The sequence below is a fragment of the Tigriopus californicus genome, chromosome 1 (assembly GCF_007210705.1).
Source record: "Tigriopus californicus strain San Diego chromosome 1, Tcal_SD_v2.1, whole genome shotgun sequence".
Lineage (NCBI taxonomy): Eukaryota > Metazoa > Arthropoda > Copepoda > Harpacticoida > Harpacticidae > Tigriopus > Tigriopus californicus.
This window is the reverse complement of record NC_081440.1, coordinates 2749302-2820077: the sequence shown is the minus strand read 5'-3', so window position 1 is coordinate 2820077 and position 70776 is coordinate 2749302. Positions and strand designations below refer to the sequence as shown.

The window sequence follows — 70776 nt, the reverse complement described above, 5'->3', positions numbered from 1 at the left end:
AATCAATGAAATAGCGTATTCTTTGGAGAGGATTTAGAGCAGTCTTTTTCTTATTATGAAATTGATTTCGAACCCGTGATAAGTGCCACCCACGGATGTCATACGCCCAATTGCCGAGAATTACATTTTTCTACGCTACAAAATATTTGACTCTACAACTTATGGTTGGACAAAAGGGTCATTTTGACTACTTGTTCGATGATCATCACTCTTTCAGCTTGATTTTCCCAAATTTCATTACCCGGAAAGGGGTTCCAGTCCGGAATAGGCAATCCCTACCTTCATAAACGACCATGACGTAGTCCGCCATTAATTAAAATCGATCAGAATCAAAGCGCTACTTTAAATTTCTTCGGGCGTAGACGTTGGTCTCCATCAATTAGATGGCTGCTCAAATCCTAATCTGATCTTTTTTCCCTCATTTATTACAGTCTATTTGCATTTTTAATTTGCATCAGCTTTTCTTATGCGTTTATCCCCTTTTTTTATGTTCGATAATTTGTGATTAACTTTCTGGCAATTTATATTTTTGCTTCTAACTCAGCTATTTTACCTTTGTGGAAGGTTCGATCGCTTGTCAATATACCTTGAGCACCATTTTGAGAATTCTAAACTTTTCAAATCAGCCCACTGTCAGTGCTTGCCTTCTCTATTTCTAGTAAGAGTGGAATTTTTAAGATCTGCCAGTTCCTAGTAGATAATATACAGGGCGTTAGTCGTTCCTCAATAAAAAAGAATGGATGATAGTTCCACTACCTTTGGTAGTAGCTTAAAGTAGCTTAAAGTAGAATCTTACAAGATCCACTTTGCCTTTGAGTTCTTCTTATTCATTGCTGAAGGGATGGATGTTTGTCCAAAGAGCTTCAAGTTTGGCCGTTTTGGGGTGGACAGACGAGAACGAGCAACGAAACGAATCGAAACGAATAACGAGTAATTGTGGGGTCTTGGGGGTTGTTACAGTTACACCATTTTCAAATGTACTCGAACTAAAACTCCTTTTCCGAACAATCGAACGAATTACTGTAATTTTGCTGCTGCTGTCTAGTTGATATAGTGGTACTTTCGCACCGACCTTGTGCCAGCACAAGTTTCATCTCCCAAGCTTGAAGCATGCACACAAGGCTTTTTAATAACCTTTCTCTTGAGATCTGGCCGATTTAATTAGCATGTTTCAAGCAACCTTCAACCTTCCAAATCAATATCAACCCATGGCCACGATTGTGTCCATGTTACTAAGGCATTATTACCACACAGCTTTACCTACTTTTGTTTTTGGGCCGGGAAATGGGTGCGTGGTGTGATGAACACGTCTTGGTGTCGTTGGGGCCAGGCGGGTGGGAGGCGTGCCAGGCGAGGACCTGTTGGCAAATCCAAATCACGACTCGGACTGACCGACGAATCGCCCATGAGGAGGAGGAGGAAAAGGAGGAGGAGGAGCACAATGGTCCACGTCCCAGAGATCAGTTGTCCGCTGGCCAACTTGATCCGTTGTTTACCGCACATTGAGTGGTACAAAACACGACGCTAGGGGGCAGTGGAGGGCGGTAAAGGGCGATCGATCAGCCTTGTCAGGAATTGGAGCTCGAAGTAGGCCAGAAAGTGTTCAAAACTGTATCAAAGTGTGCCAGACTGGGCCTAGAGCATGCCAGGAAAGAATTCAGCAAAAATTGTCCATTTGTCTCATTGTGACATTGGGGTCCATTTTTGGATTTCTCCATGTCGTGTACTGGTGTTTTGTCTTGCGACTTGGCAACATCAAGATGGACCATATAGGTTAAAACACAATGAGGTCGATCAACTCATTCGCACCTCTGGTAGGGCTCCCATTCCAACAAAAAAGGTCAAGATCAGGAACGAGTTTTAAAGCAGCCCTGGTTCCGAGACACCTAGAGCGGCAGGGTCGCGTTTCGCCCACAGATCATATAACGACTATATATGGTCTGTGGTTTCGCCACTCATCTAAGGAGTTTTTTATTTTTGATATTGTACTCGCTTTAGCTGCTTGTAGTGGGAGCCCTAACCGAGGTTCTGTAAGCTAAAAAGCTAACCTTCCGGATCGAAACACATCGCATTCACTACTGACCAGGGATGAGAAATTATTAAAAGCCATTTTCTACCGCCAGGCAGAAATTGGTGGCAAAAAATGGCATAAATTGGTCCAAAATGAGTGGCAAAAATGGCAGTAAATAGACTTCTTTGAATCATTCTAAATCATCTTTGTCTATTATTTACGATCACTTCCGTTAATTTTTAAGCCTAACTTTATGCAATTTTGACACGTTGGGATGGGGATTTTGCCACTTGTGGCAGAAAGTGGCAATCTCGATTTTACCCATCGCTGCTACTGACTAGCCCTCTAGTTTAAAACTATCAGTGATTATTTGAAAATCGAAACAACCTTGACATGAGCTGACTAGCCCTCTAACATGAGCTAACTTTAGACCAACGGTTGCGCACTTGGAATGCTCCAGCTGCCAGGTGGGTGACGTCACTCGGCATAATACGACAGGGGTCATTAGGTGAGGATAGGCAGTGAAATATGAGGTTCCGACAAGATTTTTGAGGCATTTAAGGGAGAAGAGGCATGACAAATGCACCGGGGAGAGTGACTTTTGCACCAGGACAATGCTCGACCTCATTGCAGCAAACAAACAATGGCTTTCATGAAGTCAAAAGTCATCAAGCTGATACCTCACGCCCCCTATTCTCCGGATTTAGCCCCATGTGACTTCTTTCTGTTCCCGGAGCTCAAAAAAAAAACACCTGGCAAGCCATCGTTTTGTCACTGATAATGAGCTAATTTACAGTTACAGTAATGTACAGGCGGTTCTGGGAGAGCTCTCACAAGACGGCTTGTTTTTCGTCTTTGAGAAGGGGATGGACAGATTGAATAAATGCATCGATATAAATGGTGATTATGTGGAAAAATAACAATAATATGTTTTTCCCTCAAGTGATTAGTTTTTTTACTGTTTGACTTATCTCAATTTTCTTGGTATTTCTTACGTACAATCAAACCACACTTTCATGAAGATTTCATGTTATTCAAGGAACCAATTTAATGTTATTATTTATATTTGCTACCGCCAAAACTTCAAATTGATTGGCTAAATTATACTTATTCAAATGTTTAGCCATTCAATAACAATTCGAACAATGATCTAAGTATGTGGCGTTTTGAGAAAAGTAACAACTTTCATCCATACTGCTACGGAATGCTTGAGTTTAGTCCAGCTTGATCATCGCGTCCAAGAAACTCTGATCAACATTAGCCTCCCGAACATTCTTTATTCCTTTTACCTCAGAATCGTCTTCCTCAACCACACCGTGACCATCTAGCAAGCGGCGCCAATCACAACTTTTGTCTCTCAAAAACTTGCGTCCTTTAAACCATCGATGATTCTGATCAATCCCATCAGGTTAAGTGAGTTAAGTTCTGTACTGGCTGAAAATGGACACCTTGATTCGAAGGGCTGGGGAGGATGCTGTCGTCCATGAAATATTTGCTCTTTGGCAAACAATCTTTAAACATGTCCAAATCGAGAAATGTTTGTGAAATGGCTAATTATTAGCCGAATTATTTGTCCAGTAGACGCACCATTTCAAGTAGAATTTCCTTTAGATTTGCAGTTTTAAAGTTTCGTACTGATAGAAATTTTTGGAAACTCTTATCCACCCTTATATTCGGACACCTTTGGACGAGGGTGTTTGAGAAAACCATGAAGTTCAAACTTGTTGAATTTCTTGATATCCATGTAGTCCTTCCTCCTAGCCAGCATGGGCTCTAAGCACATTTTAGCACGGTTACCCAGGGACTCTAAAGAGAGGAAACGACACGGATTTCCCCTCACCGCCAACTTAGGCCATTGCGTTGAATCAAGACATTAACTCCAGTATGAATAAAACAAGATTATCCGTACTGCATAGTACATTAAGGTGTTTTTAATTAAGTAATGATCTCCTTGATATACAACTCCGTCCATGTACTAAATATTTCTGAATTAATCTTGAAAGTCAGAAGAATAAATGAAATCAAATTAATCAAAAACAATCAAATTGTTTTTCGATTGAAATTGGTGAAATATTGCGTAAAATTGGCTCAAAAACACACATAGATAGAAAATCATCAAGCGTCATTTCATTAATTGATGGATAATGTACACTGACAAAATATAAAATATGTATGGAATAAGCAATAAAAGTGCATGTACATAAATGCTAACATATTAGAATATCTTGGATGGACAATTGATAATTTTGTCTAAACCCACACATTTGACAAAAAACATCAGGCGGCATTGGTGAGAAATTAATGAGTTATCTTTTTGTAGAGTTTAAATTTCTACTTGTTAGGAAGTTTGCATAAAAGGCAGGCATTATTTAAGAGGCACAGAGAAATATCAAAGTGCAGTAGACTAGATCTCAATTTGCACTTTGGACTCCAATAAATTGTTTTTCTTGCAAAAGCTTCCAAAATACCAAAATAGTCAAATAAAACGGGTGCCATATCTCTTAAAATTATTATTTTATGATTATGAAGCATCCAAATGAGTTTAAAGAACAATATGTAGCTCTGAGCTACAGTATGTCTACTTTTGAATTGAGGGCCATTCCTAGAGTGAGAACCATAGTTTCATAACAAATGCGTCAAATTACTTGAAATTTGGTCAAGATGTGTCTGAAAGAATTTTCTACAAATAATATTTTTGGCAAAAGAGAATTTATTGATTGTGTTTTGAGCAAATTCTTGTTTTATCAAGAAAACCTAATTAGCACTTTTCAGTTGTTGTACTTTAAGACATGTTTAAAGTCATTTTAAGTTTATCTGAATGCCTGGTTCTAAGCGCATACCATCAATGGTTACAAAAATGATATTAGTCACATATTTTGTTCAATAATTATACCAATAACTGACATTCAAAAATTTCAGCGGCAAAAGTTTAGGCCTTACTTGGCGGGAAAGGTTTGGTGATCACAAAAAGGTGGCGTTTCCTTGCTTTAGTGTCCTTGGGTTACCCAACTGATTGAGCATATAGAGCAGGTTATTGAGGGACTGGAGAGCCATGAATCAATCTATGTAGTTTATCTCGACTTTGCCAAGGCCTTTGACAAGGTACAACATGGCCTTTTAACTATTTTGACTTCCAGAAAGCTTTCGACCTCGAACCGCATGTCCAACTAATTACAAAATTACATCGGTCAGGATTTCAAGGACAACTTTAAAGATGGATTGATAGATGTCTGTTGTATCGACAACAACGCGTTGTCCTAAATAAAAGATTTTCTGGTTTGAAAGAAGTGGGGAGTGGAGTTGCCCAATGAAGAGTGCTTGGACTCCTGATTTTTGATTTATGTGTCCGATCTGTCATCAGTCATAAGTGCTCCGTCCTTTCTGAATATGTTTGCGGACGACACCAAATTGGGAAGACCAATCCAACCAAATGGTGACGACCAAGCAAACCTTCAAAAAGACAAAAGTCGCATCCCCGAGTTGGTAGAAACAAATGGAATGCACTCCAACAACTCGGAGTGCCGATTTATCCCCTTTGTTCAAAGAAATGTTCAACAACCATACATGATAAACGGATGCCCTATCATAACGACTAAATGCCACAGGGATCTTGGAATAACCATCCAATCAAATTTGAAACCTCCCGCCCACGTAGTGAATCTAATAAAAAGGCATATTCTTTTTCGGGTCAGATCAAAAGATCATTTTTACTATGAAATGGATCCCATTATATAGAACTCCACAAGGCCTTCGTTCGCCCACTCCTAAAATTTGCAGCTCCGGCATGGAATCCGTGGTTGAAGAAGGACGTCTCTCTCCTCGAAAGCGTCCAACGTAGAGCCGTTCGGATGGTCAAGGGCGTAAGGGGAACATACACCGAAAAGCTTGATCAATTGGGCCTGACAACTCTAGAGACAAGAAGGAGTCGTGGAGACGCGATCCAAATATTCAAATTGATGAACGGTTTCCAGGATTTGGACCGCCGATCCTACTTCACACACATTGATCACGGGATTGACACCAGAAACAACATGGTAGGACTTTCTTTACCAAAAATTCACACTGGTTTGAGAAAAATTTCTTCGTGGTAAGGGCCGCATCATTATGGAACAACCTACCTCCAGAGGGACGAAATTGTCCTGATGTCAACAATTTCAAGTCCTGGATCGACGATCATCTCCAATATCTGGGATTCACACCCAACAAATACATCACTAGTTAAACCAAAAGCACAAGCTTCATTTGTGGTCGGAAGCAATTGGTTAATATTGAGGGATCCCGTGGTGACATGCATGATGTCAAGTTAGGTGTTCCTCAGGGATCAATTTTGGGTCGTCTCCTTTTCATCATCTTCATTGCTCCGCTTCAGAAGCTTGGTAGTAGTAATGTCAGTATCTCTTCTTATATTGATGACATAAAATTGGTATTTGGTAGGAATGGTCAGAACTCTGGTTATCTGTTAGAGGTCCTAGACCAAATCTACTCCTGGGTTGCTGCGAGTAACATGGCACTGAATGGAATGAAATTCCGCTCAATGACCTTTGGGTCGACGCCATTAGACACTGCATTATTAAATGATGAAGGTAAGGGCATTCAACAGGTCTCAGCCATGAAGTATTTATGTGAAGTCCTCAAAGATAATGGAAAGTTCGATGAGCATGTCCAGTTGAAAGTTGGTAAAGCTTTTCAAACATGTTGTTGGATACATCGCACGTTTAAGTCCAGAGATAGTATCACGATGCTAACTCTGTACAAGTCGATTATCTAGCCACATCTTGAATATGCTTCACCCATTTGGGCTTCAATTAGTTCAGCAGGTTTGCAAAAGCTCAAGCAGGTCCAAAGATGTTTTACTAGGAACATTGAAGATATGACAGAGCTCTCGTACTGGGAGAGGTTAGAAAGGTTGGGATTGTACAGTACTCAGAGAAGGTACGAAAGGTATCTGATATTGTACGTTTTCAAAAGCATCCATGAGCTTTGTCCCAACCCAGGATTTAGTGTCAATTGTAGTGACCGTGGAGGCTTAATGTGCGTTTTGAGAGCACTTTCAAGCCCTCGAGAATCCAGGCAAGTTAAAACAATGAAGTCCAACTCTCTTCTTTCTCGGGCTCCTTCATTGTTCAATTTGTTGCCCTCAAATATTCGTAGGGCTTATGTAAGCGTTGATCCAGTAGCAGGATTTAAGTCAAACTTGGACAAGTTATTGACTAAAATTCCTGGTCAACCTTATATTCAAGGGTAAGGCAGATCCGCCAACTCTAATTTGTTGGTCGAACAAATAATATATGAAAATAAAAATAAGTGAAATAAAGAAAACCGTCTTAAACTGCTGGGATTCCAATCCCAGTAGCGGCAAGGAAGTCCACAAAAAATACATCTCTTTTTACCCAGTTGTTGAGCCCCCATATTGTTGTGGATTATTCAAGCCATGAAGTAAAAGATGTGGAGATAGCAGTAACATCGAATTTGGTAATCCACCGTCGTGAGGTTTTATTTGGATTATTCTTAACCCAATTGACAATAAATTTTTTGGCACGTTGAGTATTCTTAAAATACTACATAATGAGGTTTCGAGAAGCTCCTATAAGGACGTGGTCCATGGTCTGGTCAAGGATGACGGAATACATGCATGTAGAGGCTCCTTGCGAAAGTGTCATTTCCGGTTCTAGTCAAGGCAGCAAGCTTATTTTGCAGCCAATTTCGGATATGGCAATCTGAAGCCTAGGTAAAAAAATTCAGAACGACTGAATGATTTTTGTAAAACTAAGGGCATCATAAGACCTCGTACAGTCATTGTTACGATGTTCTAACCTGCGTCACCACAATCGTCCTTTTTCGACGATTGAGGTGTCAATTTTCCTTCAAACGACTCGCTCTAGTACACAGACAGTGCTAAATTTCAATTGACTGTGACTCGTCAACCAAAGCCCCAATCGTGCTGAAACTTGCAACGGAAGTTCCTTCAACTCGTACCAAATTGTTCTTGTCAAAAAAAACAGCACCTTATTTGCAATCAGGTTGAATAAAAATGTGCAACTGACTGCCCGAGCAGAGGTCTCTATGTCCTTCGTCCTTCTTGATCAAGTCTAGAGCCTAGTTTGGTCGATAGAAAAATCTGCTACTGATCGGCAATCTATTTACAAGAACATTTCACTTTACATGACTTACTTAGCACTTCTCAAAATCAAAATTGCTCTTAATGACGGAATGCGCTTCCTATCAGGAAAAACAAAAAAAACGCCTATATTAGAATCGAGCAACTTTTCTCCGACAATAGCTTCCTTTCATTGAACGAAATTGCAATTCAGAACTGTCCGATCGCTATTTGGAAAATTCTAATTAATCAAACAAAAGGAATAGAAAAGCCTTTTTTCCTGTGGTTGGTCCTCCCAAAGCAACTCGAAGCAAAATAAGACAGGACTCTCATTTTATTGTCAATGCTGTCAAATTGTTTAATGCTCTCCCCGTTCTCGAACTGTCCAAAAAATTATCTCTTTCAAGTCCACCAACAATGAGCCGCTCCTCATTTATCCACTGTGATATGTTATCTCAATTTTCATACACTAGTCACCAGTTCAAGCCTGATGTGTGTACCTTTTACCAACGATCTAACTCACCTTAAAAAAAAGTACTTGTACTTTTAAATACATTCAAACCAAATCATATCAAAACAATTCAATAGAATAATAAATCTCTTCAAGGAAAGATTTACAAGATATATTTGCATCATTAAGTACTTGCACTTTTGTCTTACCCTGCGAAGCACTAAGTATTGCTTTATTTTCACCGGAAAAGTTTTCAGGATCATTATTTTGTAAGTAAGGCCCAAAATATGTTTGATAATGTTCGTCTGGTTTACTTATCATCCCAAATTGTGGCCAATACATGCCCGTTTTTGTCTCTTGCTTTTCAATTACAGTATGATAACAATAAATGAACATGATACCAAGGAATGCTCAGTGTGCACATTGAAAATCTAAATGTAAGTCCACGGACATCTAGAGATATGGACTGCAAACGGAAGCAAAAATATCCTATCTCCTAAACCGCTCATCTTATTCCAAATAAGCACTTCATACGACCACAAGGTCTTGTTGAATAGATGAACTCAGCCAAGTTTGAACCCAAATCTACGCTTATGGAACTCAGGAGACATGTTCAAAGTTATGTAGTAAACACTACACAAAATTTGGATTTTCGGCCTGCTCTTGGTCAGCTACATAAGCTTTTGACAACATAACTTTGAAACGATCGACCTTGCATGTAAATGATATAAAATTGACCTACCGTTAATTGAAGAGATCTACGGTTCTTATTTTATTACTTTAATTCGAAAAGTGGCTCTGAGTGGCTATGACCAAGAGCAGGCCGATTTGCATGGAAGCTCATTCGCAGTCCATATTTCTAGAAGTCCGTGGTAAGCCGTATGAACTCATCATTTTATCCAAAATTGTAAACAATCAAATGTCTATTCAAGGACGGCTCTACCCTGGACACGTAGTCGCCCTAAAAATCAACAGCTGCGAGACATTGAAAGGTCTAAATTTGAAGCGACCGTACTCTGGTCCTTTGAAATCTGAAATGAAATCCGCTTATAAATCATTGTGAGTGACTACTATTCAATGATGACCCGCCCTTGGATTGACAACCTGACCCGTCCCCTCACACTGGATTAGAGCCATTGAAGATATCAAATCCAATATCCTCTGATTGTCTCTTCTACGTTTGAAAACATTGTATCACAAGATCCAGATGGGACTCAAAACTGAAGAGAAAGGCATGAATGATCCTTCATGGGTGACAAAGTGTCCCCAACTGTGACCCAAACAGCCTTACTTTTTGCAGCCCAGAGACCGCCCATCCTTATTTCCCAGGACTTCCCCTTCCAAAGACCAAAGCCCTGTCATCAGGACTTGTAAATGCAAGCAACCTAGAGAGCTTGATATGGATTCATTAAAGCTAAGAAAGAGGTTGACCAGCATGAACAAGTTGAGATTGTTGATGTATGATTGGGCATGCAGCAAGTTTTTGTGAGTCTCTCAGCTCCTGCTTATGAATTGGTGGGATAGAATGTCATTTGTGTATTTCCTTCAAAAGTTTTGTCCCTTGCTCTTCTATGTGATCACTGATATGACTGACAAGTCAAGTTTGTCTGCTCTCAGATCAATGACCAAGATGAATCATATCATTGGCCATTAGTCCCCACATTGTCAACGACATTCATGACACCTGGAGAAAGCATTAAGAGTTTCTACAAATGTTGCAAAAAGCCAGTGGGAATTTCAACTCTATCCCCAGGCGGCCATCAGCAACCTGTTTCCAACTTGAAACCCCAACTAGTGGACCAATACTCCTATTTTCTATGAACTAAAGTGAGGTGTTTGTTATTAGGCCTTGCGACCCCATTTCATATTTTGAGCCTAAACTTCAAAGTTGTTGGCCTGCGTGGTGACCTGGCCTATAACCGCATAAATCATGATGTTCTTCAAAAAAGTGGAAGAAATGAAGAAAACCAAAGCCTGCTCAGTTTACCTTTGATACATATTGAATTCATATGAATGATTGTTGTGAACTTCGTGTTGTTTGGTCTTTTGATTATGAAATGCATTTGAAAATGCCTATCAAGTTACCTCTTTTTAAATGTATTACATATATTTCTGTCAACACAATTTTATGTCAATTCTTCAAGTTTGCCATCCTTCAGAATTAATCAGGTGCAAGAGCTTTGCAACAAAAAAAACTTCTCACCAGACACTTTCATCTCGTTGTTCAATAGGACTCTTAGTTGTTATGCCCATACAAACTATATATCATGATACTTCTTTGATTATATTTTTAATGGCTGAAAGCGTGTGCATCTGCCAAAAGCAACTATATTTTGGTTCAAGTACTCGCCATAAATAGAATGGTGTTAAAAAGGGAGGAATTAAACAATAAAATAGTGTAGTCCAGTCACTATTGTACATTTCTGGGTATTTGATACATTATACAACCAGTTTGATAACAACATATCACCAGACAAGGTGAATACCAAGGTTTTAACAAAACTCGCACGTTTTTTTTACCTGCTGAAGAGCTAGTGCATATTGCCTTTTGATTGTTTGCCCTCTGGGCATTGTCCACCTCCATGTCTAGAGAACTCCTTGATCTATTGTATGCTGTTACAGATAATGTATAAGGCGATATAGCCCTAACGGGTAACTTTGGATCCTGAATTTGAAGGATGATTATAGCTGGATTCTTCGATGAATCGTTGATACAGAGAAAAGCACGTTGAAAGTGACAGAAATATATTTACAAATGTTGGGAAAGTTTAAGAAGATGAGCTATTAATCTCGGCCTTAATTCAAAATGTCAATAAAATCCGAAGTGCTTCTTACGATTTTATGAGGGGGAGAACTGCCATGGGATCCCATTATTTTTCTAAAAACTGGACACGGTTTTTTGACCAACGTGATGAGAGGAGGGGAGGCGATTGCATCCAAGAATCTAGCATAACACATTTGAAAATACTTAAGATCAACACCTTTAATGCTGCACCCATCCAATCTCCAACTTCTTCAAACTTTGCCCAATTTCAAAAGCAAGGTTAATCTTCTTACTCTAATGGTGTTTGTCTGGATCGTTTCGACCTTTTGTAAATCAAATATTGAATTGGTTGGACTGTATTGGTCAACCTAGATCACTGTCGCCATGTATTACCTAGAAATAAAACAACGGTTGGTCTCGGTGGTATGTAGTAGACTACCTCTTTTCGGGAGAAACATGGCTTAAAATATAAAGAAGAGCATGCGCTCACGGCGCTTGTTCCAAGTCTATCGCAACATGTTGGAGCATCGGGTCCATCTTTCGGATCAGGGTATGGTTCTATCAAGACGATGCTTTAGTTCGTATACAGGACACCCAATTGGGCGAAAAGATGTGTCTGAACAATACACTTGGAAAAAAGGGTAGTGCGTGATTATCTCTAGACCCCAATTTGCATGTTTGTTTGAAACGTGTTTCCCCATTGCTGTTAGCAGAACTGTGATGTAATCATTATTGAAGCAACAATTGCGTAATTACAAGTGTATATTTGCTCAAATGTAATGACAATTAGCTATAATCCCTTCGAAGTATTGGTGGTCACGCACCTTTGCCCGGCTCCCGGCCAAATGTCATCAATAACTAAATTCTGATTGAAATTAAATAGTTATGATTAACTACATTTGAGCTTTAGCGTCCTTACAACTTGACAGTATGAAACAATTTCTTAGCATATGTTCAAAACAAGCCTTGTCAGGCATATTGAGATCTGACTTTTTCATTTAATGTGGTCTCCAGTATTCTCAATCAAGGCCTTAATTGGAGGGCCAGGGATACATTGAGGATGTCGGCTATGAGCTTATCGTCATTTCCGCGTGGAAGTGATCACGGATGCCATTTGGCGTCCTATATTGCTTCCTTTCGTCCGATTGTAGCTTGAGATGACTCATTACAAAGGAGAGTATCATGGGTTTGTTGTTTTGCTTATAGAGGTTTTTTTAATAATTAAAAGATTAGCCCGTAAATACGAATTGCATGAGATTCTAAATTTTGGTTCCCCACCCAAAAGGTAATTGACACATTTCAATATCAAGTGCATCTGCAAGCGCTTGACAGTTTTGGGCTTATTTTTGTACATTTCTCCTTGATCTATTTTCATTGGCTGCAAACAAAAAGTATTTTTTCGAGTAACTAATTAAGCTTGTATTTTCTAGTAAGTATTGAAGTCTAATTCTAGTGATTAATAGGATCAAAAGGAAAATAATTGGCATTGATTGCTGCAGAAAGCAGTTGACACAGTTCTGACAATAGGAAAAGCACGTAAACAGGGCTTGAGTAATGCGTTACTTTTTGAATACCACTACCACTGACTTTTCTGAAAAAGTAATGGTAATGGTAACAAAACAGGTTTTAGCCCTCATGTCACTTTTTTCACTTATTCCTTTAAGTAACAGTTGTCTGATGATGTCAGCACAAATTTGGGGAGGTCATTGGCGTACTTATCAAACCAGTAGAGGTACTAATGTTAGATCAATTGTTTTCTTAGGTTTCAAAAAGTCTTTTATCAAAACAGTCCCAAAAAAGATTTTTTGCCTGAAAAGTATTTCTTAAGAATGTTAATGGTTAAGCTGTGATGGCTTATGAAATTGCAATGCGATGTAAGCCATTCCCTTCATGAACAAATGAATTGGAACTCTGATTTACTGTTTGAAAAAGAAGTAATATGCCTCCAAAGTATGAGTTACCTCTTAAAATGTGATGGTCCTACTTCAATGTCCCATACTTGGAAAGAAAATTGCGTGAAGGTCTCTTTTGCGATTAAAGAAAAATCCCTAAACAATGCAAAGACTTCCTTGTTAATAGCACTAAGGGGATAAAATGAATCATCACAGGAGTCATTTGTTTCACACAATATCTTACTAAACAGGAGGACGGCGGGAGAGTGGCGCCCTGACGTGAGTGGCCACCTTGGCCTTCCGGCAGGGAAGACAAAGGCTGCACCACTCCCTCCCGTTGCGCTTGACCAGCGGCCACACAAGACAAAGGGGGACGTCTTGGGCACAAGGCTTTGGCCCAGGTTGAGAGAGGCCTTGTATGGTGTCAAAGATTTCCCTCCTGAATGAAATGGGAATGAGAAGGCGTGGCCTCCCTTGGCTGACATAACAAATGAGATCAACTCCTGGCACAGGTACAAGTTTAAAATCAAGGCTGGGGAAGGCTGCACAAGACTTGTGGAGGGGAGGTTGAGCAGGGACCTTGGCCGTGAAATCCACTCCGGGGACAAGAGCCCTGTGGGGATGATGCCAAGTCCCAGAAGCCTGAGGGTGTGGTGAAATATTGCACCTCTGCTGCCTAGTTGGGGGATGCCGTGGCAAACCGCGGTTCTGGTGCAAGAGCAGAAGGATGGGAGAGAGCATTCGCCATGACGTTGTCAGCGCTGAAGATGTGACGGATGTCAGCCGTTAACTCTCAATGCCTAGTCTGATGGGGGAACACTCACAAGGGCAAATGTAAGCGGCTTGTGATCAGTGCAGACCAAGAATGTGCGCCCCTCAACGTAGGTCTGGACGCCTGGATGAACGTGCAAACAGCCATCAGTTCTCTGCCAAAGCTCACAATGAACCGTTTTGAGAAAAAGGCAATGGGGCGTCATATGCCGTCCTTCCCCTGCTGAGCAAACTGGGAGCCTACCACCATCAGGTCAGATGTGTCTGGTCAGGGAATCTGAGCAGGGTGGCGTCTGCAATGACAAACTTGACTGCGGCCACCAACTCAAGAAACTTAGTAGATTGCTCCATCAGGTAATCCTTCCTGGGTCCCAATGTTGCGGCGTGTAGCAGCCCAAGATGACAAGCCAGGCCGGGGAGGAGCCTTTCATAAAAATGTACCATCCTAAGAAACCTCTGGACCTCTTTCTTGGAGGTGGGGGTGGGGAAGTCTTTGCCAAATTTCCCCATGTCAAGGTAGGGGCCCCACGCTGCTGCCAGAGATGCAGAAGCCAAGTTAGTCAACTTCTGTGCACTTTTTGCGCTTGAACTTGCACTTTTTGCGGTTCATGGCTATGCCCGCTGAACCTCACATAGACCCTTGTGTGCTCCTCCTCATTACCAGATCCAATTAAAATGTCATCAAGATATTTAAAAACAAAAGGCAGATCTCCAAGAACTTTATCCATAAGCCATTGGCAGGCTTGAACAATATTCTTTAAGCCAAAGGGTATCCTAAAAAACTCATAGAGTCCAAAGGGTGTTCTGATGGCGGTTTTTGGTATGTCTTCCTCTGCCATTGGGATCTTGTAGAAACCCTTCACCATGTCCACAATCAAGAAGATCTTCTTGTAGGCGGACCGCTAGGTCGGCAAGGTGGGGGAGGGGGTAAGGGTCATCCCCTGTTTTGAGGTTGAGCACAGATCGGAAGAGCAAAGCAGCACCAACCTCCGTCAGCTTCCATTGGGATCTTGTAGAAACCCTTCACCATGTCCACAATCAAGAAGATCTTCTTGTAGGCGGACTGCTAGGTCGGCAAGGTGGGGGAGGGGGTAAGGGTCATCCCCTGTTTTGAGGTTGAGCACTCTTTAATCCCCCAAAGCAGCACCAACCTCCGTCAGCTTCCTTCACACAAATTCTGACAGATTTCTGCCTTCCCCAACAAGTTAAACTCCTCCTTGGCCAATCCCCACTTTTTGCCCTTGAGGCGCCAGGTCCAGGCATACATAGGAGGCCCCTCTGTGGGGACATTATTCTAGACGCCATGGACAATGGTGGGGGCGTCAAAGGTGGGGAGGGAGACGGCTGGGTACTCACTGTGGATCTTCACAAACTTGTGGTTGTCCACTGAGATTTAGTCAATCCCAGCGCGGGCTGTGTCCAATTAAGCAGTGGTGAGGTTGTCTGACAAAGAGTACCGTTGGCGCTTGACAAGCATGCAGCGGCAGAGGTCAATGACAAGGTCTTGGGCAATGAAAAAGTCAATGTCCAAGGTTGGCTGCGCCACTTTGGCAATCCAGAACTTTTGGGCATAACAGCGCCCTAACCCAAAGAACTGAAGTTGTAAGACATGTCTGCCTTAGGTGGAAATGATGGGACCACACACCGGATTTTCGGTCCCTCTGCATGGCAGGGAACACTGAGGCATCAGTTCATGAATCCAGATAGGTGTCCCCACTAAACCGGTGTGAGACAGACATAGTGGACTTCATACCCAGTGAGGCCTCATTGAGGCTGCGGTCCTTGGATCTTGCGGTCCCAAATATTGGTCTTGAGACCCTGATCTTGACTGACTTCTCTATGAGAAACCTGAATTTTCGGCCAGTCTGGCTGGTAGGCAAAGATCTTGGGGTTGGCCTTACATTTGGAGAAGAAGGAGGGCTGGGGTGAAGTCTGAGGGGGTGAGTTTACTGATGGCTGGCACCTCTCCCTTGTGAGGTGCTGCCGTTGCCATTTCCATTCTGGTTCTTGCTGCTGCTACCACTGTTACATTTGCCACCACTAGACCTCCAAGTGCAAGGCTGGTTGTACTTGATGGACCTGTCACCATGGTAGTTGTGGTAGAAACACCAGACCAGGTTCTGTGGGTGATATTGTCCCTTTTCTCTCCTATGGGAGATGGCATTGATGTTGGCGAGGTGCTGTTTGTAAAAGAAGTCCTTGATGTCATAAACACACTCTCCATCCTTGTTGAACTGGAGCCCAGGGGGTGCCCTGGGGGCGTCCCTCTCGGCGCCAGAAGCGCTCAGGGCGTTGACAGTGAACCTGCCAAGGTCCAGGTGGTCTATTACTGCATCAGCTTCAATGAACAGCACCTCCACTCTCTTGGTGTCTGACATGGCAAATATCTTCATGACGGCCTCCTTGAAAGTCTCATAGGCGTTGCTGGCTGATAGATTGTCCACAATGTGCTCAACCTTGAAGGTGACTTTGGCGTCAAGGGCATACACAGCATGCTGGAACTTCGTTTTGTCTGCAGTGGTTTGTGGGTTGTGAAAATCAAAAGAGAGTTCAAGTTTCTTGAACAACAGCCTGGGAGTATGAAACCAAAAGGTGGGCAGCTTGGTATCTACTGCTGCCACCAAGGTGGAAGTCACCCCCCTGGGCGGGGCCATTATGACAGGGTTGGTTGCGGCCGCACTTCTAATCTCACTCTTGACTTGTTCCATCTTGAGCTCAATGTAGTCAACCAGACTCACAATGACAGATGGGTTGTTGATGGTGCTGGGGTTGGGGTTGGTCTTTGCCGGCATTGTGGCGTGTTCGTAGTTGGGAGGAAGCTCATATCCTTCTGCTGGGTCACCAGTTTGCGGATGAAAGGTTGAGGATGAGTTAGGGCAAACCAGTGGCCTTATATTCAGGCTCAAAAGAATTCCGTGCCCAACATCATAACAGTAACAACTGAGAGAGAACAGCTAGCTTTACAGCTAGCTTGACTTGAGTCAAGGGTGATGGTCTAATCCATCCCCCCACCCAAGATGGAGATGAAGGTGATCACTACAACACGTTACCTTTTCTAAAAAGTATTGCTAATGGTAACGCATTACTTTTTTTTGGTAACGGTAAAGCATTACTTTTTGTTTAATAATGGTTCAAGCCCTGCATATAATGCATCTTTTTATTTTGGAGAGCTACACCCTTTGATGGCAAAGACTAATATTTTGTTCATCCATTGACAACTTGGACGACATATTAGTGGGCAGTTGAAGAAAAATAATGACTAATGAGGGTAATAGAAAGGGGGATGAGTGAAGCAAATTGATTAACGATTAATGGTTGCAAGCTGCAAACTGGCTAATAGGTTGGAACCCACACCTACAATCCTAAACTGAGCATCTTTATTACCAACCAAGGGCACAAGCATACAAATAGATCAAAGCCAATATTTTCAGTGTCAAGTTCCCTAATAAATACTTATTTGAAAAATGAAGATAAATGAATAGTATTCGCACAAGTTGGCTAGTAAGTCATTGATTGGAAAGCAGATTTGAAAAAAAATAATTTGTATGACACATTCCCATTCGGTAAAAAATACTGAAAAACGATTGCTTGAATAAATTATCTCTTCATTTACCCTTTTTTCTCAATGTGTCCAGACCAAAACACCTCCCTCCCGGTGATGGCCTTCGATCTGCCACTTCCAAGTGTGCTCACAAATTTTCATCCATTACTGCTCCTAGCTTATAAAGTTGTAGGTCTTTAAAACACTGACGGAAAACGTTTCCTCGTCAGGTTTGGTTTAAAAAGGTACGACGCACTCTGTATTGTAATCTGTTATGGCATGGCTTCGATCAATTCGAATCCGGTTTCTATGACTATTTAAAAAGTGGTCGCTCCCGTGGAGTGAAATAAATCAAGTCACCGGAAAGCCATGTTTTGGCTCAGTATTCAACTAGAATGGGGAGAATCAGGTTGATATTCTTGTGGTTCGTGGTGGTTGACAAAAGCTTTTGTGCAACCATTCCACTTGGTGATGAAGATGTGCACAAGGAACTTTGTCTTACGAAGACTTGCATTCAATTGACCAGCCAACTTTTCGACAACATGAACCTAAACGCTGATCCATGCCATGATTTCTACGAGTTCACTTGTGGTAATTTTGTACGCACCAAAGAGATCCCTGAGCACAAAGGTCTGGTCGACGGGTTTGAAAGGGTCAATAATTTGTTTGAACAACAAGGAAAAGCTCTCTTGGAAAAAGAACAATCCGAAGGAGATTGGGAGATCTTCAAGCATTTCCGAACTCACTATAAGGCTTGCATGAATGAATCGGCCATTGAGGAGAAGAGTTTGACCTTGATCAAGACCAAGCTGGAATCATTGGGAGGTTGGCCGATTCTGAAAGGAGAAGATTGGTCGGACGAAGATTTCTATTTGGAAGATTATCTTGTGACAGCAATTCAAGAGGGTTTCCGCTCTTTTTCCTTGTTTGAGATATCCGTAGAAATTGATGAAAAGACCAATGACAGCCATGTGATCAAGCTCGATCAAGCTATGTTCGGAATTAGTAGGGAGTTTCTAGCACAGGGTCGTCAGGAAAGAACTGTCCAGGCTTATCGCAAATACATGAATGAAACGGCCCAACATTTCGGAGTTAAATCTGAAAATCTGGACGAATTAGACAAAGTCCTTGATTTGGAAATAGAATTGGCTGGCATTGCTCTCAGTCGAGAGAATCGAAGCAATCCTATTCTTCGTTATAATGAGTTTATTGCTGAAGAAATCCCATCCACGATTGTCCCTTCTTGGCCTCAGCTGATGCAAAAGATATTCCAAAATGAAACCATTACTGGAGAGGAGAAAGTGGTCATTAAAGATCTGGATTACTTTCGCAACTTGGAAAGTGTCCTTGAAGGGTACAGTCGGCGGAACTTGGCTAACTTTCTTGGATGGACAATGATCAAAAATTTGGATTCCTATTTGGACTCCTTCATTTTGGACAAGAAACAAGAATTAGAAGCAATTTTGAAAGGGAAGAAGTCACAACCTCTTCGATGGAAAAGATGTGTCAAGGCTGTCGGGTTTAACAATTACGATCCCAAATCCTTCCAAATCGGTGTGGGAAGCATGCACGTCCTAGAGTACTTCCCTCCCAAGGCCAAAGAGATCGTGGAGGACATGTTGAGGAGGATTCGGGCCACATTCTCCGATCTCATTGTCAATTCCAATTGGATGGATGACGCAACCATTGGCGAAGCTCAAGCCAAATTGGACCGGATGGACCAAATGATAGGATATCCGGATGAGTTGTTAGACGAGGAGAAGGTCACGAGTCTTTACGAAGGCTTAGAGGTGTCTGACGATCAGTACCTGCAAAATCATTTGACCGCAACTAAGATATACGACAAGATAAAACGGCAAAGGCTTCGCAAACCTGCTTCGGAATTCAAATGGACTTCCATGAGTACTTCTGCTTTGGTAAATGCACTTTACGAATGGGAAATCAACGCCATGCTCTTCAATGCGGCCTTTCTTCAAGATGTTTTCTTTCAAACTGAGGCTCCTATGTACAAGAACTATGGGGCAGTGGGTGTGGCTATTGGTCACGAGATCACACATGGATTTGACAATAGCGGTCGGAAGTTTGACCTTGACGGTAAGTGAAATTTAAAGAGATGGTTTAGTCTATCGACCGAAAGAGACATGTCTAGAGCTCGGAATGATACTTTTTGAGATAAGAAATATTGACTGCATTCGTTGATAGATGCATCAGTCATTAAATCTCACCTATTTTATTCCGTAACTTCGAAAAAGTCATTGAAACCATTGTTTCACATCAAAATCTACTGCGACCACTTTTTGAATAAAGGTGATAGTAACATAATAACAACAGTAACTTTAAGTAGCATTCCAGATCAACCCTGCATTCAAGGCTTAGCTCGATTGGTTACTCAAATTCGTTGGTAGACCAAATATTATATAAATATTGAAAAGCAATAAATAGACGGATTTAAAACCTTTCATTTTAATAGTGTTGGAATTAGGTTCATTGTAGCCGTTATAAAAAGCCCACAAACCAAACACAAAAGCACAGTTCCTAACTTTGTATGTTGCGCTGAGAGGAAAAGCCAATTTCTTTTTATTTGGTTTTCATTTTGAGATATTTTTTTTCGCGTGAGTACTTTTAAACTCCATTCAGACACTTTGAAAAGCCAAATGGTTAACTGTCTTGCATTTACTCTTGACAGTAAATTGCAATGGTTTTTCGTATCTCATTCAAGTATTACAAGCCATTCTTTTGGTTGCAGGTAAACTCAGGAATTGGTGGACCAACGACACAGACAAAGCCTTTGATGTCAAAAAAGAGTGCCTGGTTGATCTGTACGAAGGCTTTGAAGTGAAACAAGTTGGCAAGAATGTCAATGGACGTTTGACTTTGGGAGAGAATATTGCCGATTTTGGTGGCGTGCGCTCTTCTCACATGGCATTTGGTAAGTTTATTACGGAACAAACCTGAGAAATATCGGGTTTTGGGAAAATAGAGATTAATTTTCCAACCAAAGAAAAACCCAGTTTTCGTGGCCAAATTTGGCCTTCCCTGGAAACTGTGGCTAATTTCTTTTCTGAGATGCACCTCTCAAGCAAAAGGATGTTTTTCAGAGAAATACTTGACCGAAAATAATGAAACACAGGTCTTGCCCGGTCTACCGTTCACCCCTTTGCAACTGTATTGGATCTTCTTTGGACAGTCTTGGTGCACTGTCGCTCGAGATGAGAAGATCAGGGACAATCTGTTAAATGACGATCATTCGCCTCCCCAATTCCGGATCAACGGGCCCTTATCGAACTATGAAGGCTTTGCCAAGGACTTTGGATGTAAGCCAAGTGATCAGATGGTCCAAGAAACCCAATGCCGAATCTGGTAACTTGAAATGATAATCTTTGGGCAGGAATCAATTGAATAAATAAACACCCGACAATTTGGGCAATGGCAGTCGTGATGGGCAAAAATTTCTCATTTTTCCGCGCCAACATTGAGCGATTAAGATGCAACTTGGTTTAATGTGAATATCTCATAATTTTTGTAAATTTTACTGATTCGTTCATCACGTATTCTCACAATTTCGGTCGACTAGATTTATCCAGTCCATCAGTTGAATTAATTCAAAACATGGTAGAAGGATGAGCACCTCTAAAGCAGAGATTGGTAGTCTAGCTCAATAATAATTTTTGGTAGACAATGGGGAGCGAGGACATGGCAAATTTTAAAACGAACGGATTGGGTAAAAAATATTAATCTTCCATTCTAGGTCGACCATTACTCAAAAGCCGGCGTGCTCTAGAGTGAGACCGGCCAAAAAGGTCGGTCTGGCTAAATTCAGGTTCAAAGATGAACATTGGCCGTTGATTATAGAAAGGTTAGGGGAGCTTGACCTACTTTCAATTTTGAAATAGAAATCTTCCATTAATGCACCCATAGACAAAATGATCACAGTTTTTGAGAAAGTCTGCTCCACTCTAGCAATCGCTGAATGTGTTCTGAAAGGTGGAACACAATCTGAAATTCCCAAGTAAAGAAAGCAAGTGTTCAAAACGAGTTGCTTATAAGGGCCCTTATTTGCAACGTCACAAAGCACAAAGAAAACGGGAAGAAGCACGGTAGATTGCTAAATAAATTACTAGTGCCTTGCCTTGAACGCAATTTATTTTCCAGACATTATGTGACCCAGGTCACTATTTATACATAAGATTTTGATAGAATTAGCCAAAAACAACACAAACACATTATAATTCAGTAAAAAGGAATCGGCCCAATCGGCCCTTTATTTGGTAGAGGCTGACTGACAAAGCGCCCTCTGAAGTGCAGAACGTAAAACATTTTTCGGGCAGCGTAAGGCGTCTATTAGGAAAAAGGAAAAAGGAAAGAGGCTCTAGAGCAATTTGAATCCAGGTCTTGTGGCCAGCCGCCAAAGAAAGTTGGAATTGATTTAAGGTAGGATTAAGGCCTCCATTGAGAATTACCAGTTGGAAAATGAGAGTAGAGTGGTTCAGGAGGTCAGGTCAAATCCAAAAATATTTCTCTCTTATGCAAACCCTAAGAGAAAGATGAAACACCCTTTAGGGCTCATGAAGCCATAGACAATAGTATAGAGGTAATGACCAACATGCATGGAGATCAGATCTCTTGTGTGTTTTCGACCCCACTGAGATTAGAAGCGATAGCTCATAGCTCTAATGATGAGTCTATTAAGATTGGCGATGTTTGTCAAACTGACAAAATTGATGATCTTGTAGCTGCATATCAATGTGCTTTAGAGGCCATCGGACACTTGAAGTTTTCATGTTTTCTTGGTCCTGATGGTGTGACATATCAGTTTCTGATGAGATGCTCACAAGTGCTTGCTCTTTTGAGGTTGGTGGGGAAGCCTTTGGCAATGTAGAGGCTTTGACTAACATGCTAGGCTTGTGTTTTCAACCCCACTGAATTTAGAAGCAAAAGCTCATTGCTTTAATGACGAGTCTGTTGAGATTGATGACGTTAATCAAATTGACAAATTTGATGATCTTGTAGCTGCATATCAATGTGCTTTAGAGGCCATCGGACACTTGAAGTTTTCATGTTTTCTTGGTCCTGATGGTGTGACATATCAGTTTCTGATGAGATGCTCACAAGTGCTTGCTCTTTTGAGGTTGGTGGGGAAGCCTTTGGCAATGTAGAGGCTTTGACTAACATGCTAGGCGTGTGTTTTCAACCCCACTGAATTTAGAAGCAAAAGCTCATTGCTTTAATGACGAGTCTGTTGAGATTGATGACGTTAATCAAATTGAGCAATTTGATGATCTTGTAGCTGCATATCAATGTGCTTTAGAGGCCATTGGACACTTGAAGTTTTCATGTTTTCTTGGTCCTGATGGTGTGACATATCAGTTTCTGATGAGATGCTCACAAGTGCTTGCTCTTTTGAGGTTGGTGGGGAAGCCTTTGGCAATGTAGAGGCTTTGACTAACATGCTANATATCAGTTTCTGATGAGATGCTCACAAGTGCTTGCTCTTTTGAGGTTGGTGGGGAAGCCTTTGGCAATGTAGAGGCTTTGACTAACATGCTAGGCTTGTGTTTTCAACCCCACTGAATTTAGAAGCAAAAGCTCATTGCTTTAATGACAAGTCTGTTGAGATTGATGACGTTAATCAAATTGAGCAATTTGATGATCTTGTAGTTGCATATCAATGTGCTTTAGCGGCCATCAGGGAGTTTATGCAATGAGAGGGCTCTCGTATTGGGAGAGACTAAAAAAGTTGGGACTGTACATTGTTCAGAGAAGGCACAAATAATATCTGATTCTGCACATTTTCAAAGCATCCAATAGCTTTGTCCCATCCGAGAGTTTAGGGTCAATTCTAGTGACCATAGAGGCTTAATATGTGTTTTGAGTGCATCTTCAAGTCCTTGAGAATCCAGGCTAGTTCCAACAATGAAGTCCACTTCTCTTCTTTCTCTGGCTCCTCTATTGTTAAATTTGCTTCCCTCTAATATTCGTAGGAAATACGTAGGCCTTGTTGATCTGGTTGCAGACTTGGGCAAATTTTTAGATAGCATTCCTAATCAACCCTACATTCAAGGACCAACTCGGTCTGCCAACTCAAATTTGTTAGTGGACCAACTATCATGTAAAGATTGAAATCAATAAATAGACTGTCTAAAATAAATCTTTCATTTCAATAGTACTGGGAATTGCATTCCCTGTAGAAGTTAGAAAAGCCCGTGAAAAACCAAACCCAAAAAAAAGATAAGTCGCTCCAGGGCAACTATAGGCCAATTTTTCTCACTTCGAATATTGCAAGGGTGTTTGCGAAATTCATTCAATTTAAATTTGTAGAATTTCATGATATCCATAGTGGCTCTAGTTTTGACAATCAGCTGAAAAATATAGGACTTAATCATACGAATAAAAATAAATTGCCTCTCAATAGCCCCCTTACGCTGCACGAAATATGTTTTACGTTCTGCACTTCAGAGGGCGCTTTGTCACTCAGCCTCTACCAAAAAAAGGCCGATTGGGGCAATTCCTTTTTATAGAATTATAATGCGTTTGTGTTGTTTTTGGCTAATTCTGTCAAAATCTTATTTAAATAATACCCCGGGTCACATAATGTCCGGAAAATAAATTACGTTCAAGGCAAGGCAAGAGCAGTTTATTTGGTATTCTACCGTGCTTCTCCCCGTTTTCTTTGGCCCATGTGACGTTGCAAATAAAGGCACCTATGGATTCAATACTTGACAGCCGCGCACGCTCAAACGCATTGTCAAAGGGCGGACTTGTGTGAGCGAGTGATCGAATTTTTATCAAAATGGCAAAACATTAGCATAAATATTTAAAAGATCCTTGCAACCGATCTGCCGCAGGCTTGCGCCGCGGCCTGGCCCTTGCAACCGAAAGGTTAGGTAAGGCATGGACTACGTTACACTGGACATTTTTGACGCCGCCAAATGTACCCTAATAGTTTAACGGAAATTTTAGAAACCACTGAACTCAACCTCCCGACCAGAAATTTAAAAAATATCCAAGACAGGCAAACTCCCTCACCACTGATATTCAAAATATATGGGGAGGAATATGGCCAGTTTTAACCTGTAGCTGGAGGAATTCCTGTCTACCAGGATTTTTTCCCTATTGTTCCAGTTTTTCAGCTGTCCAAGTTAAATTGAGGTGAACGGGTGATACAAGATGGACGAACTATGAAATTTGACTTGTTCGAATAAAAATTACAAGTGACAAGAATTCGTGTAAAGTTCCAAAATATTTTTGATGTGAGTGGCTGCCAGAAACATCCAAGCTCTCCTTGAAAGTAAATCAGACGTGTTTTATCACAACAGAGCGAAAAAGGGGCCAACTACAACACAATCCAGGAATTCCAATGTCAATCATCCTGAATTAAAAACAACAGTATACGTGAAAATTATACTATATTGACTGGAAATGATCAGCAGTAACCTCTTAAACAGGATGGAGGGTGAAAACCGATTCAAGGTAAGGCGTAACCCATCGTTTTAGCCCTGTTAACTAATGAGATCAAAGCCTACCGGGGTATACGGCGACAATTTGATAGACCTCCAGTTAAATTGAGACCTCCATGTGTAAGGTTAGGATAGGTTAAGTCAGGCTAGGTTAGGCATTGGATCGAACAGAGGGCAAAGACAGGTTCAAGTTCACGAGAGGTATATTCTGGATTCGCCCATATCACATGTTCATGACAGAAGTAAATGTTATCATCTTGAGAGCAAGAGCAGCATGAGCAAATTCGAAATGTTCATTGATGTAAATCGGATGTCTCCAGCCATGGACGACGTTACACTGGACATATTTGACGCCGGCAAATGTACCCTAATAGTATAACGGAAATTTTAGAAGCCATTAAACTCAACCTCCCAACCAGAAATTCCAAAAAATCATGGTCACGCTCTCCAAGCCAGACAAATTCCCTCGCCATAAACATTTGCAATTATAGGGAGGAATATGGCCATTTTTAAGCTGTAGCTGGAGGAATTCCTGTCTACCAAGTTTTTTTCGCATTGTTCAAGTTTTTCAGCTGTCCAAGTTAAGTTGAGGTAAACGGGTGAAACAAGAAATCTAGTTGCCAAAAACAATAGGTTATTTGGTTCAAGTAATCACCATAAATAGAATGGTGGTAAAAAGGGAGGAATGAAACAATAGAATAGTGTAGTACATTGGCAATTTTACATTTCTGGGTATTTTATACATCATGCACCGAGTTTGATAACAACATATCACCAGCCAAGGTGATGAAAATAACAGTGATAGACGTTATTGATCTGAATACTAAGGTTTCAACAAAACTCACATTTTTTGACCTACTGAGTGGCTAGTGCACATTGCCCTTTCGTTGTCAACCCTCTGGGCACTGTCCACCTCCATGTCTAGAGAACTCTATGGCCAGATCCACCACTTCTAATGCGTTGGTCGATCCAAGGACGGCTGTCTAGAGAACTCCTTGGTCGATCAAATAATATACAGGGTGACAACTCTGTTTTAGGACATCCAAAAGTAGCTTCAAATGTCACTCCATCATTCAAATTTCCCACCATATGCAAAAAGGATATTATCCAGTTACCTCTAATTGTTGTTAATGTTGACTTTGTGATTTGTATAGTGTCTAGATTTGTCGCAAAATGAAAAAACGTGAGGCCATCATAAAACTTAATAATGAAGGCCACAGTTGCAGGAAGATTGCAAAGACTTTAGAAGTCATGAAAGTGTCAAAATCAACTGTGTCACATACTATTAAAAGGTTCAAACAGTTCAACAGTGTTGAGAACAGGCCAAAATCTGGTCGTCCCTGGTCGGTGAGGACACCAAAACTAGTAAAGCCACCAGAATGAAAATTTGTCGAAACAGCAAGAGGTCCATTTGACAAATGGCTCGCCAAGCAGGTGTGAACCGGGAAGTTATGCGAAAGGTGGTCAAAGAGGACTTGTACATGACTGCCTACCATATGCAAAAGAGACAGATCTTGAGTTCAACTGTTCTCCAGAAGAGGCTCTCCAGAGCAAGAAAACTCAAGAAGTGGTTTCAAGAGGGCATGGACATTTCTGTGATTTGGACTGATGAAAAGGTTTTGACTGTTGAAGCTGCTTTCAACAGTCAAAGTGATGGGATTTTGGCCAGGAACATTCAGAGTGTTCCTGTGAAAGAGAGAACAATATTCAGGCGGCAAAAACCAGCATCCGTAATGGTGTGGGCTGGTGTAACTGATTGCGGCAAGAAAATCTCTTTGGTCTTCATTCCAGTGGGTATTAAAGTTAACCAGCACATTTACTTGGACATGTTTGCCTCTAAGGTGCTTCCCTGGATCCAGGCTCAACAATTTCCTACTGTTTCCAGCAGGATGGTGCACCCTCCCACACAGCAAAACTCGTTCAGAGCTGGTGCAAGGACAAATTTGAGCACTTTTGGGACAAGACAATGTGGCCCTCCTTCCTCTCCAGATCTCAATGTAATCAACTTTTGTGTTTAGTCCATTCTGGAGAGGAAGGTTGGGGTACGGTTGTACAAAAAGATTGAAGATCTCAAGGCAGCCTTATTGACGGAATGGGAAAATGTTGACAAGGACCATACATGCTTCTTGTACTGCAGCGCGAAAACGTGTGAAAGCTTTAATTTCTGCCAAAGGTGGATACGTCGAATAAACTAAAAATGTGAATTGTAGCAGGGTATATATTTAATGATTTAACATAACGGATTCACCTCTGAAATCTCAATAGATGAAGAGTTAAAGCCGTTTCAAAGTGTCCTAAGTCATTGTTGTCACCCTGTATGTATAAATAAAAGTTAAACAAAATGAATTCTTGTCTTGAAGTGTTGGGATTTCAATCCCAGTAGCGGTAAGGAAGTCCATTGGCATGTTACTCTGAGCTACTGTCATTGATTCATTCTCGACTCCAATGAGTTTGATGATGATTTGTAACTGACTTTATTAATATTAGCAATGTAATTATATGAATGACTAGAACAATATTATGAGCACGAGCATGTGTTTACACAGAATACACCAGCTACGTGTTCTCATAAGTTATTTGAAGGCCTTAAAAAAACGGAATGATAATTCGAACAAATAGGACACTTTTTTATTTGACTATTTTGGAAGTTTTGCAAAAAAAGACCAACTTTATTATAGTCCAAAATTCAAATTAAAACTTAGTGTTAAATTAAACTCTGTTCATTTCATGTACTTGTAAATGTAGTCGATTTTTCTTGTTGTTTACAATCCGTTTAGTTTCCTATTTTCAATACCAAATTGGGTTCTAGAACCTTCTTTTGTTCTATTCCATTCCATTGATGTTAGCTTGTTCCTGTAGTCGAGTTGGTGTATGTTGGCAGAGGCTAACCAGCTGGTCAGCCAAGAGTAGGTCATCGTAGTCGACCGACTCTTATTTCTTCCCCTCTGTTGGTAGCCCCAACCTATCGAATTCACCTATTCTCTTCTTCTTGTCTGTCCCTAGGGAGTACGTTCCTCCTTGGTTTCCACCTAGCACGTGTGTTGATTACTTGCTCTACGGCTGGCTCTCATATACACGCGCTGGTTTCTCTCTTTGGCTCTCTTGGCTCTGTCTTCTTCCTCCTCTTCTTCTTCTTCTTCTTCTTCTACTTTTTCGTCTTTTATTTTCCGCTCGCTCATTTCTAACGGTTTTTCTCTTGAAACTGAAGGAAGCCTCCAGAATATTTTTCCATATTTTGTTCAGTTCTCAAGTATGTTCAATTAGGATCCCTTAAATAGCCTTGCTTTCAATAACCATGGAAGCTTTGTTGAAGGGACTTTCTGAAGGGGCTATGTATTGTCTTGAGCTGGTTTTGGATGGGAAAACTCCGTCCTCTATCAATAAGCCTTTCATTATGGAAGCTTTAATTGCTTGGGTTGGTCACACCCACCCACTACTTGACTGTGGGATGAACCAGTCAAGTGTAGGCAAAAGGGACCACAGGCACTGACACTCTTGATTTGATTCAAACGCCCCTTGTAGTCAAAGAGGTCATCGAGGTCAAAGAGAGCATAGTAGAGAATGCTATCGAAATTTGCGATGTCCATAAACGACAGAGATGCAAAAAGGCAGGCAAAGGGTGTAAACTGGCTCACCAGAATGGTGTCCCAAACTTAGAGAGTTTGGCCTTCTCAAATTCAATGAGAAGGGCTTTCCAAGCAGGGGTGCAGCTTTTCCACCCATTTATGTGCATGAGATCTTTGAGGCACAAGGTATGCCTCAATTTCAAATGCACAAAGGCCCATCTCAGGGGCACTAGGAGGAAGAGACAGCAGTTGTCTCAACCTCATTGTCAAGTCTCTCAACAGACTTACCCCACCCCATTCCTCTCTCCTTCCCTATATCCTCCCCCTGTTCCCTCCTCTCCTACAACCTCACCCTCAATTCCCTTTAACCTCTCTTCTGCCCAAACTTTGTAGCCCTAAGCCCCCCTCTGGTCGCCATGAGCCCCACGCATCTTTTAGATCGTATGCTCAGGTGGCGGCCAGAGTTCCTTCTCCCTCTTCTCCTCCCCTTTTACCCTCTCCTCAAAGGTTCTCTTATCCTCCACCTAAGGTTAGTTTTTGTCCAAAAACAGGATTTTTTAAGGTTAGAGAGCCTAGTCAAAGATTTGATAGGCTCTACTAGTCCATCGAAGGGCTATCTGCCCATAAAATGGCTTTATTTGAATTGGCATTGTCTTATTTCCAAAAAAGATAGCACAAAGATCAAGGTTCTTGAGGAACTAACTTTAGATAGGCAGGTCTCGTTCATTTCCATGACAGAAACCTGGCTTCGACCAGGGGTCTTAGATGAAGAGCTGGCCATGGTTGGTTTCAATTTAGTTCGAATGTGATAGAGTACGCCCTGACAATCCCATTTTTCCGCATGGGGCGTAGGTCTTTATGTTAGAAATGACCTGCACACTAGTCATGTAAAAATGTCTAATGGGAGAGTAGAGGTCTTAGTTTGTCATCTTCAAGGTCTTGATCTTGTCCATTGTGACAATATATAGGCCCCCCTCTTGTTCAGTAAGCTCGTTCTTGTCAGCTCTCAAATTTATAGGAAATGAGTTGGACCAGTCAGTTTTGCTCAAAGGTTTTCTTTGTAGGGGACTTCAATTTTCCGGCTAGCGTTGTAGAGTGGGAGGTTAGTCCCGATGAGTATTTTTCCCATTTCGAAATCGACATCTCAGTCGTTTCGAAAAGCTGGAGGAGTTTGCAATCTTGCGCAATCTCTCTCAGCATGTTGGTGTAGCCACCAGAGCGAATTAGCGTTCTTGACTTGTTTTTTTCCAATGACCCTGATCTGATCCAGTATGTCCATGTGACACCTAGTTAATCTGTCAGATCATCATATTCTCGAGGATAGGGTCGACCATTACTCAAAAGCCGGCGTGCTCTAGAGTAAGACCGGCCAAAAGGTCGGTCTGGCTAAGTTCAAATTCAAAGATGAACATTGGCCGTTGATTATAGAAAGGTTAGGGGAGTTGATCTTATTTCAATGCTGAAAAAGGAATCGTCCATAGATGTAGCCTTAGACAAAATGATTCTAGTTTTTGAGGACGTCTGTTCCAGTCTAGCATCTCTGAATGTGTTTCACAGGCGGGGCACATTCTAAAATTCCGTAGTATAGGAAGCAATTGTTTAAAGGAGTTTGCAAATTAGCAAAAGGCTCCAGAGCACTTTGAATCCAGTAGTTGTGGCTAGCCTTCAAAGAAAGTTGGATTTAATCCAAGGTAGAATTAAGGCCTCCATTGAGACAGATCAATTGAACAAGGAAAGTAGAGTTGTTCAAGAGGTGAGGTCGAATCCGAAGGCGTTTTTCTCTTATGCAAACTCTAAGAGAAAGATCAAAACACCCTGTAGGGCCTTTTGAGGTCGAATGGGGGAAGCCATAGACAATGTAGGGACTATGTCCAACATACTTGGAGATCAGTTTCTCTAGTGTGTTTCAACTCCACTGAGTTTAGGAGCAACAGTCCATTGCTCTATTGATGAGTTTGTTGGGACTTGCAAGGCTTGTCAAGCTGAGCATTTAGGTTGATCTTGTAGTCACAGATCAGGATGCTTTAGAGGCCATCAGGGACATGTCACTCCATCAGGGCCAGGGGAGCTCGAGAGTCTCATCTCAGTTTCTGATGAGATGCTCACAGGTTTTTGCTCCTGTTTTCTCGTACTTGATGCGTTGCATCTTTGGACCAGGGCAAGTTCCCCTCTTCTTTGAAGGTAGCTCATGTTGTTCCGATTTTCAAAGGGGGAGATAAGTCACTCCCCAGTAACTACAGGCCGATTTCTCTCACTTCGAATATTGCGAAGGTGTTTGAGAAGATCATGAAGTTCAAACTTGTTGAATTTCTTGATATACATGAAGTCCTTCCTCCTAGCCAGCATGGGATCCGAGCACATTTAGCACGGTTACCCAACTGATTGAGCATATAGAGCAGGTTATGAGGGACTGGAGAGCCATGATTCAGTCGATGTAGTTTATCTCGATTTGCCAACGCCTTTTTACAAGGTAGATCATGGCCTTTTAGTTAACAGGGATTCTCTCCTTCTTCATGTTATTATTGATATGGACTTCAGTTGGTGGCTGCCACATCAAGCCACCTTCAAATAATGGAATATTTGAGGTCCTTTCTGAAAGTATTTGGCATAAGGCGAATTCTTCATATTTGGACGCCACACAAGAAGCTGTGTGTGCTTATGTTAATGGTATTCAAGAAACAACTTGAACACCACGAGCAGTCAAATCTTTGCCGCATTTGCACCAATTTGAGTTCTAAGGAACACTATTTTGAGCCAAGCACTCCATCAGAGCTGTTTAGAACTGTAATTGTTGTAGCTAGGCCTTGGATACTACCAATGGTCTATGGATACTGTTATCAATTCAATTAACCTATCAAACAGTATTAGAATTATACTCGAATTACTTTCAAGGAACATTTTGTATTTCAGCCAATGCTATACCAAAATGCTTTTTAGCAAAGGATACTTGAAAATCTTTTCCAACCCATATGATCCTTCTTGTCTTTGACATCTTTTAGAATCAAGATTGGCCATTCTAAACACCGGCTGCCATTTTTGACCACCTTCCAGAAATTTCTGCCATTTTTTGCCACTTTCTGCCATTTTCAGCCACTTGTGGCAGAAAGTGGCTGAAATTCGATCAATCTCGATTTTTCCCATTGCTGAACGCATGTCGAAAGTCTGACAAAATGTATCCGAAATTGCAGCGCAATGATGAGGCATTTGGAATTTCGTTTCAATCTCCAACAATGTGCTTGAATTGATTGCACCTTTACGTAATCAAGGTTGTTCCGACACCTTTGGAGGTCAGCCTCACTTAACTACGAATGAAACATCTTGCCCACCAGCGACAGCTGAGACGAAAACAAGTGATTGCACTGCCTTTGATCGATCTATATATGAATCTATCTATGTTGTCCCTCCACAAATGCAAATAAGTCGATATTCATGAACATGAACTTGTATGGCATATTTCTTTTGTTATTTGTTTTATTTGCTTGGGTAGAGTGTAATGAGATATTGGATACAGGTAGAGATCTAATAAATAACTTAATCGAAACTACGGGAGTGAGATTAACCGCATGCGACTTATGTCCAGTCGGATACGGAAGTGATGTATATGAGGATTCTAGTCAGCTAATGGTTCGTACTACCCTAACTTTGACGTGTCGGCTATTGGCCCAAACGGGCGTGAAAACTCGGAATCGAGTCAGGGTTTCGACATTTGTCAATTGAAGTTCCACATCAATTGATAATTGTAGCCGTTATCTATCCCAAGATTTGTGCAGAGCAATGAAACTTCAAACCTTACACAAATGCGAGGGTTCACCCCGAGGATATGACTTTGCTTATATTTGGCACTGCTATTCGATTTCAGGTTGCTAAAATTTAAAACGAAATTAAGGTTAAAATCACGACCTATCATTTGAAATTTACAAACTCCATGATGTCCATTCTGGTTTACCGTTGTCAAATCTGAACTTGAATATTGGTGTATTGCATGTCTCAGATACTTCAGCAAAGCTATGATATTGGGTTTTGTTTGAGACTTGATTTATTTGGAATGCTGATTGAATTCCGTCATATTACCTTAACCTTCTAGTGATTAGAACCACTATCAATATCTTTCAACAAATGCCATAATCATCAAGCTACTGATGCGTCTACACGACAAATAATTAGCCATTTCACAAACATTGTTGGGCATTTCTCAAACGTTCTGGGCAATTATCGGTTTGAACATGTCGAAAGTACTGATGGGGATCAAATTAATGATCACGGGAGTTGCAACCAGGGCTGCCAAATTATATTTTCAATGGCCTATGACAGTACTGGTGGAATTTCCGAAACCCGTTAGTCAGCCTCAAAAAGTAACCCTGATTTTTTCCATCAAATCAGGGTTGCCTTTTTGCGCAAACCTAAGTGTTTACGTTGCGATGGAATAGGCGTGTGATTTCGTTATCCACGTTTTCTGGCAACTTTGAATTTGAAATTTGTAGACGTTAGTTGCCATCTCGGATGCGAAACAGCTGAAAAAGAAGCTGCCGTAGAGGTTGCACTATTTTAAGCTTCTTCGTGTGTGATCAGTCTCATTTTGTCCCTACTTATGCAATACATTAAAATTTATGACTTCATGAAGAGAGCCATATGAAATAACCAAGAAGGACGAAATACATGAAGACCTCAGCTTAAATGGTCAATTGCTGATTTTTCTGTATAAAATCAATAAATCATCAGTAAGAGGAACATGCATTGTAAGTTTAAGAACATTTGGGACTAGCATTGGTTGACAAGTAATGGTCAATAAAAATTTGGAACAGTGCAGCCAGCATACATCACCTACGCTAATAACGCCAATTCCCTTATATTGTTGTTATCTCGAAGTCCCAATTCATTCCTTTTTTTTCAGACTTCCATACCACACAATTGAACTTACTTAACTTTTATTTTGATAAATTATTTGATTGATCAACGAATTAGCGTTGGCAGACCTGGCTAATCCGTGAATATAGGGCTGATCAGGAAATTTCATCAGGCAAACTTCGTGACAAAATGTTTCTCGTGTAGACGCACCATACGATAATTATAACTTAATTATAATGTGTGTCAGAACTTCGTTTAAAAAAGTTTACAGTTCAGCGATCCACCTTAATCTTCACACATTTGCTGTCAGTTCAAATTAGTGTTGTGTTTAGGGATTCTATAACTCGCTCCATTAATGCTGATTGTCATGTCGGAGCGGGAATATCCCTTAATGAACGCTGATTAGAATCAGCTGCCGGCTATTAAGCTCTGAAAATAACCACTAGATGTCACTAGATGACCACAATCAATGCAGCCATCTCAAAATGAGTGGAAAATGTAGAACTAGTCCCTGGGAACTAACTAGTTTTTCATTTGCATCTTAAAATGGGGCTTCACAAGCTACTTACCGATTCCTGTCTGAATTTGGTGTTTGACCCTCTAAGGACTGCCATCTAGTGATTCTTGTCTATACATTTTGATCATGTTTTGATGAAGGTAAAGATGTATTTTGTTATTTTTTTCCGTGAGTTCATTTTAGTATTTTACCCCTTTTTTGCACCCAGGAATGTGTTTCAAAAGTTCATTTGAACCTTTGAGGAGCCAAAAGTCAACCCTTTTTTCAAATGCTTTTGATAGAATCGTTTAACCCTTTGAACCCTTCTATTGGTTACAGGTAAACTCAGAAATTGGTGGACCAACGACACAGACAAAGCCTTTGATGTCAAAAAAGAGTGCCTGGTCGACCAGTACGAAGGCCTTGAAGTCAAACAAGTTGGCAAGAATGTCAATGGACGTTTGACTTTGGGAGAGAATATTGCCGATTTTGGTGGCGTGCGCTCTTCTCACATGGCATTTGGTAAGTTTATTACGGAACACAAATGTGAAATATTGGGTTTTGGGAACATAGAGATTAATTCTCCAACCAAAGAAAAACCCAGTTTTCGGGGCCAAATTTGGCCTTCCCTGGAAACTGTGGCTAATTTCTTTTCTGAGATGCACCTCTCAAGCAAGTGGATGTTTTTCAGAGAAATACTTGACCGAAAATAATGAAACACAGGTCTTGCCCGGTCTACCTTTCACCCCTTTGCAACTGTATTGGATCTTCTTTGGACAGTCTTGGTGCACTGTCGCTCGAGATGAGAAGATCAGGGACAAGCTGCTGAATGACAAACATTCGCCTCCCCAATTCCGGATCAACGGGCCCTTATCGAACTATGAAGGCTTTGCCAAGGACTTTGGATGTAAACCAGGTGATCAGATGGTCAAAGAAACCCAATGCCGAATCTGGTAACTTGAAATGATAAACCTTGGGCAGGAATCAGTTGAATAAATATGCACCCGACAATTTGGGCTATGGCAGTCGAGATGGACAATATTTCTGATTTTTCCGCGCCAACATTGAGCGATTAAGATACAACTTGGTTTAATGTGAATATCTCTTTATTTTTGTAAATTTTACTGATTCGTTCATCACGTATTCTCACAATTTCGGTCGACTAGATTCATCCAGTCCATCAGTTGAATTAATTCAAAACATGGTTGTAGGATGAGCACTTCTAAAGCAGAGATTGGTAGTTTAGCACAAGGTTAATTTCTGGCTTGACAATGGGGAGCGAGGACATAGCAAATTTCAAAACGAACGGATTGAGCGAAAAAAAAATATTGATTTAATATTGATCGTTTCAAAAACGGGGAAGCGACAAATGAAGAGCGAGATAGTCAACAGACCAATGACAAATGAAACAGGCGGTGCCGAGAATTGGGCGCATTCAACTCCTTACTAGTCACAAGCAATATTAAAAGATGCGCTAGGAACATTCAAAATAATTACCAAACAATCCGATTCGACATAAGAAAAAACAAAAGAACCACAGCCCTGTTCATAAGGAGAGTCAAATCTTTCTTCTTCGTTCTCCTCACACGCCGTTCGACACGGCCGCAGCACTTTCCATAAGGCATACTGATCATGACATAGTAATCTCCATCCCGTGTTTGAATGTGTGTTATGTGTGTTGTCTTTGTATTATACCCTCTTCTTCACAAACTACGACTCGACGATAAACTATTGGATAACTGTCTCTGGGCTCAAAGTAAGCCTCCTTTCCGTCCGAAAAACATGGACGTGATGCTCCCAATGAACCCACCGTCACTTGTATCTTGGTAAATGCCTCCTGAGCAAGAGCTCGTTGGAACTGACCCAAGATCCATGCGTTCAGCCGGTTTGCCTGAGGCAGATTTCAGGAGTGCCCCGGTTCCTGGTTGACCTGGTACTCCTAATCCCGGAAACACGGCACCCCTCCGATCCCCTGGACTGGCAATCACACGCCCTGGACCACGACCACCCACCACATTGTGCGTGGTCGAGCCATAGATCGAGCTGATGTTACACGGGCTCTGGAGACCGGGAATGGACATGGCACCCCTCGAGGTCAACATGAAAGGATCAGGAGTAGATTCGCGGTGGTTGGGCGGCAAAGGCTTCTTTTTGGGCCGCGAAAGCGTGAGTGAACCGGGCTCGACATCCACTAGCTCACTGCTTTGGATGTCAGTGGTCATGAAGCGAAGGTCGAAATCTGAGATTGTTCTACTCAAGGAGTCTTCTCGTGACATAGAAGAGTCCCGACTCCCTCCACTCAGATGGGATGGGACGGGAGAGCTGCTCAGCAAGTTCTCCACTCCCACCTCTGCCACTCGCTCCAGGATGCCCAGTTTCTTGAGTTGTTTCCGTTTGCGCTGATGTCGGAGGGTGTGGACCTCTTTCTTCTGCTCCCCGTAGAGGGCGCTCCTCAAACTGGCAAAGAAGCCCAGAACAAACCCGTTCTCACTTCCTTCCAGCTCATTAGGAGGTGTACCCGGAGGCGTGTGTGTAGGCGAGTTGAGGGGCGTGCCCGTGGGGGAGAATGATCGCACACCTGTAGGCGTCGAGATGACACTGGGCGTGAGACTCACGATGGATGCAGCTTCATTGTACACCCCACTGCGGTCGAGTCTGAGCGTGCTGTCACTGAGATACCCGGTGATCGAGCGCTCGTTGAGTACCTTGGCTAATCCGATGTTACTGGAACAGGTGAGAGTGCCACTTCGCCGCCAACCCGATTCTGATATGGATTGTCTCCGACTGGACATGCGGCTCGAACACCGCGATGAGAATGCCGTTGAAGGTCTGGATTGGTGGCCAAAGCCGCTGGACATTTGAGCGCCCCCATAGGTGGAAGTTAATTGGGTGTGGGCCGAGGTCTCGTCCGGATGAAGCACAGTGCAATTGGTGATCGTGTCCAACGTCCAGGTATCTGGTTTTGGACCAATTTGCGGTAGATTCTTGTCCTGAGCCAGGAGAAGTGGATCAAAATCCGAGTCTTCACTCCTGGAGAAGACCGATGGAAGTGCTCCTCGCATGGCCACGCCTTCTCGCTCCTCGAGAATGTTCCCCAAATGTGGGCGGGCGAGTCGTTGCCAGTTGTGCAAGGTTAATGAGCCCTCCAGAGGTTTGACGATCCGGAGCTTGTCGGGCAATCGCCAACCGGCTCCATAATATCCGAAAGATCCTCCACCTGAGCCCATGAGGTCACGAGAACCGGTCGACATGATACTATCGGGGGTTCGGACGCCATAGGGAAGGAAGTTGAACCCGGGTTTACCAAAGAGGGACGAGCCCGGACTTTCGAATCCATCAGATCCTAAGTCATAACTGCAAGGAAAAGGGATCAGACACGTGATTAACGAGTTGGTTGAATTTCTTTACCTATGCTTGATCTTGGCATACCTGTAGGTTCGACTTAATTGCCGCCTTCGCCTCTCCACCTCCTCAGGGTTCAAGGACTTGAGAACACTATCGAGCTCACCACCACCTATTGAGCTACTATCGCCACTAAATTTGAGTTCAGCCATATCGTCAACATCATCCTTCAGGTAACCACCCCGGAATTCGGAGTCTTCCATTCCCATCAAGTTGGAGCCACGCCCATCATCTGACATGCCATCACCAGGATTGTCCTGTCGATCCCCGATGGCCGAAAAGCGACCGTGGGCATCTGAAAAGTCACTTGACGTCACACCAGAATCTCTGGTCAAGCAAAGGCGTGACCCGCCACTGGAATCATAGTTCATGAATTGTCCGGGCAATGAAGACGCCCCAAATGTATCTACCGCCATGGAACCACCCACTCGAGCACCACTTGGGACGGTTCCAAACGGAAGAGATCCTAATCCTCCAGCAGAGGGTGCAAATCCCCCGCCACCGGGTATCGATCCAAGGGGTCCCAAGGGGATAGTCGAAGGCTCGCCTCCAAGGGGCATAAGACCGAAGGGAGGCGGTTCAGATTGGTCCCGACTCAAGCTTGGAACGGATCCTAAAGGAGATGCCAAGGCATCCATCTCTAGTTGAGGCACTGACAGCTCACCCACGGTTTTGACCCGAAGTACGTTTGAGGATTCTTCCCTCTCATTGGGATCATCCCTGTCGTTGGAGTACACGCCTTCGCTCATAACACCCATTGAGAAAGGAGCTTGGTGACCTCGTTGGGGTCCAGGATGGCCGAGATGACCGAAGCTAGGGACCGAACCCAAGCCTGGAAGACTACCGATTCCCGGATGACCTCCAAGGGTGGGAATTTGAGCTTCCGCTGTCCCGGATGCGACGTAATTTTCGGCCATCCCACCTATGGGAATATCGTCCCCGTCGTCCAAATCGTCGGGATTGAGCTCCCCATAGCGGAATTCGAGGTCCATGAAATCTGGTGAGGCGGTATTATCACGCGACACGGTGTAGGACTCAAAGAAGTACTCCTTGTCCAACGAGCTTCCCTGTCCTGGATTATATCCCAAGGTAACGGGGACAGATTCAAGCTCCCCGGGTCCACCCCCATGTACCATTTTACTGTTGGCAGTGGCAATGCGGAAAGTGTCGAAGGTCGAGCCGAACATGCCCGCATTCGATGATCGACCCTTGAACCGTCTGGAATCGAGGTCACTGTCCGAAAAATCCGAGGCCGAATCAAGTTTTGAACTTTGGCGCGAGGCTTTTTTCGAGTTTCGCTTGGAAGACCGAAGGGAGGAATGGATTTCCGAGAGCAATGACGATTCTTCTGAAATGGGAAGAAAGAAAGTGTGTTCAGTCATTTACGTTTTACTATAGACAGTCATAGAGTCCGTGCTGATTTGGTATATTGTCTTGAAGCAAGGTGATAATTGTAGATCGTTAAAACTCTTCTAGACAGGGATTAAAAAAGCATTTGTTTGCACCATTTTGCTGTGTGCTTACATCTTTTGATATAACTTTGGAATGTCAAATGACTAATTCTTGAGCAAATTTTCAAAACAGTCCTTATCCAATGGCAAGTTAGACGTACCAGCTCTTATTTGTTCTTGGATCAGTTCTTCTGTTAACGTAAAGATAAGTAAATTCTTAATTGTTTTAAATTCCCAAAAGCGTTTATGATTCCTACATGGTGATAATTGGTTAACTTTTACCAACGAATAAAATTATTCGCTAAACCACGCATCTCCCTGAAACCGTGTAAAAATTTGACAACACAATTGATATTGCGCTTAAAGGCTACTAGCTAGTGCAAGAAACGTTTTCTGTTCCATTCTTTGTTTCAATTTTATGAATGAAAAAAGTACGTGCCAAAACAAAAACTCACGAGAAGACAATAAGGCAACTAGATTTCAATCAAAACTCTGTTTAGTTTTTAGAGCTTTGTTCTTCTCTTTTATCACATAAGCGCTCAGACAAACAATGCTTTTCATCCTTGATAGAAATCTCAAGACAATGTTATTTTTTTTTTGGCAAACTCTGACAGGTCTACTTAACGAAATGCTTTGGCAAGGAATTCTTTCTTTTTGTTCTTGTCCAAATAAACGGAGACAGAGATCCGGAAAACGGCAAATGTTCTTGATATTTACTGATGGATTGCTTCGATTTCATGAGGAGGCCATCCATCTTAAACCATCGCATCGAATCTATTTCAACGACCTTTTCCATCAACCAAGTTACAATCAAGACAGACATTCAATTATCAGCTCAAGTTGCCCACAAGTTCCCATCAAAAGTAACCTTCCGTTGCTCGGATTTATCCGAAAAACGTTCTCAGATCGTCCATTGACTTCCCTACCCTTGAGCTTCATTCATCAAAACTTAAAACACTTTTAAAATTGACATCAAGCTGATGTTTCAACTTTGGGATAGAGGCTGCAATTCTTTGGCAAGCACTCAAGAATTCAACTCGGTCGAGGTTACTAAGAGGCGTTTTTCAATGACAAGGAGGAACGTCTCACTCAAAAGATTCATTTTCAGCAGAAAGACAGACTGGCTGACTAAAAGCGGATTTCCTGTTACCCCCATTTGGCACCTCTTATGCCGTAGATACATCAGTTACTACTTACTTTACGGTGTCTACGAAAGATTTCATCTCAGCCAAAGCATTTGTTCTGAACATATTTTTGACATTCAACTTCGAAGAATGTGTCGAGAAGACAGTTTTAGCTTCAATTCAGACTCCGCAGGATCTCGTGATATGTGCAAGAATGCAAAATTGAGCCTCCAATTGGCTCGGGTACTCTCATTTAACACTCGTATCGACCGCAATGCTCGAGATCAGAAAGTGCCTTTGGGAACCCCTGATATCTGACCAAAACCGACTGACTCGATTTTCGGAGACTTTCAACGTTACGCTATTTTTGCACCTGAGAACTGCAAGTTATATTCCGTACCGAGTGTTCATCAGTCGGAAGCCAATAGCCCCATTCTATTGGCATTGCTTGATCCTCGTATCCACACCCTGTTAGTGTTGCTCGACGATTTTTTAGCACATGTTCATGGTTCACAAACACCTTGGAATGTGTGAGATTTCTCAGTGGATGCAGACCAATCTTTTCTAAAGACATTAGTTCTCTTTTTGATACACCCTGACGATATTTTCTTTTGAGAACGACTGCATGTGGTTGGCCTTCTCAATGTTTGGGTGGATGGAAGTGAAGGAGAACAATTGCTTCTTTCAATTGTAGACCTTAAATGGTCAATCTGAAGTTCAACCATGAGAGCGGATTAATAACACAAAGCACACGAGTGCCAAGAAACGTATCAGTATCTTTGTCCAAAGTACCAGGATTTGGCATCTTCGGAAGCAATGTTGAGATTGTAAAAGATCAACAATGATTACGATCTGGCAACGAAGAATGATCAGGCATTTGCTCCATTTGCTCAAAGCGTGCATACTAAATTACTCCTTTGAGCTACCTAGATATTCCAAAAGAAGCAGACAAAACAGTCTACGATTTCTTCCGCATCATTACGTGCCACATTTCTCTTTCTACAATCATCTTGAGCATAAAGGGTACTTCAATGTGTTGAAAAAGCAACCACTTCATGTTCCAAAGAGCATGTACGTACATATACTACAAGAATCGTGAATGTGACCAAGACGGATGAAATTCAACAAATCGTGATCTCGTCGTGTAAACATGACTGTTGCTTTTATTTGGGCACCTAACAAAATTGTTGGAAGCTCAACATGAACGTGCAGCAGACACGATTTGATGATGATGATGGCAATGCCAAGGAAATTTCATTCTAACGTGTATGTAGACGGGGGTGAAAACAACTCATTATCTGAGAAAAGGGACGACAACCTATGATTCTCCGCTTTTGTCCACTAGGTGGGAATATAACCATATGTTATCATTAGGGTTTGGTTAAAAATGATTCGGTGAGGGCCAAACAATCACAAAAGTAGGGTATAGTTTTTCAAAAAGAGCAAAAAAAAAGATTAACGCAAAGACAAACCTGCCGAACTAACAAAAAGGATGAAAAAAAGGCTATATGACATACATGTTGCATAACTTTGCGGTGGCCTGGTTATCATTCAATACAAGCCATGCTACCTTTTACTTGCAGGTTTTTGGCCGCTAAGACGTTGATATTAAGAGTTTTGGTTACATTCAACAAATGGATCTACGTTTTTTCCAGTATCTGCTTTCAACTAGTTGATCTACCTCAAGCGACTGCTAAACTAAACACTTCCTATTTGGATACAAGGAAGAGGCCAAAGTTGCTCTTTCTAGTTGGATTCATAAAATGCATCAAAACGAGAGATATTTCAACAAATAGCGATTGCATTCTAGACCAGCATGCTGATAAAATCAAGCATTGATACAAAATAGTTGCTTCCTGCAAATTCAATCGAAATTCGCCATCCAAGACCGATCCCACATCTCAGTCAGCGAGTCTGTCAAAAAATCCCCCATAATCCTATTCGCCTTCAGATGAATCATACGACTGTCCTATTTGTCCTCCTCTTGTTTAGACAAAAATTTCAAAGGAGCTCTCATCCTTCTTACGATTCAAAAGTCTGTTGCATAGAAAAAAATCCAGACACATTTTCTCCTCTAAAAACTAGGCACAAAAAAGCATAAACAAACGTTTTTGGCCCTTGAGATCACGGTGTGGTGTGCATTATGAGGACGAACATGATGATGTCATCACTATCATCATCATCATCATCATCATCGCCATCAGTGGTCAACGGCATGTGTGCGCTAAGAGTGGCACAAAGTTAGCACCAATCGAACATGTGTTCAATGTTGGGTATCGAGTTTTCACTTTTTCTTGCAAAAACTCTACCGCTACTCACTCACTCAGTGGTTCAATGCGTAATGCTCTTGTGACACAGAGCACTAGCCAGGACAGTGATCAGTGATCGCCATCCAATCCTTTGTCTCTCATCCAAGACACCTGTCAGTTACTTCCAACCACAACTCTGCATCAAATATGCTTCTCTTCATCATTGGTCGACAAGGCAAACAAAGCACAACGTACGAATTAACTAGCTCTACCGCAATTGAACTGGGCCTCCAAATATTTGCCAATTACTTGCTCGGTTTCCCACGCACACTCAAGTATCATGCATTCATAGCGGCTCATCAATTCTTGTACCTACTATACTTACTGGTTCCATCCTCTCCCGACTGTTCGTTTTGACCCCCAGAAGTGAACATCCCGGGCAAGGAATGCTGTCCCAATCCAGGATAGGTCCGTTTCCGGCTCTTTTTGAGCTCATCTTGGGCGTCGTGAAGCAAATCCACCACCTCCCGATATTTCTCCTTGAAGTCGGTCAACTCGGAGGTCAACTCTTCTTGGGTCTCTTTGTAGGCACACAATGAGGTTCGCAATTCCTCATTGTCTCTTGAGTAGAGCTTGACTTTGGATTGCATATCGCACACCTAAACGACAACAACCCCATTGAATTAGGAACGTGGAAAGGAACAGAACAAGTGAAACCGACACACTTTTTTTCGCTGTTAAGGTCGCGGACCAATTTCGTGAACAGGATATATCTCATCAAGCGAGACCAAAACTGCCGACCAACGTGCCATGCGAGCACCCATTTTGTCTTTGTGTTTGTCATGACAGGAGGTTGTAAATAATGAAGAACTACGAGGGCTTTTAAGGTCGAATACACCCTACTTCCAATTTGGAGCAATTTACTTCAAGTTCTTGTAGAAAACAAAACAAGTTAACAATTTGTCGCTAAATGATGATGCCTCTCATGGACGAGGAATGTCATTCATGACGATTTGGTCACGCCGTTTTGATGAGGGGAGACCATCGGAAACAGGGGGGGGTTTACAAAGCTGTGGATTGTGGAGGGAATGACGGTTCTGTCGATCGTCATGGATTGCAATCCATGAATGAATGGTTGGATTGGTTCCATCGATCAGCCATCATCATCCCAACCCTTTTGGAGCCCAACTCACTAGTCCGACGTCGCTGGATGCTGGCTGCTGGATTATGAGGGCGTGGACAAGCGAATGTGTGAAATGAATGGAGGGGGCTTACCTTGGCGAGGAGATGGGTGATTTCCTCCTTTTGTTTCCTGCTCTCATCCACTTTACAAGTGAACTCTTCCGAGAGATGAGAGATCCGCACGTTGGCATCGCTCAAATGCTTCACGGCTTCGCTGACCAATTTCTCTTCCTTTTCCTCAACCTCAATGGCTTCTTTGGCCAACTGGAACAATTCAATGAGTGTCTCAAAAGCTGGTCTTGATGTCATAACTTGGCAATAACCATTCAATTAAAAGCCACCAAATTGGACTGCATCTTTAACTGCATCATCAACGACAGAACTTGTCTTTAATGAATTGCACGTGCTTTCGGTAAAAAGGGTCTAACCAGGAAATGGTATTTGTCTCTTTTGCCAGGTGAATCGAAACAAAGGGGGTGAAATTACGATGTTAGGACAGCTTATCTACCTAGACCTGATGCGGTTTAGTTTGAATGTTTTAGACATGTCCCGCTTTCAGGCAAGGAGATTCATCCCGACAGAAAAAAGTGGGTTCAGTCTAATTCTTCTTCAAGTATGAAACGCGACGCATTTTCAAACGAATATTTCGAGTAGGTCGTGAAATCGGCTCATTTTGCATCATCCCACGAGTCGATCACTGAAGGTGCTCGTTAGTTCCTCCTAGCTATATGCTCGTAGTAGTACGAGAAGGTAGTCATTAGGGGATGCAATCTCGTGGGTAAGTTTCCATGACAATATGAGGGGCTTGCGCAAATTTAGTAGCTCTGTTTAGTGTACAGGGGTATTACACGATGTCGTATCTAGACTGGCGATCAGATCGTTGAAAACGCTTGCGAACCAAATTGTCTCTCGTTCGCTCATCATTAGCATGAACGTTTCGACACACACATCCAATTTTTGTACGACAAAGATTAATGAGATAAGGGGTTAAAAAGGGCTCTTCTTCAATACAATCTTGTCTCATCTTAATTGCCTCCTGGCATCTCACGTTTATTGCAGGTTATGTGTATGTGAATCCAATTCTCGTAACTTGAGAGAGCGGTAAGACCAAGAAGCCATACTTTGTTGAAGGGATCAAGACAAAACTAGATTCAGTGTTTTGCAACTCAAGTAATTCGGGAAATTCAGTCATACTTTCGAGGAGAGATGTACCAATCCATTGATGAATGGTTTAACATTGAATCAATCCAATCCGCGCCTCAATGGCATCAATTATTTACCAGAAAAGTATGGACTTCACAAACACAAATTACCCTTCCACTGACTCACCGACTGACTGACTTGACTCTCTCACCAAAAATTGTCTTCTTTAAAGGGCCTGTTTATGTGTTCCGAGTGTCTCTCTCTCTTTTCGGCATTTACCCCTGTGGTCGCGATCTCAAGCATTGACGAACAATGAGAAAACAGAGACATCACCACCCTCCATCAAGACACAAAAGAACCTGACATACTTCTTCGTGGCTTGGCGTAATTGATTGCTAAACGTGAAATTATCCCACCATCAACCTATCTTCTTCTCCCAATGCTCTAGTATGTGTTATGTAGTAGCGAATGTATCCTACCTCAGTGGCCTCTTCGTGGAGTTTCTTGTTCTCCTCCTGCATTTCCTGGATCTTTCGCTGGAGGAGATCCACACTGACATTGCGGATCTCGAGGGGCGATGCCTCGTCCAGGTCGGCCGCATCCGCATCGTACACCCGCAATAGGTCGGTCTTGATCTGGAGATCATGCCGCAGTTGCGTGATCAGCTCGTTGTTTTGAGCAATGTGAGCCTCGAGTTGAAACACCTGAAAACAGGCCATTCAGATCGATGTCAATGCAAGTAGGCGATGACGAAGAAAACATTTGGAACGAATCGTCACTTGAGCGAAATCCAAGATGCCTACTTTATTTATATGATCATAGAAATAATCTCCGTTTCCTGACGCAAAAAAAAATCTTTTATTAGGATGTTTTACAAACGATAATAGATATGCTTGGCTGCAATTTATTCTTCACATTGATTTCGGAACTTCGATTGGACGACGAGAAACGGATATCTTTTCATTCAAGGCTCCAAATCGTGAAGGAACGGCTCACACCCTCCAATTTAAGTAATGCCCAGGCATCTCTTTTTGATTGTTACAAGCTACAAAGGAGCCTAAATAGATTAGAATATTTGACAAATGACAGAGCCTACAGAACCGACAGAGCCCTTCAGAGGATAAATCAACCACGCTCTTTCAACGTGAACAAAGGCAAACCAAATTCCCATTTATTCATTCTCTAATTTCGAGCTCGCCATTCAGAACTATTTTCAAGGAGCGAAAGAAGTTTACTTTTACTCCAAACCGTTTGACGGTATGAATACGAAGACATCTGTCGATGTCTTGCGCATTGTTCCAAGTTTACCCTATGGACTAGACGACATGTCTATCTAGACATATGAACTCAAGGACTGATTGTGAGGGGTGCAAAGTACGTTCAGATTGGTTCTACAAGTGGACGAATCACATAATCAATCAGATTCGATCAAAGCAAGAAAGAGCGCTAGAAAAGGCTTCCCAATCAGAGGAAACATGAAACAAAAACCTAGGTTGGGATTTGCCACTCGTCGGTCAATCATCTATAATGGATTGAAGTTGTCCCGGTATATTCTTCTCCTTATGTACGGACAGGCAATTTAGTTCGAGGACGTGTTGAGGTAAATTTACATTATTTACATGCGTTAAAGTTCAACCGAGGAATGTCGTTCAGCGAGAACAAGCTCGGAAACGAATGCATCCACTCACAAAAACACACATCTGGGCTACAAACAGAAGTTGACTTCTTAGAACTGGTTCAGAGTGGAGGGCTCAAAAAGTTTCGAGTTCATTTCATTGGATTGGCTATAACAAGCTCCATAATCATTGAAAGTAGAGGCGTTGGGTCGGATCTGTGCCAAAATATGTTTACTCATTGATGTCTTCGATTTGGAGGGGTATTGAAGGGGTTTTGAAGGGAAATGCCAACGGGCCACGGGATATTTTGGGCAGGAAATGAATCAACCAGCACGATGGCGCCTCAAAAGGTCAAACGTATGACATAAGGGGAAACAAAGTGTCCTTCGATTGGGTGACACGGTTCCAATAAACAATTTCTTAACGGCGCAGATTGACAAAATTCTATGGCAGTCATTTAATCATTTCCGAGTTCAAATTTGTAAATCTTCATATTTTGATGACCTTTTAGCAAGCCGATGTTCTACTCTTCTTCATTTGAACCTAATCTATCAAAGCACCATTGAACTTGATATCTAAACCCTATATTCATTACATCAACTTCAAACATTGAGGTACCAACTGATTGGTGACAAATAACATAGTCATTCATTACATTCAACCAAGCCCTTTCAAGCTGAAACCGAACCAGAAACGAAATGACCTGTGTGTCCTCTACATATTATATCATCTAAATTAAAAAATTATTCAAGCCTGAACTAATCGCGAGACACTGATTCCCAACAAACAAATCAAGCCGTAGAAAAAATTAAACATAGAATCCAAGTGGGCGTGGCTTACCTTCTCTTCGAGGAAGCGGTTGCGTTCCAGAAGCTCCTGCCCGATCTTGGCGGCCAGTTCCAGGTCCTTCTCCTTCTCCTCGAGAAGTCGCGTGACCGCCTCCACGTCATGATAAGTCTTGGTCATTTGCGACAAGCGGTCCCCGCACGTCACAAAGTAGTCCAGCGTGGCCTGGGCCTGCTCGGGGGTCAAGCCGCTCACCCGCTCCGATTCGGCCGCGTTCAACACCGGCGTCTGGATCACAAAGTCCGAATGCTCATACCCGCTGAACTGGGTCAGGTAATCGGCCCGCAGTTGATAGCGGGGCAACTCCTCGCCCAACAGGGAGATGATCTCCACCTCGCTCACCTGTTGAGAAGAATGAAGCTCGGTCAGTGAGCCGCAGTCCACCAACACGCCCCCGGAACTCGACAAAGGCCGCAGCTCCTTTTCCGGTGAGATCTTATACACCTCCTCGCTCTCACGCTCGCCGCTCAAGGTCAAACAACCCGGCCGCAACGGGGTCACGGGGCTCAAAGCGGCCGCAAGGGCCGTAGGGGTCGCCCCCGAAGGGGCATGGGATCGACCGGAGACCCGAAGGGCGGGCTCGGCTCGGGTGGGAGGCTCGGATTGAGAGACAGAGGGCGGAGGCACAGGGGGAGCCAGGGTGGATCGAGTCAGCCCCAAAATCGATGAGGGCCGCCCATTCCGATCGAAGGCTCACCCACCCAAACTCAGGGCCTGGTTTTTAATGAGCCCCACTTGATCTGTTTATCTCTGCAGGTTTATGAAAAGAGCCCCCTCAGGTTGTGCATGAGAGGGATCGGATGGCTTCAAGCCACAAGACGACCACAAGATCGAGCGAGGAAAGTCAGACTGGCGTTAAGGCTTGAAAAAGGCCAGACCATGTCCGTCCCAAGAGCCAGCCAGCTCACGACCTTCTAGGCGTGCACACAACTGAAGAGCGGAGAAAGGGGACGAGGAACAGGCATGCACTGCTCTCCCTTGGCTGGCCTTCCATCACAAGTTCGACTGACGAACTGAGGATAGCATGGACTAGTAGGCTGGGTCTTGACTCTGTGGTGTTTACTGCTCCACTCAACATCAGCTGCTTGATTCGACAATAACGGGAAAGGGTCTAAAGGGGATGGAATGTCGAGTCAAATGTTCGGGCATTTAGTCAGGGAATTGCAGGATGCCGTATGAGATGACCAAAATACAATTGGTTACTGATTAGTCGCATTTGTTCAGCTCGAATCATTTCAATGACTTTTGAATTTGACAATGGCCAGGAGTTCTGACATGTAGGATATGGCGTGTGAAATTCGCCCAATATGACCTGATTTGGCCCATCTTGGCAAACCTAATCATTCCGTACATACATACGTTTCGTTCATGTAAACTGAAGAGTGACTGGTCGAAACAAAACATAAGTATGGTGGTCATTAGTCATTATCAGTTGCAGTGTCTTCTTGCCTAACCCTGATGCTATGATAGAGGATTATATTTCTCTAATATTTTTCATTTTTTAGGTCGTAGAATTGATTTCAAATCTTCAGGAATGGGGCTTCAATCCCTTGACATAAGCCCACATGAGACATCGTTTAACCCTAAATTGGTCACCCTGATACTATGGCGGACAAATGGGCTCCGCAAATTTGAGTCAGCTGTCTTATGTGACGATCCGCGCCAAACATATCTATAGGGAATCGGTCGGTCTGGTCACTGTCAATTTCCAGGCTGACGTCTTTCCAACAGTTTCCTTGGGTTTGTGACCAGAAAAAGTACTATAAAAATACCAATACTCAAGATTTCAAGCCCAAATTTACAGTACGGATTCCCATGCCAGGCGACATTTTTAGATAAATTTAAGGCATTACGTAATTGACAGCTTCTGCACGACGCTTTTCACCGTACCATCGAGACGGTTCCGCATTTTGAGTTTGGTGTGCAAGAGTTAATTGCTATTTCCAGATAAAAATGGAGGAAAGAGTTGCATTGAAAGGTGATGGCTCGGATTGATGGCGATTTGATTCCCTCCCTAGCCATTCACATCCACCTAAGAATTACCCTAAGAGTGGTACTAGAAATATTTGTTGGACCGCTTGCGTATTCGCCATCAATACACAGACGTGATTGATAGAGTACAACGGAACTACGAAACGTACTTGCATGTCAGACAGAGATCGTAAGATAGACCTGCGCATTCTGGTCTTTTGGTAATTGGTCTACTCGTCCCTGAAGGCATTCTCTGAAGTCACAGCTCCAAAACTACCAAACGTCTAAAGAATCAAGTCGACGAAGAAACATTCTAGTCTTGGCTTACCCTTCTATGGTGGGGAATTTATCAAACCACAGAGCACAGAAAATTTCGCCCTACAATAGTTCACAAGCAAGCAATTGATATTCAAGAGTTGAGGCTAAAGGCTTGTTCAACAACGGCCTTCTTTAAACGAAGGCCTTTAAAGACTATGAAAGCTCTCTAGACATTGAGAAGCGTAGTCGCCGCAGGTTCAAGGTCCTCCGTCATACGATAGACAGGCAGGTATGAAATGCATTCGCCTCCTTAACAAGCACCTTTTCTCTAATATCTCCTAAAAAGACGCTGACCTGTACCTTATACATATATATTATTGACATTGGTTGGCACGAACATCATTCGCTTCCTTCTAGCTCGTTAATAAACATCATTGTCAAAGGTGGGCCTTGGTGACAAAATGAATAATGCAGCTGGTCGTTCATGCTTTGCAAGAGAGATTACTTTAGAATTGGCCGTGTGTCTGAGTGTCATACATCGATTGATAAACTATCATTTGAAGCAAAGCTGGGGGTCAAATGTTGATGGCGTGAACTTTTTGGCTGCACTACCTATCACCTTGTTAACTTTAGCTTTGAGTACTTAACTTTCATTACATTTCTAGTTTGTCTAAAACTTTGACGATCTTACTTTATATTTTTTGCTGTTGGTTCAGGGTATTTTTTGATTTTATTTCAGGGTGCTTGTGTCAGATGACTGAACATTGCTTGGACAGCAAAACCAGCCAAAATATTCAGATTGGGGACCTTTCTCACAGAAGGAAACAACATTAATTTCCCGCTATTGGACCTAAATTAATTTGCTGCTTGTTCATACCAAGGGGCTTGATCACTTTAACAATGATTTAAAGTTTGCTTGCCAGAGAATAAATTCTCAGTCTGAGTGAGCTAGCCACAAAGTACAACAGATTAAGTCAACTTTTCTTCATTTGTTTTTAATACAAATCACTTCACATTAACATTTTTTCCAAGATCTTATGAATGGCTAGTGTTTATGGTTTTATGGTAACACAACGAGCGGACACATTGTGTATGCTTTTGAGCAGTCTCCAAGAATGAATTATGTCCTAGCTTCAATTATCCTTTCTGATCTTTTGCAAAGAAACTGAAGATGCCTAAGCTATGCCCCATAGACATGGACAATATGTTCATTGGACTATGACATTGCGTATTGAAACATGTGTAGATATGATAAGATGGTTTACTTTGCTGCTGGATCAAATATCACCCCTCCAATCCTAATACATCAATTAAAACGGGTCAACCACTTTGTTTTGTTCATGGTAGGTCATAAAAAGTGTATTAGTCAATCTGCTAAGGGTCTATGCCACTTAGTTTCAGATATGTGACAGATCTGACATTATATTACTATTTTCATTGACATTACCTCTTAAATCAGTTGTCGGTTATCATTTTTTTATGTAATTGAAAATATTAAAGATTTGTGAATTAACTTTCGGATTGACGATGCCCACCACTGAGGTTTAGACAAAAAAGCAATGCTGCAGCTCTGATGACGCAAAGACAAATGAATATGGAGAAAACAATCGATCACGTCTTGGTTGACAGAAGTCAGAGGCTACTTGCGCATTGATAAATGAATTTTAGAAGTAATTGACATTGAAAGAGTGCTTAACAATTTAATGGGCTTAGCAAAGTTTGGAAATGATGCACAAAATAGAGATAAAATGTCAGTTAACAGTAAATTATCCACAACATCCAATGAACATAATTCCCAGTTGGCCCTAGCCTTGGGCGACAACAAAAAAAATGAACCTGAAAGCCATGGATATGTAGATATTTGATGTTTGTACTAAAGAGACTTCAGGATGTGAAGATTGATACACATGCCCAACTTATTTCAGATTTGTTTGGTTGTTCCTTTGGTTTCATTAAGGAAAAAGCAAGAAAAAATGGTATATCTTCAAAAGAAAACACATACAAAATTTGATCTTTGTTGAGATAAATGAATTTTAGTTTTGTTTCTCGCATGACATGCAAAGTTAATCTCAATCAAAAAGATTGCCCATTGCAACTAACAAGATTCCCAAATAATTCTTTTGAACATTGCGGTCTGGCACATATTTAGCCTGTCAAATTTTCAACCATCAGCACAATGCTGAGCCATCTCGAATTCAACATACGTAAAGCAAAAATAATCTTTAGAAAGTAACCATTCATAACTTGCTGACCATCTTTGCAATGGCTGTTTACCGACAAGGCTTCTTAATTGTCGCTAATCGACGAAGGAAAGATGAATTCCAAAACCAACAGTTGTTTTAAAAGGTTTCATTCATTGGAAGAATCATTCTCATACAGGCTATATGATCAGGCTATGAGGGACGAGGGACTCAGATTTCAATTCCTACACAATTACGAGTACGTGATAGCATCGCTTAAGATTTCTCTCATTACTTCGGAGGTAATTAGTGTGAACTCACACTAGGAAGATCAGAAAACTATGATCTTTCCCTGGATCTCCCACTACTTTTTCCCATAAAAACAACAGTTCGCAACAAGATATCTAACTTCAATGAAAAAGTCACCATATGAAATTATCGACTTATCATTTTCTTTCTAAAGAATCTACCAAACGAATTCTGACGACAATTTTTGCAATTAAAAGTGTATTAACACTTCAGAAATATAAGTACAATGCATTCAATATTTATCATACTAGCTTACCAACTCCTGACGCAATAATCTAGCGTTTTACACCAAACAATAGGCGACCATTCCTCGTCTTGAGTTGTGACACTAAAAGTAAAGCAGAATGCATTCAATAAAATGAAAGATAATATCAACTCCTTTCTAATGCAAAGATAAGGACTGCACATTTCTATTCATAGATTTCACTATTGTCCATGATTTGGCAACTCCTACTCGGACATTTCAAGAGCCTTTCCGCAGGCTTTTAATCGAACGGTGCACGTTTTTAGCATGATTAATTGATCGAAGACGAATGGTGCCTTCAATGCGATGATTGTTGAATAATAATTGTACCATATGCAGTCACCTCTCCATTCAAGCATCTTGAAATTGCATTTCCTTCTAATTCAATTCCTCACACATCACGGTGAGTCTTTTGTTCAATGCTTTGCACTTGATTAGTGATCTAGTTTGGAAGCCTCACGAGAACACCAACTCCAACAATCTTCTAGGGGGAATTGAAAGATGGCATAGAGTATTCCAAGGACGACGTCATCACTGGACAGAGACGTTAGGGTGGGGGAAACGTAACTTTTATCCAGATGAACCGAATGCATTTTCCTTCACACAAGTTGGATTTTAGTCAACTTAAAAAGCGTTCGCAAATTTTGACCTCAATCGAACGTCTGCGTCAAAAGCAATGAGGTCCTGCAACTCAGTACGACGTGGGCAGAAAATGACCACCACTTTGGTAAGATCTTACCAACGTAATACTAGCTCATTCCATTTGCGCCGTCCCTGGTCCGAGTTTTAAATGCTCATAACTTTGGACACAGACGTTCGACTGAAATCAAAACTGACCATTGCTTTCTGAGGCTATAATTGAGTCAACTCATGTAAAGAGAAATGCGTTTGATTGAATGGAATTGGAATTGGAATTGCTCATTTTCCCCCACCCCCGTCGCTGTCCAGTGGTGAAGTCGTCCTTGAGTACTCGTACATGTACGTAGTCCATGAAAGGTTGCATTTTATACCGCTGAAGAGACGGCAAATCAATCTCAAAAGTTATTTCAAACCGGAGGATGTGGCCTTTGACCCAAATGTTAATCACTAATCGAGTGTAATAATGACGTTCCAGTAAATCCGATCGAGCACATAGGGCTTCAAAATGTTTGGTCTGCCTATTGATGGCTAAGATCTCACGGTCCGAATGATCTGACTTACCCTTGATTGAAGTCACATAAATATTATGCTGTTGTTTGTCTTTTCAGTGGCATCGATAGTGGTCAAAATATTGGTTGGATTAGCCTTGCTCGGTCATGAAAACACAACACCTCACGGCAATCGTCTGAGAACCTCATCTCGGCCCTCGATCGTCAGTCAATTTGAACGGGGCTAGGAAGACTTGTGAAGCCGGCTAAAGTCAAACCACAACTATTCTACTAAGTAGACTCTTCAGTCTTCACCTTCTCCCATCCAAAAACTTCGGAGCATGCACTCTCGCCATCGATTTCATCATGCACAAAGATTGCCGGTTGGGCACAATTTTGATAATTTTCATAAATTGACTAGGGCGTCTGAGTGTTATAGAAATCCAAATATTTTCAGTGAACTGAGATGGCAGACTCTAGAAGTTGCTCGTCTGCGTTCTTATCAAGCAATCGGTGCATGACAGAGAAAACTTGTGGGAATGGATGGAACCAAAGTTTAAAGCATGCCGGGGAAATGGTGTCCAATGGACCAACCATTCAGCTCTGAGAGTTCTACGCTCGCACTGAACATCAAGTACCGATATTGTTCGATGAAACCCAATATTCGAGCACCAATAGGTACATTACAGGGCAATGTGTACACAACCAGATACTCTGATGATGAAGGAGGACAACGTAAAACTGTGAAGGAAACCGACGCTCAGTAATATTGACTTTATGGGCGAAAAAGTCTGCATTTTGTAAAGTATATGAAGCTTGCTATATTGAATCCATTTTCTCCTTATGTACTCCAGAACCATACGTAACTGTAAATTTCATTGGAATCCCAAGAACAATTTGCCAAACACATGTTCCTGACCCGGTGCTCTAAATTGTCTTTTTTAATTGTAAAGAGATGAAATAGTTGATACTTCCTAACAATATTATGAATTTGACATAACTAAGTTCTTAGTGTTCAATTTTCTTTATGACTTTCATTCAACTAAACCACAACTAACTGAGTAGGATCGTGGAAAAGTCTTTTCGTCAAAAGTGTGCTTTGAACCAACGCCTTGTGGAAACAACCTTCTGACCTAATCCATAATCTTGGGTTAGCATGAAAATAGCATGGATATATGACTAGACTTAAATTGAAATATTGCAATCGAAGTCAGACGTAGTTAACAGAATTATGCCCAGCGACTCCATAAAGTATATCGTAAAAAGTAAGACGGATATGAAAAAACTAAACAGACAATGGCTGCCCAAAATGTGGCAAGGCTATCATTAGATTGTTTCGAAACATAGTTGGAACCGATTTGTAGACGCTTTTGTTTCCTAAACTTTTCCTCGCCAATCTAACCCGAATGCAAAGAGTGCTTTAGAGGTCCCAAAGCAGGGAAACCTACTGTACGTTGAAGCTCTTCAGTTGAGTTCATCGTCATTGGAACTGCAATAGGATAATGATATGCCATGAAATTTTTGGACGAGAGAGGTCTACAAAGCTCACTAATGATGATGCGAAGAATGTTTTTGATCCCTCAAGGCATCAAGACTTGAAAGTGGAATGGCATTATAGCGAGAGAGAGTGGTAACCCCTTAACCTCGGTTGAAATTCAAGACAACATTGTTTTCCAGAACGAGGGTGGGAAGAAAAGATGAAGATCGTTTTCTATGAAATATTTTTGGGGCTTGGAGCGGAAACACCAACGTGGGGCTCTTCAAATTTCCTTCTGTCAAATGCAACTCCACGAACTGATTTAGAACGTAGGAGGGGTAGCAAAAAAGTAGGTTGCTGTATTTTCTACGATACGAGCAAGAAAGTGTGAACGGAAGACTAAATTGACAAACAAGAAGAGGAATCCAACAAGTTGTCAGAAAAATTGGCCCACCCACTCACAAACACATCAAATTTCACACAAAACTACTTTGAGACATCTCTAGATATCCTTACTCATAGGCAGATGTCTAAAACAAAGTGAAAGTTTGATTGAACGTTGAACTTGACAAAACAGTCTAGAAAACTGAAGATGCTATAGGCAAAAATGTGGGAGCTTGAACAACTCCTTCTATCAAATTCAGTCAATATGATTGGTTGTCAATTGTCGAAGGATCGGACAACGGATTCAAGCAACACTGAAAAGCTAGCCCATGATGCCTGAAAGTATCTCACAAAGTGGAACTGTATCAAAAGTTAGGATGTTGTAAGACAGACCTCTTACACCACTGGCTTAATCAAATGGTGTGCGTAATCATTTTATTCATCACGATTAAGCGTTTGTATTAGTGTCTGGTGACAGGGCTAGCGGTAAGGTTTATAATTTCTAGATATTGGTGATTGCACTATATGCTGATCTAGGGAATAAACTGGAGACGAGGATTGTCAGTTTCTATTGATTATAACGTTGTCCGATTTAGTGTTGTATTATCATCAAATACAGAGCCTTGAGACCTTGAGCGATGGGTCAGGTGATTTGCGTTTTTTATTCATTTGTTTTGTCGTCTCGCAAGCCTGAGCGATCATTTCACATGTTCATACCCATATAGACTGTCATATATTTGTAAAAGTATTTTCCTGTCCTTTCCGGGGCATTGACACAATGCACGTCGTCTGCGCTTGAGTTTGGTATAAGGAAAGAGGATATTTGGAATGTAAAATTAACAAAATAGAGTCTAAATGGATTGTGCAATTTTAAGCACCCGACTTGACATGATATAAGTAGAAAGTCATCTGAGCTTTAACCTTGGAAGCACGTCATTCCAAAAGAAGAAGGCAAAGTATAACATTCCAAATATTTGTTTCAGAGTAGATAAGATAGTTGAATTTTATTAGCTAGTGTATTATAAGTTAAGTTACGTTGGGTATACAGCTTTGTCTCAAATACGGCATGGTTTTCAAGGATTGAACTTTTGTGCCTCTTATTTGAATGATTTTTTAAAAAATACGTTTTTGATCAGCATTTTTAATACTTCTGTTGATGGTTTAAAACAAATTAAAATCAGGGAAGTATTCATTACTTAGGAAAATGAGTGATACAATTTAAAGCTAACTAATGGATTTCCATCCGTCAAGAATAAGGACGGGTAAATTGTGTAAAAAGTACATGATACAAGCTAGTTACCATCCAACTCCTGCTGTCCAAGTCCAAGTGCAAGTCCAAAGGTTAGGTCAAAAACCGAGAGAAAAATCATTTTGCCCATAGGAGCCAAAATATTTTCTATCCGTCATGAGTAAGGACGGGCAAATTGTGTAAAAATAATTTTTTGTCACTAAAGACAAATTTTTTACACATGTGAACTTTTCAACCATGTTTGCACCTTCTTACTTTTATTTGGCACTTTCTTGCACATTTGGCCTAAAGCTGTTGTTTTTGGTTGAAATCAGAACGTTCTTGGCGTTATAATTGGTTCCAAAATAAGATATGAAAAGGTGAATTTTGAACAATTGACGTCATTAATTAAATTGTGCAGGCCACCCAAAGTACTTCACATTTGATTGAGAAATAAGGGAAAACAGAAACGAAAAGAGCCGGTGTCAAGCCCATGAGACAAACTAAGCAGAGCGCTAAGGTAGTTAAGCATCCAAACAAACCTAACATTGCTGCTTTCCTTACCTCTTCCTAGACAGGGACTCTAAAGAGAGGAATCGACACGGCTTTGCCCTGACCGCCAAGTTTGGCCATTGCGTTGAATCAAGACAGTAACTACAAACTTACCAAATTAATTGAAAGTCGGTCAAGATGTTTCTGAAACAATGTTCTACAAATTATATTATATGCAAAAAAGCATTTGCTGATTGTGCTTCGAGTAAATTCTTGCTTTATCAAGAAAACCTAATTAGCACTTTTCAGTTGTTGTAGTTTAAAACATGTTTAAAGTCATTTTAAGTATATCTACATGCCTGGTTTGAGGCGCATACAATCAATGGTTACAAAAATGATATTAGTCACATATTTTGTTCAATACTTAAGCCAATAATTGACATTTAAAAATTCAGGAGCAAAAGTTTAAGTCTTGCTTGGCGGGAAATGTTTGGTGATCACAAAAAAGTGGCGTTTCCTTGCTTTAGTGATCTTGTCCTAGCTAACTATCGTCTCTTTGTGTGGAAGAAAAATCTCGAATTTTCTTCAGTTAGATCAATACTGCTGGGAAAAGAGGAAAAAGAAGCAAGGAACTTAACCTAAATCAAAGAGTAAAGTCAATTTGGTCCAAAATTGAGGTAAAAATCGGTATTTTAAGAAGGTGCTTTTTCAATTTGTACTATTTTGAAAAAGAGATTTGAATATTCCTTCTTTTTGATTTTATTTGCAACATTTATTACACTTTTTGGCCTTTTTCGCGCCGTTTTGTCTCCAAAAAGCTTTGCTATTTGCACATTTTGCCCATCCCTAGTTATGAGACCAACAATGTCATTGTCAATGTAATGTCAATTTCATGTGATAATTTTCTGAAAAGATAAGTCCTTTGATGGCCTAGGATCAAATCCCACCGTTGGGACTCAGGTTACTTCGTTGAAAAATGAGTGTATCAAAATGGGGCTACTTAGTCTTTGTTGATGGCATAAAAGAATCAAACATTTTGTTTTCTCCGTTGACTCAATAAGTTTCTTCAAAAATGGATAAAATCCTAGAATTTTCGCCCCAACTACTTCTTAAAAGCCAGAAAAGTTCCGCAAGTAGTTCGAATTTGGATTAATATGGCGGATCGGATAAGAAACGTGGTGAAGGAATGAAAATTTTGGAACGGAGGCTAAGCCTGCATTTCAGCATTTCCAATTCAGAACCTCATGTCGCTCTCTCGCTTTCGTTGAATACAGCCGTATACTTGTAAAAAGTGTAATACACTTTTAGACCAAATGCATGTTTACATATTCCATGATACAAGCTAGTTACCATCCAACTCCTTCTGTCCAAACACAAGTACCAGTCAAAACATTAGGTTAAAAACCGAGAGAAAAATCATTTTGCCCATGGCCCAAAGAAGCCAAAATATTTTAAGCGTGAATTCAAATTGAATTATCGTTCCCTTTAAAAATAATCATCACGTCAATCATCACCAAATCAAGACCAACTTCTTTTTGACGAGTTCACAATGGCGGAAGAAAACCTTGTTTGGATATTCCGAGTCTGCCTTCTTTCAGACTGGCCAAGGGGGAGCGGAGAAAGTAACAAAAACCCCAAAAGGGTTTGTTTTTTGCCACTTTTATTAGTTTATTTTCACTTTTTAGGAGAAACGGGCAAATATGTGTAAGCCTGTCATATTCATCAGTTCATTTGGGGTTGAAATGGTTTTTGGAGGGCAATTTTTTATTACGAAATCCAGTTTTACAAGAGAAAATGTTAAATGTTATGAAAATAAGTCAATTCACATTGCCCCTAGTAAATATGTTTAACTTATTCAAAACAATTCCATGAACGCTATGACACCCCGATAAAACTGGATCGTGTTTCATACTTGGATGATACCTCGCATTTTTTACATCAATTATCAATTTATTTGCCACTTTTGGTTTTACTTGTCCCTTCATCTGCCATTTTTGGCTTTATCTGCTAACTTTCATGCCATTCTGGCCCCTTATATTTGCGATTTTTAAGATTTTAAAAGGCTCAATCGATTGCCAGAAATTGGGTGCCTAACTGTGAGATCAATTTTCGCCTTGATCCACAACATCTTAAAGAAACATATCCTTCCTAAGTTAAACTTTGCTGGTGAGAAAGTGAGTGGCTTTGATGCCAGATCTCAAGCCTTTAGGAACCCTATGTAGCAGCTGGCTCTGCCGGGCACGGCCTATTTGGCCCTGACAAAAGATAAATCAGCAATGTTTATAAATATCCAAATTCTTTCCTTCAAGTGTAGAACCATGGACTTGAACTTCACATTGAGTCCTCGTTTGAACAGCGATTGGATCGACTTTGTGTCTCTCTCATAGTTTCAGTCCGTAATCCATCAACTCCACTGAATGGGGTTCATCGCTCAAGATGTCTGGCAATCCCTACGGTTGTCACATTTGCCAAACGGTTCTTCTAACCAAAGTTGATTTAGACAAGCATCTGAGGCTCCACGCTCGCACGCCGGTCAGCTTTAAGAAGTCCGGGGGGGTTCGGCGCAAGCCAGGCCATCCTGGCGTGCGGAACACGGGGAATAGAGAGTTCAAATGTAAAATCTGTAAGGATTACTTCTTAGAGGAAGCCACGCTTCAGCATCACCTGAAATTGGTTCATAACAAAAAGGTGGGTGAGCTGTATCATTGTCAGAGATGTCCGGCCGTTTTGTATCACCGTGACGACTACAACGTCCACATGCGCCTTCATTCCATCCCCGTGGCCAATCTCGAATCCAGGCCGGAGTCCAAGTTCGTGCCTCCCAAACCCAAGAAGGACCAATTGCCCGCCAAGGGGCCTTATGTTTGCACCTACTGCGGCAAGGTCCTCAATTTCAGGTCTTCTCTAGTCATTCATGAGCGTACTCAACACGGCCATGATGGGGATGGCGAGGACTTGGAACGACCCTATGTCTGTGAAACGTGTGGTAAAGGCTTTACTTCCAAGGCGAATATGGAGCTACACAGTCGGATTCATAACCGCTCTCAACCTTTCCATTGTGATTCTTGCCATGAAGGGTTCTTGACCCGCAAGGAGTTGATGGCTCATGCCAGATCCCATGACAAGGTCATGAGTTTCAAGTGTCAATATTGTGGGAAAACATTTGCTCACAAGATCCCGATGTTGAGACATGAGCGAACTCACACGGGCGGGAAAATGGACGTGTTTGAGTGCGGATCTTGTGACAAACGCTACACGACAAAACACGCCCTGCTCTATCACATGGAAAAGCACGCCCATAACTGGTGATGGCAACTCGTATTGAATACTCACTTATCATCTCTCAACTGGATGCATTTGAAAATACATTTTTTTACTCACATTTCCTGCTCAATCTGCCGTTTGAGTCTGATGAAGTCCAAGTGTTTGATGAGTTGAGTAGTTGTACTCATTTTTCACAAGAAACCATTTTGATCGGTCTAATAGAAGCTTTGAGAAATATATATATCTGGCTGAGCTGGATCGGTTTAGGGAACCTATTGCTCTGAGGACACTTTCTTCCGTGATATTGAGGGGTGGATCATCATTTGCTCGCTGAATCTATTTGCTATGCTCAGCCTGTCATTTAGGATGACACCATTTACCATGAGTGGACCAACTTTGGGAGTAAACTTGCGCTTGATGTTACCTTAAGCATAGAAAGCTTTTGGATTGGATCTCAGTTGCTGTTATGAATTGGTGGCAAAGACGGCTCAAATAAGTGGAAGGAAATGTTAGGGAAATCACACAAATACTTTAGACCTAAAAATTTCCTATAGGAATCAGCTGCCAAATCTGATAGTCACTCCCTTGGCACACCTACGGTTGTCGCATCGTTGTAGGAATTTCTCCTTCAGAAGAATTCAACTACGCTCCACATCTTTATTCTATAGTTGGTCCTAGCAAAATATTCTATTAAAACATTACTTGTGCCTAGAAGGAGCACCCTCCCTAGGCATTTTGACTCCTTCCATAATTTTTCATGTTGAGTTGAAGTCTCAATTAGTTTTCCGGTTTGTCGAGTTATCCGGTATGCCGGCTTTTCCAATGTGTCAAATTTTCCGATGTGTCGAGTTTTCCAGTGTGTCGAGTTTTCTTGTGTCGAGCTTTCCAATGTCGACTTTTCCAATGAGTCAAGTTTTCCGATGAGTCGAGCTTTCCGATGTGTCGAGCTTTCCGGTGTGTCGAGCTTTCCTGAAACTATTTTTACGCCAATCTATCCTCACCTCGCCCATTGTGAGGTTAAGGCCATCTATCAGTATGTCTTTGTGGTATCAGTTTGCTTGAAGCACCTTTAAAATTTGAAGGGAAGAGAAACTCTGTGATCAACTCCTTCATCTTCTAGAAACCCGTACCTCGTTAGGTTTTTTTACCTTCGCAACCATGAAGCTTGCGGTTTCAAAATTTCAATCGGGTATCAATTAATAATTTGTTTATTGAACTGGAGGAATCGAAGACAAAAAAACTGAATGAAATATGTATAACAAACAAAGGTTTGGAAACAATCATAAAGAAAATAACAACACCATTGAGAATCATCAAAAAAAATCGAGATTTGACACGTAGGAATTTCGAATACAACACAAATGAAAACGAATGTTACAACATTAATAAAATGATTCGGCCGTGCCAGGAATGTAACAAATGCAGTTTCTTACGCTCTTTGGAATGACTAGATGTTTCAAGAAAATATTAGGTAGGGATTCGTTCAGGCGTGGCCGAGAGGTGCGGCCCTGTCCCAAAATTTGACGAAATCTCCCGAATGGGACTTCCAGAGCAAGTGGGGGCTAGTTTGCTTTGAAGAACGGCCATTTCAGCCTTGAGGGAGGCCAAACAGCTGTGAAGATTGGACAAGTTACGGCTGGACGAGTTGGAGAGGGGAGGGGGCGGGGGTGGGGTCCGATATCGGAAGAGTTCGGATAAGGCCGATTCGTCCGAGAGGGGAGATGATGGGTGTGATGTTTGAGATCGGAGTTGTTTGATGTGTTCCAAGCTGTTGCGAAGGGCCAGGTTCATGTCTTGAACCTGAGATTTGTAGTTGCTCTTCTCCTCGCTTAGAGATTCAATCGTCATGAGGTAAGTGGCTTTTTCGTGCTTTATTGAGTCTAGCAACTCTTTCAATTCAGCCACATGCTCGTCGTATTTGATCGAATTGAGGGCCATGACCTTCTTCGTGTCCTCAAGTTCAGTGGACTTTTGCTGCAAGTGGAACTTCAGTGTGCTGATGTGATCTTCGAGCGACACAATACTACGAGTCTTTTCTTCCAGGACATGTTCCAATTCTTTGATCTCGCGATCTTTGAGCGTCATCGAGAAGTTTGACGAGGGTGAGTCGCATTTTGATGATTCGGATGTAGAGATTTTGGCTTTTGCTTGGCTTGTGGAGGACTCCATATCTTGAAGGCATTCTTCATATTTGAGCTGAAGGTTCTTCACCTCTTGTTGAAGTTCAAAAGTCTCATGCTCGAGGTTAATAGCGGTCGCTCTAGTTTGGGCGTGATTCTGTTTTTCATTCTTGAGGGAGTTCTCCAAGGAAGAGATCTCTCCCTCCAAATTTGTCTTGGCAATATCGATGCTTCTGATGAGCTCTTGGCGTAACTTGGTATCGTTCTTCAGGTCCTTTTGCAATTGAATCACTTGTTCACGTAAGGATTCGTTAACAACCGATTCACTGACTAGTTTCCCATTTTGGTCCTCGAGTGCGATGATTTGATTTTGCAGCCCTCCTTTGGATTCATTTAGATCCTCAATTTCTCGCTCGTACTCTTTGATAAAAGTCTCTAGCCGAGCGATTCGCTGAGCATGGAGCTCCTTGAATTCTTCTTCGGCCGTCAGACACTCGTCCAAGGAATTTTTCAGACGAGAATTTTCATGCTCGAGCCCTTCAATTCTTATCAGTACGTTTTGAAACTGATTCACTAGGCTTTCGTTCTCGTCCACGGATGTGTTGTACTTCTCGGTGAGGTGGGACATGTTCATTTGAAGCTCGGTCAACTCTTGTTTCGTAGCTTGGTAATCTTCCAGGGCATATTCAAGTTCCTCTAGTTTCTTGGATTGCTCTGAATTGGTTCGTTCCTTGTCCTCTGAGGTGCTCTCCAGCATGATCCGCGTTGAGCACAGATCCATCTCAACAGCTTCAATGTCCGACTTCATTCCATCAATGAGAGATTCTCGATGATCGAGTGCCTGACGAAGAGTCTCAATCTCGTCCAAGTAGAACTTCTCCGATTCGAGTAACTTCTCATTCAAATTGGCCTTCGCTTGCTTCACTTGGTCGATCTCTTGGTCCAATTCTGTGACTTGGTTTTCGAATTGCTCCAAATGCAGCACTTGTTGACGAAGAGTAATGTTCTCCTCTTTCAATTGAGCCAGATCTGGGACGGGCGATTGCGAGTGAAACTCGGCGAGTTTAGTTGAAAGGGTTGTAATCTCTTGTTGGAGTTTGTCAATCTGATCATGAGCTTGCGAGAGTTCGGTTTGCATTTGGAGGTTGGCTTGCTTGGTACGGTTTCGATCTTCCAGGATGATTTTACTCTCGTCGACTAATCTTTGAACCATAGCTTCGTGTTCCAAATCTTTCGTTTTCAATTGATCCACTTCAGCTTTGCTATCATCTAGATTCTGATGGTTTTCGAGGAGCTCTTGCTCCAGTTCCTCTATCTTCTTCTCCAACTCCTTTTGCTCATTTAGGAGTTTCATTTCATTATCAGCTTTGAACTCCAGCTCATCCATGGCACATTGCAAAGTCTTCTCCATCTCGTCTTGAATCTCTTCCATTCTGGACAGTTTTTGTAGCTCTTCTCGATATTTTTCAATTATCATCTCTTTTTCGACGAGTCTGGATTTGATGCTACTCATCTTTTGTTCAGAATCGAGAGCAGATTGCTGATGCTGATTTTGAAACGATCGGAAGTTTTCTCGCACTTTTTTGTTATCCGCCTCCAATTCCTCTTTGGTTTGAGTCAACAACGAGATTTCTCGGTCTTTCTCCTCTAAACTTGATTTCAGACTCTCTAACTCCGATTCTAAATCTTGGAGCTTTCCCGAGAAATCAGCCATGGCTTTACTCTCGTCTAACTTCTTGTTCAGGTTCAAAATGACCTCATCTTTCTCTTCGATGAGCTTGTCTATTGCAATTTCTTGGTCTGACATTTCAGCCTCGATTTTCCTTAACTTCATGGCAAATTCGTCTTTGACACTTTGAGTCTTCACTTGCTCCTTCTCGTATTTGGTTTGTAGGGAGTCTAATTGACTTCGAAGCTCAACAATTTGCACATTCTTGCTCGACAACTCATCTTGCGTTCCAACTAACGAGTTTTGGGCTTGGGTCCTCTGCTCTTGGGCCACCTGGAGTTGTTTCTGATACCAATCTTTGCTTTCGATGGCCCTTTTCAGGTCGGAATCCAACAGCGTAAGCTTCGATTCCGTGGACTTGTTCACATGGTCCAAACTGGACTGATTGGCTTCGAGGCCGGTAAACTGATCGCGCAAGCTTCTATTCTCTCTTTTCAGCGTGTTGCTTTCTTCTGACAATTTGGAGATCTGTCCCCGCAGATTTTCGACCTCCCCAGATTTCGATTTGAGCTCCATCTTGAGCTTGTCGTTGTCCGTTTGAAGACGATCGATTTGGTCATGAGATTTACGCAACTGACTCCGGAATTCGTAGATCTTCACTTCATCCTCGGCCTTGGAGTCTGGCGCACTCTGTTGGGTTTCTTCAATGGGGGTGGTTTTGTTGCCTTCAGATACGAGCGATTTCTGATAAGTTTGAATCGATTCAACTTGGCTTTTCAGATTCACATTCTCGCGGCGGAGACGGAAGTTTTCCTCCTTCAATTGAGACACCTCTAGTCGATGGCTCGAAGATTGGTTGACTTGCTTTTGGAAGGCGTCTTTTTCAGTTTGAAGCAAGGCCATCTTCTTAGCCATGTGCTTCATTCGGCGGTCACCATTTAGCTGGGATTTGGCCACGGAGGAACTAGCCCCACCCGATTGACCGTGGACACCAGGAATGAGTGAAGAATGATGCCTGCTATTGGATAAGGAGAGCGTTAACGACGTGGGAAACGACAAAACCGATAGATCAGAGATGTCCGACACGACCGACAAGTTATCCGAGTAATCGGATTCGTCAGTGTTAATCGAGGACATGGTACAATCACTGCCAGGAATGCTGCCTCCAGTTTGAGACGTATGGCACTTCTGAGCTCCTTCTGAGGTCGACGACAACCTGGAAGAAGCTGAGGATGGCTTGCGGGTGGCACAAAACATGGTGGCCGTCTTTTTCCCGCATCGTTTTTCTATCTTGAGCTGACTAGGATGGTACTGAATGATCTCTTTGGGTCGATTTGATTCCATGTTGGCCGGCAAATCCTCCACAGCACAGAATGGAACGCGTGTGTTGTTGATGTATATGAATTACTTGGGCGTGCAAGAACACCTGCGTCAAGGTACAGACAGAAAGTTTTTTATGAGGGCGTCGTCCTCTTGATTGATTGATTGAATGAATGAATGAATGTGCGATGAGTTTGTAAGTGTTCTTCACTTGTTGAGAAAGCATCAACAAGGACAACAGTTGATCAGATCGCCTCGCCCGGGGATCACCCACCGGATTTGAGACTCTACATCCTGAGAGTAACCTGCAATCGTAAAAATAAGTTATGACGAAACTTTCGGGCCCATGGTGGATTCATATAAGCACGTGAAATTTAACCAATTTACTCGTCATCGTCATATACGGAGTCTCCAATGGGAGAAGATGACAATAAACGAATGATAGAATCAATGACTGCGCCTTCGAAGCGATTCGTGTCCCAATCGGTTTGATCCGGTTTAATGATTTTCATCTCAAGCAATTTGTCCCAATGGGCTCGAAGGCTCTTGAAGAGATCCGCAGTCTCGCGAGAACAATTGAACGTCACAAACGGATCCACTTGAATGCTTTCTAAAGCGGTCCCATCGCTCAAAAATTCGTTCTTCAATTTGAGCGACTCGCCAAAGAAGATCAAAGACATGGGCGAGATCTCAGTGCAGTCGTGAACTAAGACCGAATTGCCTTTCATCATGACGTGATACACCATCCACGGGTGCTTAAAATCACTCTCGGAGGCATTCACGGATTTCGGATGAATAGACACACGCCTTTCAGTCACCGTCATCAAGGACGGAATTCTGACCGGTCCTCGCCGCTTCATTTTCAACGAGGCCACGTTCGGATACAAGCCAGCACAGACGATGGCTCGGACTAGGGCCTCATTTGACGAATTTCGATTGCAACTCTTGGCTTTGTAGTTCGATGACGGGAGAAACTTTTGCTCGCAAAGGTAGTCGGCAAACTGTTGCTTCATGTTGACCAACATTCTCAGCACAGATTCGGAGAGAAAGAACTCCCAACAGAAGTCTCGGTTGGAGCCGTTGGAGCGTGCTTTTTCCCATTCCTGGATAGCATTGGCCAAAAGGAGGTGATCAGATTTGGTTCCTCGGGATAACTGTCGTCGCTTTTCATCGGCCAGCTTTTCCTTCCCCAACGGAATCATGAAAGCGTCTTTGAAGGTCAACGATGCGGCCACGGACAAGATAGGGTCGACACAGCCAAAGATGGCCGCCAAGAGGACCATCTTTCCGGTTTGCGGGTCCATGGGCAATTTGGAGAGATGAAATCCCAAGGCAGTGAGCTGCTCCTCTTCATCCAAAGCATTGATGGTCCTCAACATGGTCAAAGCCCGCTCGATGGTCAAGTCCTCGGGCGGTTCCATCACTTTCGACAAGAACGGAGCCACTTTGCCAAAGCCGAGCGACTTGATCTGCAGGACGAGTTCCTCCAATTTCGTGCGGAGCATCTCCGGCTGGACAAACTTGTCGAGCGTCATGGCTCGGGACTTGGTGAAGAGGTGGTAACAAATGCCGGGTTGAACCCGACCCGCCCGACCCCGTCTTTGTCGGGCATTGGCTTCGGCCACCCATTCGGGTTTGAGGGTGGCCAGATTGGATTTCGGGTCGTAGTTGGTCATCTTGATCTTACCGCAATCCACCACAAAGACCACGTCATCAATGGTGATGGACGTTTCGGCAATATTCGTGGCGATCACGATCTTGCGCACTCCCTCAGGAGGTCGGGAGAATATCTCTTTCTGATTGATGGTAGGCATGAGAGAGTGAAGCGGGAAGATTTTGACTCGGCCGCGCAATCGATAGGGCCCATCGTCCGTGAGCAGTCGATTGACCTTCGAGATATCGTCCCAACCGGGCACAAACACCAACACAGCACCGGATTTCTCGTGGGCATGAATATGATGGATCAAAGTGGCGATGAGCTCGTGGTTGATTTCCTCGCTCTCGGGCAACCGGAGGCTGTCCAGCGTGGATCTGGAGTAGTGACCTTGACTCTCCAAATGTCGGATGTACGGGGTCACATAGTCTTGGAACGCGTCACTGGCTCGGGCGGTTTCTTTCCCGCGCTTCGTGTGTTTGTGCCAGACGGGCTCGGGTTTGTCACTCGCTTTCCGCGATTGAGATGGGATGCGAAAGCCCGTCATCTCGAGCACATCTTCGAGGTAATATTCAGTCACCGGGAACGTGAAGCCCGGGATATTCAACATGGGACAGTTTCGGAAGTACCGGGAAAAGAGTTCGGCATTGAGCGTGGCCGACATCAGAATGACCTTGAGATCGGCGCGACGAGGCAAAATGTCCTTGAGCACGGTGATCAGGAAATCGGACTGAAGGTCGCGTTCATGGATCTCGTCCAACACGATGTGGGACACGCCGGTCAAATTCGGGTCAGACCGTAGCCATTGCAGCACCACGCCCGTCGTACAATACAGGATCGAACCTCGCTCACGGGGCAAGCGGCTTTCCAAGCGGATCTGATAGCCCACCGATTGGCCCAAGCGCTCATGGCGCTCCTGCGCCACCCGCTCAGCGATGCTAATGGCCGAGATCCGGCGGGGTTGGGTGCACACGATCCGGGTGGTGGAGGCTCGCCCATTCAAGAGCGCATCTTCCAGAAGAAATTGAGGCACTTGCGTGGTCTTGCCGCAGCCCGTCTCGCCGCTAATCACCACCACTGGATGACGGCGAATTAAAAGCAACAGTTCATCCCGCATGGCAAAGGCCGGCAGCTTTTCCCGAAAAAGGCCCATGACCGAAAACGGGTCCCGTTCATTTTCTTGCCTTTGCAAGGACTCATCCAGCTCGGGCTGAGGCGTTAAGCCGCTATTCACGGGCTGAGTAGAGATGCGGTCGGCCCGTCGATTGGCGGCTATGTTTTGATGCCAAGCATCCACAAACTGGTGGCCCCCCTCCATGGCTGGGCGGGTCGGGGCGAGAGCGCTGACCCGCCTCAAGACGTCCTGCCAGGCCCCTTGTTCGCCGCTAGGCAGGGCAAGCACACTCCGGGACTCACGCTGGCTTTCTTTTTGCCGTTGGGCGTAGTACAGGCCAATATCACGGCCGCGTAACCCGGCCGGCGGTCCGCCGCCGCCTCCACGGCCCCGTCCTCGTCCTCCGCCTCGCCCTCGGCCCCGCCCGCCCCGTCCCGTATCCGGGTCGCCACGGGCTTGACTGTAGCCGCGAGCACCGCCCGTGCCACGTCCCCAGCCACTCTCCGGTTGATGGTAGGATCCGCCACGGCTGCCATAATAGTAATTCTCGGCCATGACGCGATCGGGCACCGGTCTGCGGGTCCCCAGTTGGATTAGCCGGGCGCCCAACCGCGGGGCGTTCAGCCTGGCGGTGAACAGCGGATCGGCCAATCAAGGCCCCCAGTCCAACTCAAGCGGGTTCAGCCCACCCGTTAGTTAGCCGTGGGTGACTGTGGGATGCCGCAGGCCAAACGGAAGTCCAACTGAAGGCACTACTAACTAAGTAACTTACGGCGTCTGTATTTAATGTCATGAATGGCTGGACTCAGCTGGACTCAGCTTGTCCCACTCTATAAGCGGTAATGAGCGAGTTCATTTCCCGACCCAATCAATAGCTACTGTATGTATAGCGTGACCCTCGATCAGTGAGCTGGGCGTGCCATCATCCATCAGCGCATTCCATTGACCCAGAGCTGAGACGCCAGAGAGAAATGATGGATAAGCTATTACTTGATGGAAATACATCTAGGCTCAAAAGCAAAAAACAATAAGAGTTGGGGCGGGTGTGGAAAGTTATTCTTTATTGACCGCTCATAGATAAACTTGCTCTGTGGTAATGGGCAAGACGGATCGGTTCATGAGGGCGAAAAATACCGTACATGGGAGTGCCGTTAACCAGTTCGATACAGTATTGTACAGTAATTTTATTGTTCTTTTCAAAATACTATTGAAAACAACAGTCATTTGCCTTCTCCCCTCCCTCCTCTTATTGCGGACAAACGAAAGCAGAAACGTAAGAATATGCTCGAAGATGTCTAAGTTTAACTAAATACTTTTTCGCAGAGCCACTTATTGCTGATCTATTCCAACACCATAAAGCCACTACTATCCCTTCTGAAAGACCTTTCATTTTTTTCAGTTTCTCAATCCTTTCCTTCAGGTTATCCTCTTTCTGTTCTTTTTGTTGCCTTAGGCTGCATTCTGTATCCATGTTCTGACACGTTATAAATCGACTATATAAGATGTCACGAAAGGATTTTTTTTTCAAAGTAGGTCCCTCTGTTCTGAAGTTGGGGAATTTTAGCGGGATGAAAAATCCCTGGCACATTTCTGAGGGAATTTCGCCCAAAACCCATCCGGCAACACTGTTGTTCAACATCATTGCTCTACCACAAACATCGACAAAACGAAAACAGCTCTTTATTTATTTACCTTTGGAGCTAATACTTGGGAAGGACGGATTGTCATTGGCATCCTCCCGCCCAACCATGTCAGAAACATTTGAATGCGCCCATTGCCGCACCACCCTCCTGACCGAACTGGATTTGCGGAATCACGAACGCCTCCACCAACGCCATCCGCCCACCACTCCCCCGAGCCAGTTATGGCAGGCCTCACCCAAAATCGTGAAGGTCAATCAAACCTCCATCCGATGTCAGATGTGCACGGATCGGTTCCCCACGCCCAAAGAGCTCCAACGTCATTGCCGACAAGAGCATCCTGAGCACGAGAGGTCGGATATCTTCTCATGCCATTTCTGTCCCGCCGTCTTGTTCCATCAGAGCGACTTGGCCACCCATGAGCGACTCCACCAGGTACCCATCGACCAATTTTCCACGGCTCCTCCAGCTGACCAGGTATCCAAATTTGTGGCGCCCAAGACGCACAAGAAACGCTCGACGGAGAAGGGTCCTTTCATTTGTGCCTATTGTGGCAAGATGTTGACCACACGATCGTCCTTTGTTATCCACGAACGGACGCATACGGGCGAGATCCCGGAGCGGCCATTCGTGTGCGAGACGTGCGGGAAAGGCTTCACGTCCAAGTGTAACATGTTGCTTCATAGTCGAATCCATAGTCAGGAAACACCTTTGACGTGCCAGACATGTGAATTGACCTTTAGGACCAAACGTGAATTAGTGGTGCATGGTAGGAGTCATAAGGCAGGGCTTCAAATGCCAGTTTTGCCAAGAGACCTGTGACCACAAGAGCTTGATGATGCAGCATGAAAGGCTCCATTCGGGCGAGTCGGCGAGTCCGTGGGCGTGTGCGAGTGTGATATCTGCCACAAATCCTCGAGTGCCAAACACACCCTCAATTATCGTATGAGCACTCATCTCCGCTCGGAGGCTCAACTCTGACATGCGAACCTTTGTATGCTAAATATAACCGTTATGAGCCTTGATCTCGAACATGTTATTGTTTTAGTGTTATTATGATGATCAAATCCTGCTAACGTTACAAATGAACAAATGCAATGACTTGTTGGCGTCAACTCTTGGCGTTCTTCTCGTCGATCTGAACGAACCTTTCGATGAGCAGATCGGCTGCCGTACCGGGACTGATTTCGAAATTGGCCACTTTGTCCTCGAGATGGTTGGTTCGGTTCTTGATGGCCGGATGCGACACAAAGATCTCGAGCAGTCTGTCGTTGATGTAGTTCCACATCCACTTCTGCCTCTGTTTGGCTCGTTTCAGCTCAAGTTCATCATGCTCACTCATGAGTTCTTTGAATTTCATCATCACCTCCCAAACATCGGGCAAACCTTCACGGGTAATTGATGATACCAATTTAACCTGT

The 70776-nt window shown here is 42.7% G+C and overlaps 7 protein-coding genes and 2 long non-coding RNA genes across 9 annotated transcripts in view; 5 read left to right on the top strand and 4 right to left on the bottom strand.

Moving 5' to 3' along the window:
• The first annotated feature begins 17883 nt into the window (after nucleotides 1–17883).
• Nucleotides 17884–20966, top strand: LOC131884823 (neprilysin-2-like). The gene is made up of 3 exons (XM_059232745.1): nucleotides 17884–19621; nucleotides 20274–20456; nucleotides 20626–20966. Exons 1-3 carry the CDS (start codon nucleotides 17923–17925, stop codon nucleotides 20889–20891), a joined length of 2148 nt encoding a protein of 715 aa, XP_059088728.1. The 5' UTR covers nucleotides 17884–17922; the 3' UTR covers nucleotides 20892–20966.
• A 12131-nt stretch (nucleotides 20967–33097) lies between these two features.
• Nucleotides 33098–34921, top strand: LOC131884920 (uncharacterized). Its single transcript, XR_009373762.1, has 3 exons — nucleotides 33098–34052; nucleotides 34231–34413; nucleotides 34583–34921. It is a non-coding gene; the product is annotated as an uncharacterized LOC131884920 (long non-coding RNA).
• A 58-nt stretch (nucleotides 34922–34979) lies between these two features.
• Nucleotides 34980–47589, bottom strand: LOC131884734 (trafficking kinesin-binding protein milt-like). The gene is made up of 6 exons (XM_059232634.1): nucleotides 46899–47589; nucleotides 44922–45146; nucleotides 43393–43563; nucleotides 42503–42776; nucleotides 37321–38641; nucleotides 34980–37245 (listed from the first exon to the last, which is right to left on the bottom strand). Exons 1-6 carry the CDS (start codon nucleotides 47022–47024, stop codon nucleotides 35643–35645), a joined length of 3720 nt encoding a protein of 1239 aa, XP_059088617.1. The 5' UTR covers nucleotides 47025–47589; the 3' UTR covers nucleotides 34980–35642.
• On the top strand, nucleotides 43886–45031 carry LOC131884980 (uncharacterized). The gene is made up of 3 exons (XR_009373775.1): nucleotides 43886–44586; nucleotides 44675–44826; nucleotides 44891–45031. It is a non-coding gene; the product is annotated as an uncharacterized LOC131884980 (long non-coding RNA).
• An 11248-nt stretch (nucleotides 47590–58837) lies between the features above and the next one.
• Nucleotides 58838–59956, top strand: LOC131878287 (zinc finger protein 567-like). The gene has a single exon (XM_059224222.1). The coding sequence runs from the start codon at nucleotides 59011–59013 to the stop codon at nucleotides 59881–59883; it is 873 nt and encodes a 290-aa protein (XP_059080205.1). The 5' UTR covers nucleotides 58838–59010; the 3' UTR covers nucleotides 59884–59956.
• Nucleotides 59957–61028: 1072 nt separating this feature from the next.
• LOC131888912 (putative leucine-rich repeat-containing protein DDB_G0290503) lies at nucleotides 61029–65206 on the bottom strand. Its single transcript, XM_059237901.1, has one exon. It carries the CDS (start codon nucleotides 64969–64971, stop codon nucleotides 61306–61308), a length of 3666 nt encoding a protein of 1221 aa, XP_059093884.1. The 5' UTR covers nucleotides 64972–65206; the 3' UTR covers nucleotides 61029–61305.
• Nucleotides 65207–65252: 46 nt separating this feature from the next.
• Nucleotides 65253–68513, bottom strand: LOC131889001 (ATP-dependent DNA/RNA helicase DHX36-like). The gene has a single exon (XM_059238019.1). It carries the CDS (start codon nucleotides 68268–68270, stop codon nucleotides 65331–65333), a length of 2940 nt encoding a protein of 979 aa, XP_059094002.1. The 5' UTR covers nucleotides 68271–68513; the 3' UTR covers nucleotides 65253–65330.
• An 817-nt stretch (nucleotides 68514–69330) lies between these two features.
• Nucleotides 69331–70387, top strand: LOC131881675 (zinc finger protein 544-like). The gene has a single exon (XM_059228613.1). The coding sequence runs from the start codon at nucleotides 69464–69466 to the stop codon at nucleotides 70175–70177; it is 714 nt and encodes a 237-aa protein (XP_059084596.1). The 5' UTR covers nucleotides 69331–69463; the 3' UTR covers nucleotides 70178–70387.
• Nucleotides 70383–70776, bottom strand: part of LOC131881665 (methylmalonic aciduria type A homolog, mitochondrial-like) — a gene marked incomplete at its 5' end in the record, with an annotated part of 1696 nt that continues 1302 nt past the window's right edge. The window contains 1 exon segment of the mRNA XM_059228602.1: nucleotides 70383–70772. Coding sequence (XP_059084585.1) covers nucleotides 70467–70772 — 306 coding nt within the window.

Excerpts from the sequence above, each read along its gene's own strand:
- LOC131889001 (XM_059238019.1), bottom strand. The coding sequence starts at position 68,270 with ATGGCCGAGAATTACTATTATGGCAGCCGTGGCGGATCCTACCATCAA.
- LOC131888912 (XM_059237901.1), bottom strand. The coding sequence starts at position 64,971 with ATGGAATCAAATCGACCCAAAGAGATCATTCAGTACCATCCTAGTCAG.
- LOC131878287 (XM_059224222.1), top strand. The coding sequence starts at position 59,011 with ATGTCTGGCAATCCCTACGGTTGTCACATTTGCCAAACGGTTCTTCTA.
- LOC131884823 (XM_059232745.1), top strand. The coding sequence starts at position 17,923 with ATGGGGAGAATCAGGTTGATATTCTTGTGGTTCGTGGTGGTTGACAAA. Across the intron at positions 19,622-20,273 it reads TCGGAAGTTTGACCTTGACG|GTAAACTCAGGAATTGGTGG; the intron begins GTAAGTGAAATT and ends TTTTGGTTGCAG. Across the intron at positions 20,457-20,625 it reads CTCTTCTCACATGGCATTTG|AGAAATACTTGACCGAAAAT; the intron begins GTAAGTTTATTA and ends GATGTTTTTCAG.
- LOC131884734 (XM_059232634.1), bottom strand. The coding sequence starts at position 47,024 with ATGACCAAGACTTATCATGACGTGGAGGCGGTCACGCGACTTCTCGAG. Across the intron at positions 45,147-46,898 it reads ACCGCTTCCTCGAAGAGAAG|GTGTTTCAACTCGAGGCTCA; the intron begins GTAAGCCACGCC and ends GCCTGTTTTCAG. Across the intron at positions 38,642-42,502 it reads GTCGGGAGAGGATGGAACCA|AAGAATCGTCATTGCTCTCG; the intron begins GTAAGTATAGTA and ends TTCCCATTTCAG.
- LOC131881675 (XM_059228613.1), top strand. The coding sequence starts at position 69,464 with ATGTCAGAAACATTTGAATGCGCCCATTGCCGCACCACCCTCCTGACC.